At 56.7% G+C, this 69,362-nt stretch overlaps 2 protein-coding genes across 2 annotated transcripts in view; both read left to right on the top strand.

The window, feature by feature from the left end:
- The window catches only part of LOC111154830 (aldehyde dehydrogenase 4 family member A1), a 26,494-nt gene extending 9,108 nt beyond the window's left edge, over window positions 1–17,386 (top strand). The window contains exons 2-15 of the mRNA XM_022514758.1: window positions 71–167; window positions 791–883; window positions 3,477–3,524; window positions 4,283–4,438; window positions 5,871–6,020; window positions 6,102–6,176; window positions 7,242–7,429; window positions 9,677–9,750; window positions 11,994–12,190; window positions 12,362–12,409; window positions 13,221–13,373; window positions 14,062–14,183; window positions 14,779–14,897; window positions 15,527–17,386. Coding sequence (XP_022370466.1) covers window positions 71–167; window positions 791–883; window positions 3,477–3,524; window positions 4,283–4,438; window positions 5,871–6,020; window positions 6,102–6,176; window positions 7,242–7,429; window positions 9,677–9,750; window positions 11,994–12,190; window positions 12,362–12,409; window positions 13,221–13,373; window positions 14,062–14,183; window positions 14,779–14,897; window positions 15,527–15,639 — 1,633 coding nt within the window. The 3' untranslated portion in view covers window positions 15,640–17,386. The remainder of the gene's footprint in view (window positions 1–70; window positions 168–790; window positions 884–3,476; window positions 3,525–4,282; window positions 4,439–5,870; window positions 6,021–6,101; window positions 6,177–7,241; window positions 7,430–9,676; window positions 9,751–11,993; window positions 12,191–12,361; window positions 12,410–13,220; window positions 13,374–14,061; window positions 14,184–14,778; window positions 14,898–15,526) is intronic.
- A 7,736-nt stretch (window positions 17,387–25,122) lies between these two features.
- Window positions 25,123–43,795, top strand: LOC111154897 (taste 1 receptor member 2). Its single transcript, XM_022514845.1, is given in 7 exon segments — window positions 25,123–25,304; window positions 27,067–27,367; window positions 28,800–28,998; window positions 29,001–29,575; window positions 33,592–33,801; window positions 41,559–41,682; window positions 42,873–43,795. Coding segments are annotated over 7 exon segments (2,514 nt in total).
- The last annotated feature ends 25,567 nt before the right edge of the window (window positions 43,796–69,362 follow it).

Genomic DNA, 69,362 nt, shown 5'->3' on the forward strand with positions numbered 1-69,362 from the left:
ATAGAGGAGCTGGGTCTGGTGGCGGCCACCACTGACCTGTCTGCCTCTGTTTCCTGCCCTTGGACCCCAGGCTATGGTGGAAGCACACGTCGTCCTCCCCGAAGGTGGCCAACGAGCCGGTCTTGGCATTCACGCGGGGCAGCCCGGAGCGAGATGCGCTACAAAAGGTAATGGCCAGTGGGGGCAGGGGCACCCAGTGGGAGTAGGGGGTGGCGTGAGGACAGCCTCCAGCAGCGCCCCCAGGATGCCTCTCTGTGCCTACAGCCCTCACCCGCTGATGTGCCTGCCTCCAGCCTTGGAAGGAGACCAGATCAGGGACGGCCGTGCGTCTGGAGGACGGGAGAGGCTGGAGACAGCAGCGGGGGAGGGGGCTGGCAAGCCAGGCCACTTTGGGGTCCGGACACTTTTGGGGCTCCCTCCAGGTTAGGGGTGGTAAGCCCACAGACATTTGTTTTCTGCTTACAAACATTGTCCCGTTAATTGCCAGCATTTTAAAAATCGTGAGGTGTCATGTACGTTTCAGATGCGGGGTTTTCTTTTCTGTTTATAATTCGAGGCCCTGGCAGCACTGGCCTCCCCTCCAGCAGGACAGGAAATGACAGTGGAGGGGGGTTCTGAGTCCTGCTGCCCCCCTGAGCAGAGCAGATGCTCTCTGGCCTCAGAGCCCGGCCCCTCAGTATTTCTGTTCCCGCCTGGGGGATCTGTGTTTGCAGGCTCTGCCCCCTGGGGTTTTTAGGTGGGGCAGAGAGCGGGGAGGAGATACCCAACCCCTCAGTTGTCCCCTCTGCAGGCCTTGAAGGACCTGAAGGGCCGGACGGAAGCCATTCCATGTGTGGTGGGGGACGAAGAGGTGTGGACGTCAGATGTGCGGTACCAGGTGTCGGTGAGTCCTGTGGGCGGCGGGGCTCAGTTTCTCCCCGAACCTGGGGTCCTGTCTCTCGGGCAGCAGATCACACGGGCATCTCTGCCCGCAGAGTTTATAGTCCGTTCCCTGATTTTGAGTTCTGAGCGCCAGTATAAAACCTCCAAAAGTAGTCTTGGGGGTCTTGTCATGAAAGATTCCGACTTCACACCAGTCAAGAGGGAGTTAAAACGGTGATGGCCACCGGCTTTGCCGTCTCTTTAGAAAGGTGGACCCATTGGCCACCTAAAGGGTGGAGAGAAAGGGCAGAATGGCAGAATTGAAGATAATCTTTCCAGAGAATCCGACAGTCTCCAAAGCCCTGCCCTCTATTTTGGAACTGCTGCTCTCGGGGAAGATAAGCTCCTCTGAGGCGAGCCCCCAGGGCGTGGACCCGTTGTCTGGCCAGGTGTCCCCTCCTCCTAAAAGCCCTCCAGCTGGAGCCACACTCCTACAGACACATCTGAGAGGTCCTGCCCATATGCAGGGGCTCCTCTCTCGGTCCTTGCCACTTCTCTTAGAGGGAGGAAGAGTAGGGAGTTAGCTGCCCATTTTGGAGATCAAGGCTCAGAGACACTAAATGACCCAGCTAGGGCGGCACAATTAGATCTGGAATAGGGATGATTAATCCTTGTTCTCCAGAACCACACCCTGTTGGTGTTGATTCTGGTGCATTTTCTGGGGAGGATTTGGAAGTGGCATAGTAATTCACAGTGCAGTAGGGTCTTCTCGCTGTGGCCTCCTGGTCATGGAATGAGAACCGTGGAGCCCTGGGTGCAGGAGACAGCCTGGACTTGCCTTGATGCCTCCTGGTAATCGCAGGGAAGCCAGCACGTCACTTACACTAGTCAGAGTATTCTTTTTTTTTTTTTTAAAGATTTTATTTATTTATTTGACAGAAATCACAAGTAGGCAGAGAAGCAGGCAGAGAGAGAGGAGGAAGCAGGCTCCCCGCTGAGCAGAGAGCCCGATGCGGGGCTCGAACCCAGGACCTGGGATCATGACCTGAGCCGAAGGCAGCGGCTCAACCCACTGAGCCACCCAGGCGCCCCTAGTCAGAGTATTCTTGAAATAAACTCCAGCTGCACCTTGGGAGTAGTGCAGCCCTTCCCCATAGGGGGCCCGGAGAGAAATTGCTCCCGAGGGCGTCAGAAGGATGAACACTGCCTGAGTCTCAGCTCATGTCCAAAGGATGCTTTTTGCACTCTGTCATTCCGTGCAGGCCAGAGCGCCCACTGCTGGGTCAGCAACCAGAGGGCACATCACCCGGAGCCCTGGGAGCACAGCCCCGCATCACACAGGTCACCCGGTCCCTCAGCACTGTGCCACCTGCCAGCTAGGATTCCGATAACCCTCTGGGCGGGCACTTACATTCTCATGGCCTGTGGTGCCTCACTGACCTGGCCACGTGGAAACTGGGGGAGCCTAGGCATGGGAGGCAGTGGCTGGCACGTGGCTGCTGGCGTCGGGGAGCTGCCGTCCACGGGGATGTGCTGGGTCGAAGGGCCGGGGTCCGAGCTGCCGCCTCAGGCCCTGAGCATCACAAGCCAGACTCAGGTGCGGACAGGATACAGGTGACTCTGCTGGTGGTTGGAATGAGGGGCAAAGGGCCACTTTGTCCTGAACCCTAGACCAGCACCACCCAATAGACTATTCTGCAGTTCCGATGACCTGTATCTACATGCTGTCCCACTACCGCGGCCACGGGCCGTGCGTGGCCGTCCAGCCCGTGGAATGTGGCAGGTGTGGCCGAGGAACGGGGTTGAAATGTCAGCAGGCACATGGCTTGTGGCTGCCGTGTTAGAAAGGAAAGCTGCAAACAGCCCGTTGGCAGACTGCTGGGTGGCAAAAGTGTTGAACTGTTGTGGAAAGAAGGGAAATTTTTCCCTGTCTTGTTGCTCATGCTAGCGTCTGGCGCTGTTGGGTTCTGTTTGTAAATGTTTGTGGAGGGTCTTTTTGATGAGTATATTTGGGTCCCATGCCAGGGGCTAGAGAAGTGGTTGGTCTGTCCCCTAGGCACTCAGGGGGATGGCAGAAATCCTGAGCAGGTCTCAACTCCCATGCATCATGTGGGGCCTCTCAGGGGACAGTGCTCACACCTGAGCCCCAGTCGCGAGCCACACCCGCTCTGGCGGCGTTTTCACCTGTGAACCCACTTGGCCCTACTCCCCATGCTGTGAGTCGGGGCGGGGGTGGGGTGGGGAGTGTCCCCATTTCCCACAGGGGGAGACGTGGAAAGGGGAACTCACTTTACTCTGGCCTTCAGCTAGTAGGTGGCAGAGCTGGATGTGAACCCGTGTCTGTCTGGCCACGAAGTCCACACTTTCCCTGAAAGACTGTGTGGTCCACGCCTTTCTCCGGGACTGTGACCCTTCCAGAGCAGGGATGGACTTACTCACCGAGCCGCAGGTGCTCTGTAACCCTTAGTCAGAGAGACGGATGTGGGGATCGGAGGGGAGAGGGCGAGGGTGCTGAGGGCTGTTGCCTGGTAGGTGAGCTCTGTGCCCGGCCATGTCCCCACCTGTCCTGGCATCTCCCAACTGGGCAGTGACCTCGCTCTCCTCTCATCTGGCAGCCCTTCAACCATGGACACAAGGTGGCCAAGTTCTGCTATGCAGACAAGGTAAGGCCCTGGCGACTTCGGGTTGGGCTGCTGGCCCGGAGGCAGGCTTCAGTGTCTGCTTCCCTCTGTGGCCGTGGTGGGCGGAGTCTTTCACAGCCCCGCCCGCCTGGGGTTCATTCGAGCCAGATGAGAGCTGCATGGGCCGGGGCTGACATTCCCCGACATGCCTATGGCCGTGAGGCAGCCTGGTTTCCAAGGGGCGTAGATTCTGCAAGGCTGAGTCAGGGACATTGGAAACACCAAGGATGGGAAGGTAGAGGGTCGGCATCATGGGGGGCAGTGAGAGGGGTTGGGGTGCCCTGTGGCAGGGGGTCTAGGAGCTGGCCTCATGGGGCAGCGAGAGCATGCTGGTGTCAGGTTGGAAGTCTCAGGCTATGGTTCTGTGCACCTGACCTTGAGGGCTAGAGGCTCTGGCTGGTGGACTTGGGGGCCCTGGGAAGAAGCTGAGGCCCTAAGGAGCCCACAAGAGAAAGCAGAGCTAGCTTATCAGCTGGGGGACTTGCTGCCGAGTCTCCTGGCATGCAGACCTTCCTGGCGGGTCCCTCAGACCTCCAGATGGCTGCAGGAAAGGCCTAGAGCCTGGGGTGGGCTGGCAGGTGGGACACTGTTTGCTACTGTGTATGTGGGGGCAGGGGGAGCACTGAGGCTAAGGGATCCACGGGTCGCTGGGTGGAGGGTGACCTCTAGTCTCCCTTGCCCGTTCCCCTGGGGCCCTTGCTGCTGTGGGAGACAGCCCTGAACCTGTTCCTCTTCATTAGGGTGTACTCAACAAAGCCATTGAGGCTGCATTGGCCGCCAGGAAAGAGTGGGACCTGAAGCCCGTCGCAGACCGGGCCCAGATCTTCCTGAAGGCAGCAGACATGCTCAGTGGGCCGCGCCGGGCAGAGGTCCTTGCCAAGACCATGGTGGGACAGGTGAGGTGCCCGTGGGCACAGTCGGGGTGGGGTGGGAGGCTGTGGTCATGCACCATCCAATACAGTAGCCTTGAGCTGAGCTGCTTTGGGTGCCGGGACAAGCTCTGTGCTGGAGACCGAGAGATGTCCCGAGACCCTGTGCTGGCCTCTAGGCTTAGTCAGCCCTCCGCAACCCTCCACAGCCCTCCGAGGGGCCTTTATGACACCTCTAGCAGAGGCTCACAAACCGCCGGGGTCTCTCTGTCCGTGACAGTCATGTCCAAGTCCTGTGCTCAGGGCCCTGTTTCCGGCCCGTGCCCAGCTTGCCGGCGGCTCTGCCCGTGAGGTCACCAGTCTGGATTCAGCAAGATCCTGGACACCAGGCATCCCTTCTCCCTGCCTCTCCCTGCCGGCCCTGCCTGGCATGCTCCCTTTCTGTCCTGTGAACGCTTCCCTTCGAGCTCCTGCCCGGACATCACCTCCTCTGTGAGCCTTCCAGAATCTTCTCTGTCCGAAAGGATTCGTCCCGCTTCTGCGCTCCCATAGCGTGCCGTTCATTTGTCCGTTATAGCTCAGGTCCTGTTGGGTACAGTGAGTTCCTGTGTGCGTATCACCTCTTTACAAGCTTTTTTGGGGGAAGAAATGGAGTTAGCTGTTCTCCCTCTTCCCGGGCTCACAGCACGTCTTCCTGCAGACATAGGTCCTGAGAGATGTTTTCGGACTGCGTGCATGGGGAGCCAGGGAGAGGCACCAGCAGCTCCAAGTGGGGAAGGGAGCCTGGGTGGGGGGAGAGGATTAATTTCACTGTCCCCAGGAGGAAGCCTTAGGCTCTTGAGTCGCCTGGTCCTGGCCAGCTCCCCGCCCCCCCCCCCCCCCGCACCCCCTCCCCGCTGCCCCCCCAACCCCATCCTGTGCTGAGAGCCCCCTCTGCTGCACGGAGGTGGTATGACAGCTCCTTGCCGGCTAAGGGTCTGTCTCCTGGTTCTCAGCAGCCCCTGCAGTGGTTGTGGGCTCCGCAGTGTCCCCGGTGAGCCACACACACTCGGTGGCCAGATTAAGGTGCTTTATTGGACTAAAGTCTCAGGAGCTTCTCGGAAGTGTGGTGACCTCGCAGAACCGGGCAGGGCGTCTTAGCTGCTGTGGCTGCAGGTCCCGAGCAGGGTGGCTGTTGACAGTGACCGTGTGCCAAGGAGGGGCTGCCCTGATCCAGAAAAATCCCATTCTTGCAGCCCAGAGGTCCTCCCTGGGCCCTCCTGTCTGTCGGGAGGAATGGGCAGTGAAAGAAATGGCCGCTTTCGGGCCTCCTGCTGCTTGTTCAAATGCTCCCAGGGAAGGCACCTGCTCCCCTGGGGAGAAGAGAGCCGCCAGCACTGTGGGCGCACAGTCCGTGTTGGCAGAGGGCCGACGGGAGGCACGTCGGTCACCACTGACCCTCTGGTGGTCCTGCACGCAGGGAAAGACGGTGATCCAGGCAGAGATCGACGCGGCAGCTGAGCTCATCGACTTCTTCCGGTTCAATGCCAAGTTTGCCATGGAGCTAGAGGGCCAGCAGCCCCTCAGCGTGCCGCCCAGCACCAACAGCGTCGTGTACCGGGGACTGGAGGTACCCACAGGCGGTGGGGCGGGCAGAAACCTGCTGGAGAAAGCCAAGAGCTTGGCCCCCCCCCCCCCCCCCCCCCCCCAGGGCTTCGTGGCGGCCATCTCCCCCTTTAACTTCACGGCGATCGGCGGCAACCTGGCGGGGGCGCCGGCCTTGATGGTGAGACGATGACCTGGATGGTGAGATGGGGCTGGGCAGGCGGGCAGCTCTCCTCCCTGCCTCCGCAGACAACAGTGGCCCAGCCCCGGCTGTGGGGAGACACCCAGAAGGTGGAAGCCGTGCGGGCCCCTGGAAAGGCTTTGGGGTCTGAGACTGGTTTGGATCCCAGCTCTGCCCCATGCTGGGGAATCCCCAGGCAAGCCCCCAAACTTTTCTGAGGTGGTTTCTAACTCCTTAAAGTAGAAATCCAGTAGGAGAGCTCAGAGTACAGCGTTGTGGGGAGCATGTGTGGGACACGCACATGGGACATGTCTGGCCTGGCCTGATATGGGCTTCAGGGAAGGTTGACAGTGATGGCAGATCCCTTTCTAGTGTCTACTGTGTGCCCTACAAGTGACTTGTCAAGTCTAGGAAATGACCACACAGTAAGGATTCGGGCTTAGCTTCCAAGTCCCTGGCTCCCGTCCCCTTGTCAGGGAGAAGGTGGCTGTCACCCTCATGAACCCCCATCAAAGTGGGGGGTGATGCAGTCATGCTCTTGGAGGGTCTGGGTGGCTCATGGGGCAATAGGAGGAGGGCTGGCAGGTGGCAGGGGCCTGGGCCCCACATGGGGCAGCTGGCTGGTCTCGAGGCTGCTCCTGCCCAGGGCTGTCCTCATCCTATGCATCTGTGCATAGACAGACATGCACACACCCAGGTGCCCCCGTGTCCTCAGCCAGGACACATGCAGAGACAGCCCTGTGAGCACTTGCCTGCCATGCCCAGTGAGCGCCCAGCGACATGGAAACACCCAGAACAGACCTGCCGGAGGCGTGCTGGCAGGACCCGTCAGTACAGGCTTCCAGAAGAGGGGACCTTGGCCAGAGCGAGGGAACAGAGGGGGCAGGGTGTGGTCTCACTGGCGAGGGTGTTTGGAACACCGTGCCTGACACCTGGAACCGTGGGGACATCCTGGCCTACCGAAGGGCCTGGTGGCTCCACTTGGGGGATAGCCATGCTTCAGGGTGGAGGGGCAGTTGGGTGGTGACCCCTGCTTTGAGCGCCATTGCCGTGCCTCCCGGGCAGGGCAATGTGGTCCTGTGGAAGCCCAGCGACACTGCCATGCTGGCCAGCTATGCCGTCTACCGCATCCTCCGGGAGGCGGGCCTGCCCCCCAACATCATCCAGTTTGTGCCAGCTGACGGGCCCACGTTTGGCGACACGGTCACCAGCTCGGAGCACCTCTGCGGTATCAACTTCACAGGCAGCGTGCCGTGAGTCCGGGGCACGGTGGGCCGGGGGCATGGGGACGTTCACCAGGCGGTCTGGGAGCCAGAGGTCAGGCACAGATCATACCTACGGACTCGCTGTGTGGTCTTGGGTGGCTCACTTCACCTCTCTGAGCCTTCATTTCTTGACCTGTTCAAGAGGAACACGGTCCCGACCTCGCAGGGCGATTGTGAGGTTCCAGTGAATGATCCAAGAGGAAGAACTTCATGGGCTGGAAGCAGCCTACAGGCGTTTGGTGGTGCTGATTTTGATGCCACCTCTGTCACAGGGAAAGGCACAGAGAAGCTTGGAATGAATTGAAGGAAGCAGGAAGGCTTCTTGGAGGAGGTGGTATGTAGGCAGAGGTGATAGCCAAGCAAAGAGGCGGTAGGGAGAGTGCTGTGGGAGAGGGAACAGCACGTGCAAGGCCTCAAGGCTAAAGCTCCCGTGCTCCGGCAGCCGGTGGTGGTTCCGTGGGGCTGGAGTGTGGAGTGCCAGGGCCGCGGGAAGAGTGAGCGCAGGAAACAGTTCAGTCGTTTATTCAGTAATGATCAGGTATATACATCCGGTGAACATGTGGGCAAGTCCTGATTCTCGGAGGGTTGAGTCCCATGACTGTAAGGCCCTGTGAGCCCACAGAGGGGTCTAGACCTTATCCCGAAGGTGATTGGGAGCCACGGAAGGTTTCCCCCCAGGGTGTACATGAAGCCAGCGGCTTGTCAAGCAGAGTCTGCCGGTGGTAGTAGCTCTCTAGTTGGACCTGGCAAGTGGCCTTGTCTACTCTGACCCCTAACTGAGATGGACCAACCTTGTACAGTTGGGACGGTTTCATGCAGAAATCTTCTTGAGATTTCAGGCTGCTTTTGAGAACCTGCCCGTCTGGGCCTGCGTGTCCAGGGGGCACCCCTGGCTGGAGGTAGGGGTTTAGTGCTCTCCGATCCCTGCCAGCCTCAGTGGGCCCAGGGCCTCTGCATACATGGTCATATTTTTCCTAGTCTGGCCCCGCTGGGGCCCTGCCTTTGTAGTCTCTGTCCCAGATGATCATTCTGGCTTCTCTGTGCATAAGTCCCCAATGGCCAGAGCGGGACACCAGTGAGGAGGCCACCCCTGTCCAGGAGGGGACAGTAGAGGACTGAAACAGGGTAGAGATGGTGGGATTGAGTTTAGGTGAGCAGGTGGCAGGGAGACGAGATTGTGTGTCCATGGGATTGGATCAGTGGATGGATGGGGGTCCGTGGGGAAGTCCAGGGGCTGGGCAGAGGGGCTTCTGGAAGGTGTGGGTGGACATGACAAGTCCCATGCTGGTCACTTTGAGTGTGGGGAGGTGCCCAAGAGTGATCTGAGCGGAGATATCAAGGTCTGCACTAGGGGGTCCTTCCTGGTGACCCTGGGGACACCTGCGGAGGCTTTTGTCTCCCTTGCCCGGCCTTGGGTCCTCCTACCCCCCTTCCCAGGCTTTGCCGGGCGTGATGGCAGCATTAAAATTGCTGAGGAGGACCGTTTTCCAAAAAGGCCCCCTCTGCCAGCGTGGGCCCCACGGGTCCCTGCCTTTTAGCGGGCGGAGCAGGCCTGGCCCCCATTTGCCATGCTCTGATGAGCGGAGGGCGTAAAGGTAGGAAAGTCATAAATTAGTATTAGCTACTGTGTCACAGGCTGCCTGGTGATTAGCATTTTTATTGTTTTGTGGTGCTGAGGTTGGTCACACTTGGAGCTTGGGGAGGAGGTGGGGGCCTGCGCTCTGTCTCCCAGGACCCTCCTTGGTTCGGCCTCTGGAGCCGGGGCGCTGGGCTGGGGGCGCTACTCTCTGTGGCGTGTCTGTCCCCCGCCGGGCACCTGCAGCATGTCTGGCACTGACTGAGGCACTTGACTCCCGCTGGAGCCACCGCAGAGCAGCGTTGCCAGGTGGGAACGTTCTCTCCCCGTCCCTGAGGAGCGGCGCCATTCGAGGTTGAGTGATGAGTGCGAGGTCCCATGGCCATGAGTGTCGGAATTGGGGCCCCTGGCCTTGTCGGCCTCATCTTGGCGGCCAAGCCTACCTTTGCTCCCCGCCACGGGCCCCGAATATAGTCTGTCTCCAGCTGCCCCTGCCTACTCCGTTCCCCTTGTCCAACCCTCGCTCTGACCCCTGCCCCCACCTGCTGGGCTTTGGGGCCCCTTCCTCTAGTAGGGCCTTCTCCCCACATCCCAGGACCCTCACTGTCCCAGGGGCCTGAGCCTCACTTCCTAATCCTTGCCCTGTCCTTTGCTTTCAGCACATTCAAACACCTGTGGAAGCAGGTGGCCCAGAACCTGGACCGGTTCCGCACTTTCCCACGCCTGGCCGGAGGTGAGGGTCCCTCTCTACCCGGTGCCCTCCCTGTGGCTCCCGGGCACCCCTCCCTGACTCATGAAAGAGGAAGACGGGATGCCCCTGTGGCGGGGTGGGGGGGCAGCCCTGGAGGAGCTGAGCAGGGAAGGGCCTTAGGGGTGGAGCCTCAGCTCTGCTTGATCCTGGGGCCTGTGCCCTTGAATGTGTAGTTCATTTGTCGTTCAGCAGATGAAACGCTAAGGAGCTACGTAGGCACTCTGGACACCATTGGTGCTGTGAGGGCAAGAGACGCAGAGCCAGCCCTCAGGAGCTCGTGTTCTGTGCCAGCTAGCAGATAGTGGGCACACAGTGATGGCCAGAATCCACGGAGAGAGAGGCGGTGTGCAGAGTCCCTGGGGCTGGGTGTGGTTGCCGGAGGGGTGGTCCTTCTCAAAGAAGGAGCCTTTGAGTTGAGACCTGGACCCAGAGAGGAAGCCAGCCTCACAAAGATCTGGGGAGGCCGAGCTGTTGAGCGGGCCCTGGCGCTGTGCAGTAGAGCTTCATACGGTGATGGGAAAGTTCCATGTCCATGCGGTCTGGGCGGGGGCCCACAGGTGCCTGTTGAGCGCTTGACAGGCGCCTGGTATGACCAAGGAAGTGAACAGCTTGTTCTGCTTCGTTTAAATTAGCGTGAATATAAATGGCTACATACATCTGGCAGTGGCCACTTACTGGGATCGAGGCAGAGGGATCTGCTGGTGCGGAGGCTAGGGGGTGGGAATGAGGCCAGTGTAAGTGGCATAGGGAGGCAGGGGGCCAGCAGGACAGGGGCCCGAGAGCTCAGCATGGCTGGAGCTTACAGCAATACTACAAATGTTCCCACAAAGAAACACCCACATGGTTGAGGAGATTTCTGTGTAGAAGCAACAGAGTCCTTCGCTGCAGGACTTCTTGGAGCCTTTAATGCTTTTAAAGGTATGACGTTTCTCTAGGAGTCAGGACTGATACGTGTTTCCCAGACTCTCTGGCTCACAGAACCCCATTTTTGTGGAGGCTCCCATGGACCAGGATTTTTTGGGGGAAAGGGCTGAGTCCCTGAGAGAGGGCTGTCCAGGGTCCCATAGCACAGCAGCCACAGAGCAGGGACTGGTGGTTCAGCATTCCTGCTGCAATGGATGAAGTGAGGCCCACGGGGAAACTGGGCCCACTCCTGAGCTGGTGGGTTCTCTGATGGGGGTTCAAGGAAGGGGTGGCATCTCCACCCCAATCCACCCTTCACAAGATGGGAACAGTGTGCTGGATCTGGGTTTCTGTTCCCTGCCGCCTTCCTGCTGTGCCCCAAGGAAGGGAGACTACCACTTCTCTGCCACCTCCCAGCCTCCAGACTTAATCTCTCTGTGTCTCAGTTTTTTTTTTAAGATTTTATTGATTTATTTGACAGAGCGATCACAGGTAGGCAGAGAGGCAGGCAGAGAGAGAGGGGGAAGCAGGCTCCCTGCTGAGCAGAGAGCCTGATGTGGGCCTTGAATCCAGGACCCCGGGATCATGACCTGGACCGAAGGCAGAGGCTTAACCCACTGAGCCACCCAGGCGCCCAGTTTTCTTTTTTTTCTTAAGTTTTTATTTAAGTAATTTCTGCACCCAACATGAGGCTTGACCTCATGACCCAGAGATGAAGAGTTGCGTGCTCTTCCGACTGAGCCAGCCAGGCACTCAATTTTTTTTTGCCTTTAAAATGGGGATAAGAGGGTTGGTGTGAGGCTTTCCTGAGACAAAGCAGGAAGTGTTTTGAGCAGAGCTTGGCAGGTGATTAGTGCTTTGTGACTGGGAGCTGCTGGTCAGGGAGATGCTGGTCACTAGTGTTTCAGGGAGGGAGGAACCAGGGCCCAGGGGCTGAGAAAACAGGGATGGGGGAGGGGGTTTGGTTAGCTCCCATGAGTAGGGAAGAGGGACCAGCCCTGGAAGCTGCCGTGGAGTGGAGGAGCCTTGCCCTCTCCTCTCACCGGCCTGGGGGTCGGGAAGGGGCTGAGAAAGCGGTGTGTGCTTCTGGGAATGGATTGGCTCCTGCGAGGCTCAGATCCTGGTCCTTCTGCCCTGATGGTGGGCACACCCCTGCCCTAGCCTTGGTTTCCCCAGCCATGGGGTAGGAGATGGGTCTGGCTCACCGGCTTCCGGGGCGCTGTCCAGCTGTGACCCAGGGTTGGGGCTGCGCACACCTGTGCGCAGGTGGGATGGCGGGCCGGCCGGGGAGCCGGCTCCCCTCACACCCCCCTCCCTTGCAGAGTGTGGCGGGAAGAACTTCCACTTCGTGCACTGCTCTGCTGACGTGGACAGCGTGGTGAGCGGGACCCTGCGCTCGGCCTTCGAGTATGGCGGCCAGAAGTGCTCGGCCTGCTCCCGCCTCTACGTGCCCAGTTCGCTGTGGCCGCAGATCAAAGGGCGGCTGCTGGAGGAGCACGGCAGGATCAAAGTGGGCGACGTGAGTGGCGTCCTCCCTGCCGCAGCCCAGTGGGAGGTTGATGGGATTGGATGCTGGTGGGGTGGTGGGGAGGCGGGCCTGGGGTGCACGGGGAAGGGGCTCCCTTTGTCTCGGGCCTATGGTGACTCACTCTGACTCACTCGAGCTCCTCTGGGACCTCCCCTCCTCCAGCCGGCAGAGGATTTTGGGACCTTCTTCTCAGCCGTGATTGATGCCAAGGTAGGGGCAAGAAGCAGGTGTTCTCGGGGGGCAGACCCTGGCCCAGGTGGGAGAGGGAGTAGGAGATGTGGGGGCCTTGACGGGGGCTCACCCGGCCCCACTGCCTCAGGCAAGGCAGTCCGACGGCCGCACGGACGCCCCAACCTCGAGCTTTGAAACCTGCAGAAACATCCGTAAGCAGACAGCTTGATCCCTGTGTGCCCTGTGGCCAGGTTTGACCAGCCCCCGCTGAGTGTGGGTCCACACTCGTGCTCAGACAGGCCTGCGGGGCCGCAGCCTGTGCCCACACACTTGCGTGCGTGCATGCCCGCCCACGAACATGGATGGGCTCGGTGAGTAGGCAGGCACCTGGGTCAGCGGCAGGAGCAGACACACCCACATACATGATATACTACATATGTGCACGTGTGTGTCGTGTGTCCGTATGTATATAGATGGACGTCGTCTGCATTCATACGCGTGTGTGTGTATGTGTGTGTGTGTAACACTGGCGTGCTCATACACAGGTACTTCAGCATGAAGGCTCGTGGCCATGCACATGCCCATGTGTACATTCTTGTGTGTGTTGTGTTTCTGTAAGTGTAATTGTGGTCCACACACACACACAGACACAGACACAGACATGTATGCTTGTCTGCCCTTGTTTCTCCGTGCCTCGGCTGGACCCTGGCTTGGCCCTCTCCCCATCCCCCCATGCCAGAATTTGGGCCCTTCAGGGACAAATGTGCTGGGGTGAGCGTGTTGGGGGCCATGCTGCTGGGCACGGCCTCCCGGTCAGTCTGTGACCTCCCTTCCTCCCCACCTACCGCAGTCCTTCAGCCGCATCAAGAAATGGCTGGAACACGCCCGCTCCTCCCCCAGCCTCAGCATCCTGGCGGGGGGCAAGTGTGATGACTCCGTGGGCTACTTTGTGGAGCCCTGCATCATTGAGAGCCAGGACCCTCAGGAGCCCATCATGAAGGAAGTGAGTGGGGCGGGCAGCCGGGGGCACAGACCACAGTCTCTCCCCCGAGCCCAGCGCAATAGGGATCCTTGTGTGTGGCTTCCCGCCTGTGGTGCTACCCAGACCCACAGCTGGAGTGTGAGGTTCTGGAAAGGGAGTGTCTCCCTCCCAGTGAGAACAGAGCCAGGCCTGGCTTTCCGGCTTCCTGACCCCAAATCCAGGGTTCTGTCTTTGACACTGCAGAGCCTGGCGGCGTCCTAGCACTTCCACGAGGCCACAGTCCCCATCTTAACTCTGGGCTGGCCACAGCTGGGCCCTGGACTGAGAGGAGAGGTGATATACCCATTTTATAGATGAGAAACTGAGGCTCCGAGGGGTGAAAGCACTTGCCCAGGATGGCAGTGCAGGGCCCAGAGGACTGTGATATTGCCAGGCTGTTCCTGTGCTGCATACTGCCAGGTGTGGGTTTGGCTGGCATGGAGAAAGTATCCTGGACCTCCTGCCAGGTTGGTATGGGGTCGGCGTGGCAGGAACCGTGTGTTACTCTCCGGAGGGAGCCCAGCAGTGGGAGGCACCTGGCCCTTCTTACAGGTGCTGAGCTGTGGCCCAAGGCCGGGGAGATGGGGGAGAGGTGGAGACCAGAGCAGGGGGACTGGGAGGCCTTGGGGCTCAAGTCCAGGGCGGGTGTGACCCTGGGCTTCTGTGTCAGGAGATCTTTGGACCCGTGCTGACCGTCTACGTCTACCCGGACGAAGAGTACAAGGAGACGCTGCGGCTGGTCGACAGCACCACCAGCTACGGCCTCACGGGGGCAGTGTTCGCCAAGGATAAGTGAGTGGCCACCGCCCTTCTGCTCTTGGCCTGGTGTCCTGCCCCATCCCGTCTCGCGACCATCCTCCTGGATGAGGATCCTAGTCCTAATGCCGTCCCTTCCCCTCACTTCAGCCCCAACCAGCAAGCAGGTGGGCCTCCCAAGCACGGGGATACGGGCACCTGGGCTCTTTACTGAGATGCATATTTTGGAGTCCCAGAAGGCACCTGCCGAGGTATCTTTGAGCCCGGAGGCCATGATGCTAAACCCTTGGCTTTCCCTTCCTCCGTGCACTAGCTGCTGCCCCCTCTGCCTCGAGATCACGGAGATGAGATTGGGACCTGGGGGTGGGGGGTCTTGGGGGGTTCCTCCAGCTCCCCGGGGCAGAGGAGGGGACAGGAAAATGGGACCAGGATGGGCCACTCAGAGGCTCTCAGACCCTGCCCAAGGGGTCTAGAGCCCCGTGGCCAGATCCTGTCAGCTGGGCAGCTGGTATGGGCTGGGCCGGTCCCCATCAGCTGGGATCCACTGCGGGCTGGGCTGGTTGGTGGCGGTCAGACCTGGGGCGGGGGGCAGGCGAGCCGGCTCCCCTCTGACCACTGCCCTGCCGTGTAGGGATGTTGTTCAGGAGGCCACAACGTTGCTGAGGAACACAGCCGGCAACTTCTACATCAATGACAAGTCCACTGGCTCGGTGGTGGGCCAGCAGCCCTTTGGGGGGGCCCGAGCCTCTGGTGAGTGGGTCCCTCCTCTGCAAAGGAGGGGCAAGTTCTGTCAGGAGACTCTTCAGCCCTCACGTCAGGAGTGTTAAGAGTAATAGCCAACACTGTGGGCCGGAGCTAAGGAAGGTAGTTCTTCCCATTTGACAGAGGGGTAAACTGAGGCACCAGGAGGTAAAGTGACTTGCTCAGAGGCACCTGGCTGGGAAGTGGCAGAGCTGGCATTTTGGTTCCAGGACCCACGCCTTTTACCACTGTACTCCAGGTCACCTCAGTGCAAGTCTGTTCTGTTTACAAACGGGGAAACCGAGGTTCAGAGTGGGGCGGTGGCTCATGTTAGGTCCCAGCTGCCTTGGCGCAGAGCCAGGGCCAGACCCAGGGCTCCTGGCTCCCAGTGGAGCATGTTCTTCATGGTGATCCCGGACACCCCCTTGCAGGCAGGGCACATGGCCCCAGGGAGCGTGGGTCCTGCCTCCCCTGGCCTCACTCAGGAGCCCTGCCCTCGTGGACTCGTTTAGTTTCTGTTGAGCTGCATATTGCCATTGCTGGTGCCCGGTTAGTCGGTCAGCTCTACCCACTCCCTTTCCCTTCGGCCCGGGGCTGCCGTATCTTTTCGGAGGCAAGCAGAGCTGTCTTTTCCACAGGAACCAATGACAAGCCAGGGGGGCCTCACTACGTGCTGCGGTGGACGTCGCCCCAGGTCATCAAGGAGACCCACGAGCCCCTGGGGGATTGGCGCTACGCCTACATGCAGTGAGCCCCACCCGGTGCCTCTGCTGTGTGTCCACCTGTCTGTCCGGACAACCCACCTCAGAGCCCTCGCCCCGCTCCGGCCCCTTTGACCTGCTCCCCGTGGGACTGCCCCCTTTCCCCGACTGGGCTTTATCCTGGCCTGTCCCACACCCCTCAGGGGCAGGTGCCAGCTCTGATTTGAGACCTGCTGGAGGGGAATGGGGCTACCGCCCCTTCTCTCACGGCTGTCCTGGAGATTCTGTCTGGCACGTTCTCTGCCTGTCTTCTTTCTCTGCACTGTGGCCCAGTGGCTCAGGCACCTGGGGAATGGCAGTAGAGTGCCTTCCAGGATCCCTTAAGGACCAGGGGGCAGCTCTGGGCCCCTTGGTGAAGTTGAGCATCCACAGAGACTCCTGGCCTTGGCCTTGGCTCCTCCAGGGCTCCAGGATTAGCTATGACCCAGGGTGGCTGCAGGGCATGGGGGCACCAGCTTGCCTGACCCTCCCTGGTCTGGGCTGCCCACCTTCCTCCCCAGCGGTTGGCCCATGCCCACCTGGGCCAGTGGGTACCTGGGCCTGATCTGGTGCCTTAGACACCTCTGTGCCTTTGTCCAGGGCACCCATGTTCTCTGGAGGCCCATGTGACTCCTGGCAGTCTCTCTGTGTGGGCTTGCGGGGCTAGCAGAGGCTCTCTGTTGAGGTACAGGATTTGGTGGGCCTTCCTATTTGGGCTGTGGTTTCGTAAAACCCTGGGGGGCCTTCATGCCAACTCAGCTTGCCGTTGGCTCACAGCTCCCACCTGTGTGGGCCCAGGGCTTCCTGCAGGAGCTCGGTCCCCACCAGCTATGGTAGAACAGGCCTGGGGAGACTGCTCCCACCTTCTCCCAGCCTCAAGAACTAGCCTTGGGTTCCTGTCCAGCCCAGGCTGAGGATGGCCCCGTAGAACCTTCCCTCCCTGGCACAGAAGTGGCTCTGTGTGGACTAGCCTCCAGGCGGCCCAATCTTCGACAGAGCCAGCTGGGGGACACTCAGAATTGGATTGAATTGGGGGACATTGAATTGGATTGCAGGGGGCTGGGGACTGATAAGGGGTGACTTCAGAGGACAGTTTTTAAGGGTCCTGGTCCTTTGCCGAGGACAGCTGGCATGGGTCCCCTGTGGGGCTGTCCCCCAAGCACCGTGGTTGTACACTGTGGCTTGCAGTCTGGTGGGCATGCTGCTGGGACAGGGCGTAGTTCTGCTTCCTTCCAAGTTCCTCATGGCTGCTGGGAGAGGCTGGGGCCGTCACCTGGGGGGAGGTGCTGGAGATGGTCCTGGTTCCACAGATGTGAAATTGCGAGGTGACGGTGGGCTTCTCTCTGCAGACACCCTTGTGAATGCTTGTTACGTAGACTGCTGGTCTTTCTGGCGGGGGCTGAGGGGCTAGCTTCTCCAGACAAAGGCTGATGTGTGGGATGTATGTTGCTCCCGTGTCCTTGATGTCAGGAGTGCGGGGGCTTCGGTGTGATGGAGGAAAGGGCAGGCACTGAGGTTTGGGAATGTGGGCTGGAGGTATGAGAACTCTGGAGTTGGGTGGGTTCAAAGCCTGGCTCTCTGCCTCCAGAAAGTTGTTCAACCTCTCTGATCTGTCTCTTTCTCTGTGAGCTGGGTAATAATACACATACACATGTGCACACACGCACGCAGATTGTCGTGACGACTGAGTTAATTCACGTAATTGTTTAGAACAATGCTAAATACAGAATGAATGATTTAGCCATGTATACATTCTAACAGCCACTGTTACCGTGTTGTGATGGTTTAAGTTTATGTGAAAACTGAGCTGGGCTGTGGTGCCCAGGTAGTTAGTTAAACATTATTCTGGATATTTCAATGAAAGTGGTTTTTGGACGAGATTGACATTTAAATCGATGGACTCCCAGGTTAAAGCCATTGTCTTCTGTACTGTGGGTGGGCCTCATCTAATCAGATGAAGGCCTTCATAGAACAAAGACTGACCTCCTCCAAGCAAAAAGGAATTCTGCCAACCGACAGCCTTTGAACTCAGCTGTGACTCTTCCCTGGGCCTTCAGCCCACTGGTCTGCTCTGCCGATTTTGTACTTACCAAGCCTCCAAGATTGTGTTAGCAGTTTCCTTACAATAAGTCCATTCTGTTCGTTTTCTCTGGGGGACTTTGTTTTTTTCACAGCAGCTGGGTGGAGGACACACTGCTGTGCTCCCATTTCACAGAAGAGGAAACGGGTGCAGGGGGGTGAAGGGACTTGCCAAGGCTGTGGCCTATCGTGGGGACTCTCTGATTCCCAAACCCATTCCCTGTCCTCCCCCCAGATGTCCATACATGGCACTGACCTGCCTTGGGAAGACCTCAGCTGGCCAAATTGGGGTGGGGCGGGGAGCGGCAAGGAACCACAGCCAGCTAGCTTGTGCCCAGAATCTGTGGGTCTAAGTCCATGTGGGCCGGCTGACTTGGAGGGGGAACTGTCCTGGGCTGCCTGCAAAGGACAGAGGAAGAGCTCCTGGCCACGTGACCCCTCCCTGTCCCGGGACCCACTGATCGGGGCTGTTGGGGGCAGGATCCCAGAGCTGTGCGGAGGGATGGAGACTCTGCCCCTGGCAGCGCCCCCACCTGGCTTCCCCAGGGGCTTTGTGCCAGAGGGGGCTGCTTCACTCAGGGACATAGGGTGGCCCCAAGAGGGCCCCGGCTGGGGCTCCTGGGTGACAGAGGTGGCAGCTGCATTTATAGACGAAGGGTAGAGCTGTTAATGTTTTCCAGCAAATGGACAGACTTGCTCAAGGTCACACGGACACAGCCGAGTTGGCATTCTCTGCCTGGTCTCATCTAGCCTGACATTGACCTTACTGGCTGTTACCTGCCTTCTGTGGAAGGACTAGTAGGGGTCACATGGCTGGTTCGTAGGGGACTGGGGTTTGAGCCCCTGGGTGGGTGCCCACAGGCCCTGCTCCCTGCCCACGGCCCCTCTTCCTCTGCCTACCCCCTTACCAGGTGCCTTTGCCTCCTTTTAATGGGGACGGGGGCCTGACGCCTGGTGCCCACCCTCCTGGCATGGCCACCCCAGCCAGTGCCTGTGTCCGCAGTGACCCAAGGAGCCTCTTCATTTCCCTGCGGTGGTCGGGGGCCGCCACCAGTGTGGGCTCGGAGTGTGAACCATTTGACTGAGGCCGGATGTCCCTGCCACCGCTGGGTGCCAGCCGGGCGTGCACTCTAGGGAAATGAGCCACCTGTGCTGGCTCTCAGATGCCAGGCTGACCCAGAGCTCCTGGGCTGGGGGTGGGGGGACTCCAGGAAGAGGCAGGATGGAGACCCACTCTCTTCACAAGCTTGTGTCTTTGTTTCCATGAAGCCGCCGCGGGCGTGGTACCTGCACATGGTCTGTCAGGCCGACACGGGAAATAGCAAGAGCCACATTATGTGGCTGCAGCCCGAGCACCAGGCATTGTGCCACGTCTTCAGAGCCTCACTGCAGCCTCCGAAGGTCCATGTGCTACTCCCCTTTTGCAGACGGGGAGACCGAAGCATGGGTGGGTGAAGTAACTACACCAGCAGGACATGGTCCCGTGTCCACCCGCCAGACCTTTGCTCTTAAGTGCCGCAGCGGCGCCTGGGAGCGCACACAGCCCTGGGGTCAGGTGGGTTCGGGTTCCCGACCCGTCTTAGTGCCCCTTCCCCGCGCCTTGGCCCCCACGCCCACCCTGAGGCTTGGCACTTCTCGGGGAGCTGAGGATCACATGACACGTTCCCTACAGACTGAGGCGCTGGGTGAATAAGTGCCTGTTATCCACTCCTGCCTCCCACCTCTGTCCTGGTTTCCTGTGCCCAGGCGCCACCGAGCGTCTGTCACCGCGTCAGCCGCTCCCACCGGTTACCTGGAGCCATACGGGCCTGTGAGGGAGGCAGTGTTCTAGCCATTTCCCAGATGAGGAAACAGCCCCCGGGAAGGAAGACCCACTCAGTATGGGGCAGGGACAGAACTCTGCCTGGTGACCATACCAGCACCCCGTGGTCCCTTTGGCCTGGTCCCTTGCAGGAACCCAGCAGCTTCTGGGTGGGAACCATCCAGGGAGGGGACGGATGAGGCACGGCCGTCCCTGTGGCTCCAAGCACAAGCGGCCCACCTCCACTCTCGGGGTGCCGGCAGCCTCCCTGGAAGGTGGAACGGGGGCCACACAACCCCTAGGTGTCCGGCATACATCGGAATTCTGCCCAAGGGCTCTGCCATGTCCTTCCTCCAGGCCCCATGAGCCCAGGCAGTCACGCTCAGTCCCTGGAGCACTCAGCACAAGGGGCTGGGGCAGGGCGAGGGAGCTGAGGTCCTGTCCGGTGCCCACTCCAAGGTGCGCGTGGAGGCAGGCATCTGGAGCAGAGTGGGGCTCAGAGAGGCACGTGCCTGGGATGTTCACACAGCCAGTAAGAGGCAGAGCCAGGGTCGGCAGCCGGGCTGGGCAGATCCGAGCCCTAGGAGGGTCGTACGGAGTCCTAGAGCCCAACCTTCTATCCGGGTTAAAATTGAGAACGCCACTGACACTGTGGTTCTGGTGTTTGCTCTCGTGCACTGAGCAGATTCCTGACATGTTTGTCTCATTTACCGCCCTCACCGAGGGTGGCTATGGCCGCTTCAGAGGCAGGGAAGCGGAGAGGAGTCAGAGCCCGCCGCCTGGCCCCTGCCCCGCGCCCCCCCCACCCCCGGGCTGGGCTGGGCCCATAGAGGCACGGGAACAGGACCACCCCCTTCCCCATTCCAGCCCTTTCTCCTCCTGGCAAGAGCTTCCTGAGGCTTCCTCCCCGGGCTCAACGTCCTCGTTCCTTCATCTGCTCCCGTGGGACACGGTTTCTGCTTCTTCCTCCACCCCGTGGCCTCTCCAGGGGCCACACCATCTGCTCGATCTACTTTTGCCTTTGAAACGTCTCTCAGAGGAGTGACTGATAAGGCTGAGGTCCCTGGGAACTGGCCTGAGGCTCCCCTGCCCAGGGACCCTCTCCCGGGCTGTCTATGAACCAGGCTGGCTGGGGCCACCCGTCCGCCAGACCTTCCCAGGGGCGGAGGTCCTGCCCATTGCGTCCCCCACTGAGCTAGGTTTCCAGCTGCCCAATTTTGTCCTGGAGGAGGCGGCATAGGCAGGAAAGAAAGAGAAGGAAAATGCTGGGAGAGGGGGTGGGAGGCGGTTGGGGGGTACAGAGCAGTAAGGGGAACCATGCAAATCTGTAGAAAGATTGGAGGGTCAGGTGGAGGGGAAGAGCTGAGGCAGCCCCCCAGTCACTGGTGTCAGGCCTCTCTTCGGGGAGGCCCCTGTGCTCCATCCCCGCTCCAGACACCAGGGTCGGGGGAGGAGGAGGTTCAGGGAGCTCTTTCCAACCCAAAGCAAATGTGGCCAGTTTCTTTCTGTGAGCCCTGGGGGAAGCAGATGCAAGGCAAATGGGCAGCTTTTCCTGACCCCTGTGTCCTTGTCCCCTCTCCTCCACGTCCTTTGCATAAACCTGTCATGGTCTCTGCCACCCTGGCCACCGATGGCCACGCAGGTGTGAACGTGGGGACTTGGACCTGGACTGGGCCATGAGGGCTTCAGTCGTGCTGGGCCCTGGCCACCTCGGAGTGTGTGCACCCCGAATGAGAGTGCCTGTGGTGCAGGGTCCCCGAGCACCTGTCCTCAGGGCGGCCAGCACCCCAGCCTCACCCACTTGCCCGTCTGTATGCATCCATGTCCAGGGCTTTCATCAGAATCTCAGAGGGATTCTCGCCCCTGAAATGCTAAGAAGCCCTGAGTCCATTTTACAGGGAGGGAGACTGTAGCCCAAAGAGTGGCAGTGACTTGCCTAGGGGTAGTTGGGCAGAGCGGGCCCGGAAGCCAAGACTCCTGACTCTCTGTCCAGTGCTCCTTCTTCAGACTTCGGCCTTCAGAGAGATCATCCCTGTCAAGGGGGCCCCTTATTCCTTTCTCATTAGAGCCCCTCAGGTGCCACCATCCCCTGCAGCCCCCACCAGGATCTCGGATTTCTCCAGTCCACATATTCACTGTGTGGCTTTGGATAAGTTACTGTCCCTCTCTGAACCTCATCCTCCTTATCTGCCAAGTGGAGACCTAACAGTAGCACATTGGAAGCATGACGGAGATGGGGAGGGCTCCACTCAGTGCTCGGCCCATCGTAAGCCTGCAGAACATGTTAGCAAAGGAGGTGACTGTGCGCATCGCCACCACTGTCCTCCCAGGCCATGTGGCACAGACCCTGCCTCCCCTGCAGAACCCATATCCCTGTGTGTCCTCGCTCTGTCCCTTGGACCCTACCCAGCCCTGCCACATGGCGGGCTCCCCAGTGTTGGTCGGGTGAATGGCCTGCACCCAGGAATGCTTTCTTTCTCTACCATCTCCTTACCCACCCCATCCCCCGGCCTGGCTGATTTTGCTGGAAGTCTCCAGAATGTTCCAGAGTCTTTCAGCAACCAGCATCTTGGTTGTCCCTCCTCAGAACTGCCGTGTGTAGTCATTGTGCCCTGGAATGACTGATCCTTCTCCAGTGCCAGCCTGGGTCTAAATCCTATTCGCTGTGTGACTCTCGGCAAGTTCATTAAACTTTCAGCCTCAGTTTCCTTGTTTGTTGGTTTGTTTTAAGATTTTATTTATTTATTTGAGAGAGAAAGAGAGCATGTGTAGGGAGAGGGGCAGAGGGAGAGAGAGAAGCCGACTTCCCACTAAGCAGGGAACTTGACATGAGGCTCCATCGCGGGACCCTGGGATTGTGACCTGAGCCAAAGGCAGAGGCTGAACCCACTGAGCCATCCAGGCGTGCCTCAGTTGCCTTGTTTTTATTTTTATTTATTTTTTATTTTTTAAAGATCTTATTTATTTATTTGAGAGAGAGAGAGAGAGAATGAGTGAGAGAGAGCATGAGAGGAGAGAGGTCAGCGGGAGAAGCAGACTCCCTGCTGAGCAGGGAACCTGATACGGGACCCAAACCCAGGACTCCAGGATCATGACCCGAGCCAAAGGCAGTCACTTAACCAACTGAGCCACCCAGGTGCCCCAGTTTCCTTGTTTTTAAAGTGTGATTTAATAATGGCTGCTTCACAGAGTATTTGAGAGAATTAAATGGTATAATGTACAAAAAGTGCTTGACACGATGCCCGGCCTATACCACACCCTGGAAATGTGCTCTTTTGTTACCCTCCCCACGGCCCAAGTGTCCGGCTGGCAGGTGACTGGTCTTGGAGGCTCCAGCAGGCCATCCTGGGAACAGCCTTTGGGGACCCCATTCCCAGGAGGCCACTGTGGTTTGGGGCAGGCTGCACACGCAGGGTCACAGAGGATGGCCGGGCTGGGGCCAGGCTGGGGAGGCCTCCAGCGCCAAGGCCAGGAGCCCAGCCGTGATCGTGCAGGCAATGGGGAGTCCAGGAGGTGGTAGGGTGAGGAGGGGTAGAGCTGTGTTCCGAACTGTCAGCGTGGGGTGACAGAAGTCTAGAGAGGAGGTGAGGTGGGTCTGAACTTGGGTGTGGCAAGAGGGGGAGGGGTCTGGAGAAAACCCTGGAGAAAACCCCGTGGGTGAGGGGACAGAGGATGAAATCAGGCTGGGGCTTTTGACTTGCTGACGGCGGGGGGGGGGGGGGGGATGGAGGATAAGGGCAATCTAAAGAGGGCTTCCCCTTGTACAGATGAGGAAACTGAGGTCCGTAGAGTTGAGAGCCAGGCCCAGAACCCACCCCTCCAGAGAGCCAGGCACGGCTCTTCCTTTTGTGTTATGGGCTGGGTCTCCCCTCCTGAGCACTGGTTGACATCGGCCCAGAGAGGGGCAGGGACAGGCCCAAGATCACGCAGCAAGTCTGCACGTTTCCACAGCACCAGGAGGCTTTCCTGGTCATTCTATATGTCTGTGGGATGACTCCACCCCAGGAGCGGTCCGGGTGGGGAGGGGTGCTCCCCCTGAAGTTGCCAAAGATACCCAGTACCTTATAGGGAAGCTTCATGAAGCTTTGGGCTCTTCCCTCAAGGTACGGCGTCCGTGGCGCCCGCCCCCGCGCTAACCCCATGGCAGTTCCTTCCTTTACGGGAAAGGAAAATGTTGGTCTTTGGTCGATTTACCTTTCTCTGGGGTCTGCTCTGCACCCCTCGGTTCCCACGTGCCACCCATCCCACCAGGCTGGAATTATTTTCCCCATTTCAGGAGGGGAGAGAACAGAGGCTCAGAGAGGTTAGTACCACCCGGGAGCGCACAGCAAACAGCTGAAGTTCAGTCCAGGTTGGCCGGAGTCATGTCTCAAGCTGCCTCGAGTGTGGACATAGCCGTCGGTGGGAACCTGTCAGCCAGGTAAGGCTGTGAGCCGTGCCCCATGATGAAGCCCTTGAAGGAAGAGCTGGGCTTGGCTGGAGTGGGACAGGGCAAGACGGTGGGGTTTTGGGTCAGTCTTTGGTGTCTTGAAGCCTCCTCATAGCCCTGGACCCTAGGGGTCCTGATGGGACCTGTCTGCTTTGAGCCCCTGGGTGCCCCCAGGCTCCTGCTGGGCCACGCATCGTCTGGGCTGGCAAGGACCAACACGGCATTACATGGACAGGGTCTCTGATTCAAACGGGTGCCTGGTTTGCTGGAACCATCCCCCTTCCATCCCACTTGGGATAGTCACCTTGGACTTTGGAAATGTTCAGCTTTCCTTTTTGACAGTACCCTGCCTCTTGGGGCTGGGTGCAAAGAGGGTGCCTCATGGGGGCTCACTCAGCAGAGCTGACTGACTGATTGTTGGGCTGGCAGAGGGAAGCTGCCCACCCCCCATTCTCTTTGCGCTGCTCTGTTTTTTTCCTCAAAGGAAGTAACTTCACGATGTAATATATCGTGGAGATGGAGAGCCAGGCCCTAGAATCTAACTGTGGGATTTGAATCCCGGCTTTGCTGGCTGTGCAACCCAGGGTGTGTTTCTTAACTTCTCTGTGCCTCAGTTTCCTCATCTGTGAAATGGGACCGGTAATGGTTCTGGTTATCATGAGCATTGAACGAGATGGTGAATCGCAACCACGCAGCGCGACGCCTGGTTCTTATTGACAACGGCTGTTACTTCTGGAACACTTGCTATGGGTCAGATGCCATATACGAATTACCACATGCCAGCCGCCACTTGATCGGGGTCTGAAGCTTGGGATCCTTTTGTCAGCCTACTCTGTCTCCTGGGTGAGTATTTGTGTCCCTGACTCCCAGATGTTGGAAACAAGTCTTCAACAAGTGGCAGGCTAGGGAGTGTCCAAGTTAGCAGGACGTGCTTTCTCTACTTCCAGGTGGGGTTCTCCCAGACCACCCAGGTCCCACCATGTCCTGGGAGGCGGTCATCCTAGTTCCAGCCTCCTCCTTTTCCTCCCTGAGTTCTTAAACCTCTCTACTTGTCCCAGGTGCTTTCCCCGCCCCAAGGGCCAAGGCAGGGCAGTCACTATGTAAATGTCTGTGCAAATCCCCTGGTGTCAAACTGCCAGCTCTCTGATGAGGCAGGGCCACCTCTGGGGCCCCCACTTCCCAGCCATGGGACCCCGGGCCAGGGCGGTCTGCTCCCTGTTCATCCTGCTGCGGGTCCTGGCTGTGCCGGCTGAGAACTCAGACTTCTACCTGGCTGGGGATTACTTCCTGGGTGGTCTCTTCTCCCTCCAGGCCAACATGAAGGGCATCGTCCACCTCAATTTCCTGCAGGTGCCCCAGTGCAAGGAGTGTCTCCCATGTGAGGCTGGACGTGGCGATGGGGATCGGGTGGGAAGCCTGAGCTGGTTCCGTGGTCCTTGGGGGACCAGGCCATGACCCAGGGCTCAAAATACACCTCCTCATTCATTGCCAATCCCTCGTCCTGGATCACCCCTACTGGCCCGCAGAGGGAACCCACACAGTTCACGTTACCAAGATCTTCGGCAATTGAGTCCTGAAACACGGAGAACTGGGTGTCCCAGTGTCACATCTCTTAGTAAAGACTTAGAGGATACTTGAGCCTGGGGGCGGGGGGTTGTAGAGAAATTGCAAACCACCCCCACCTACTTTGGCAAAGGAGTCTGTGTCAAGGCCCAGTCTAGAAACCAACGGGTATGCCTTTGGAAAGCAGGAATGTGGTTTTTCTGTAGCAGGTTCTCAGGCTGGAGGGGAAGGTTTGCATTTCCCTAGGACTGCAGTTAGGCAGTGGTGGTGGTGGGCGAGGGGTGTTTCCAGGACTGCAAGGGATTTCCCTCACTCACCCTTCCCCTGTGAGCCCGATGGGGTGGCGGCATCGCTCAAGATTAGGTGGGCCGCCTTCATGCAAGCGTGAGATTATGAATTAGTGACCTGGTGCAGAGAAGACGAAGGGAATCTGAGAGAGAGGGATAAGGGAAAGAGTGCGCAAAGGACGATAAAGGGCTGACTCTAAGAAATGCACCCTGTACGTGATGGTGGGGGAGGTTATGTGCTGGTTTGAGAATGGGAGGGTGATGGTGCCAGGGATGGTACTGGGCACATTCTTGAACTTTCCGATGCCTGTGAAACTGGTGGGGAGTCCAGCGAAGTGACGGTGGTGAGGGTGGTGATGTTGATGATGTTGGTAGCAGTAATACTGGTGATAATGCAAATGGCGAAGAGTATGGTGATGATGGTGGTGAAGATGGTGGTAAATGATGTTGACGAAGATGATGATGGTGGTAGTGGTGGTGATGGTGGTGAAGATGTTGGTAATGATGGTGATGAAGATGATGATGGTGGTAGTGGTGGCAACGGTGGTGATGGTGGTGAAGATGGTGGTAATGATGGTGATGAAGATGATGATGGTGGTAGTGGTGGCAATGGTGGTGATGGTGGTAAAGATGGTGGTAATGATGGTGACGAAGATGATGATGGTGATAACAGTGGGGGTGATGGTGATGAAGATAATAATAATGATGGTGGTGGTGATGGTGGTGATACAGATGATGGTAACGATGGTGGTGGTGATGGCGGTGATGCACTTGATAATGATGTTGGTGAAGATGATGATGGTGATGATGGTGATGAAGATGATGGTGCTGGCAGTGATGGTGGTATTCGTAGTGGTGGTCACAGACACATGGTTTTAGTGATGGCAGAGGTCATGATATTGTTCCTAGGAATAGTAGGTATGACGGTGACTCTAGTGATGACAGAGATTGTAGTGGGTAATGGTGATCACATTGGTGGGTATTGGTAGAGTGGTGGTAGAGATCATAGGGAAGGCCATAGTGGTGACAATGGTAGTGACTGATGGTAGCCACAATGATCACAGTGTCAGAGGTGGTCATAGTGATGACGGTGATTCTAGAGATTTGGTATGGTATGGGGACCGGGATGTGATAAAAATGCCAGAATCTTCTGGAGCGGCTCCTTCTTGGACAGCTCCTGGGTTTTCCTGTGGGAAGCAGAGGGGACAAGCTGGCTCTCACATCCCTTTCCCTTCTCACTCTGCACGTGCTTCCCACCCCACCCCATGTGCCCCCCCAGGTATGAAATGAAGGTGCTGGGCTACAACCTGCTGCAGGCCATGCGCTTTGCGGTGGAAGAGATCAACAATCAGAGTGGCCTGTTACCAGGCGTGCTGCTGGGCTACGAGATGGTGGACGTCTGCTACATCTCCAACAACATCCAGCCTGTGCTCTACTTCTTGGCTCGGGAAGATTATTCCTTGCCCATCCAGGAGGACTACAGCTACTATGTGCCCCGCGTGGTGGCCGTCATCGGCCCTGACAACTCCGAGTCCACCACAATAGTGGCCCACTTCCTCTTCCTCTTCCTCCTTCCCCAGGTGAGGCCCCTGGCTCCCGGGGGAAGGAGGTGGGGAGGGCACGGAGATGTGATTGTCCAGAGGGCTCACTTCCCCCCATAGTCATGAGGGTAGGAGGAGGCGGGAAGCAGGGCTGGGATGTCAACCCCAACCCTGGGAATGCAGCCCGGCTGGTTGGTTAAGAGCTCAGGTTGTGCACCTTGGCTCTGAGTCTTGGCTACTGTGAGGTCTTGAGCAAATCTCTTAACCCTTCTGAGTCTCAGCTTCCCCAGTTGTACAATAGGATGATAAGAGTTAAGATTTCCATCCCAGGATTATCTGAAGGTTAAAGGGTCTAACCTCTCTGGAGTCTGTGGGGTATGGTGGCTCGTCGATGATGCAATGGTCATTATGTAACATACTTTGCGCAAAAACGAAGACTCAGAAAGTGCTATTATCCCATATGGCTGCCTAGCATAGGGTCTGCCACACAGTAGGTCCTCAAAAAAGGGCCATTCATATTGGTATTATTACTGTGTCATTGTCCTCATGATTGAAAATGCTGCGACCAGCATTGGCCTGAAATTTTCATGCATTAAGGGACAGCTAGCATAAGAAGATAGCTCACAATAGGTAGATAGTTACAAATACTATCATTTTTGCCGTCATTTTTATTATGTAAACTCCAAGGGTCTAACACGTAGTAGGTGCTTAGTAAGTGTTAGTATGCTTACGTGAGGCATCTAGTTCAGGATGTAACTCATTCTTTCATTCATTTGACCAATATTTACTGAACACCTCCTGTGTTAGGTACTGTTGTGGGGCTGGGGATACAGCAGGGGACAAAACCTAAGAGCCCGTCTCCTGGGGGAGAGACAGGCCATGTCAGTAACCACATGATAAGGCTGCTGGAAAGTGGGGAGGGCAGTGCACAGAAGCAAAAGGCAAGCAGGGTGAGGAAGGCTGGACAGGTCCGTGGGCAGGTAGAACGGGTAGAGGGGGACTGCAGTTTCTAGCAGGGTGGTCAGGCAGGTCTCGGTGACCATTGGGCAAGGACCCGAGGGAGGTGAAGGGGTGAGGGAGCTATGTGGGTGTCTGGAAGAGCCCTCCGGGACGAGGAGACAGAGAATGGAGAGGCCGGTTGGTGCCTGGTGCGTTCACAGGACCTGTGAGCAGAACTGGGACCCCGGGGAGAGTAGGAGGAGATGAGGTCAGAGAGGTGAGGGCTGGGGTCCGTGATGGAGCCCCTTGGGGACCAGTAAGGACTCTGGCTGTCCCTGAGTGACTTTTGGAGCTGTTGAAGAGTTTCGAGCGGAGGGGTGAGGGGACTGACACCTATGTGCTGGGTCCCCTGGCTGCCACGGTCATCAGAGACCGCAGGGGGAAGGATGGGGGCGATGCTGTGGGGACCCAGGTCGGGCGACGGTGGCCTGGGGAGCCCCTCGCTCACGCTGGTGGCGGTCCCGTCTGGCAGATCACCTATAGCACCATCAGTGACGAGCTGCGTGACAAGAACCGCTTCCCCTCCTTGCTGCGCACGGTGCCGGGCGCGGACCACCAGATCGAGGCCATGGTGCAGCTCATGCTTTACTTCCGCTGGAACTGGATCATCCTGCTGGTGAGCAGCGACGACTACGGCCGCTACAACGGCCAGCTGCTCAGCGATCGCCTGGCCACCGCGACATCTGCATCGCCTTCCAGGAGACGCTGCCCACGCCGCAGCCCAACCAGGAGGTGACGCAGTGGGAGCGCCAGCGCCTGGAGGCCATCGTGGACAAGATACAGCAGAGCTGGGCGCGCATCATGGTCCTGTTCTCACCCAACCTGGCCCTGTACAACTTCTTCCACGAGGTGCTCCGCCAGAACTTCACGGGCGCTGTGTGGATCGCTTCCGAGTCCTGGGCCATCGACCCGGTCCTGCACAACCTGACCGAGCTGCACAACACAGGCACCTTCCTGGGCATCACCACCCAGAGCGTGCCCATCCCGGGCTTCAGCGAGTTCCGCATGCGCCCCCCCCCCCAGGCTGGGCCACCTGCACCCAACCGGACCAGCCTGGGGGCCACCTGCAACCAGGAGTGCGACACCTGCCAGGACACCACCGCGTCCTTCAGCACCATCCTCACGCTCTCCGGCGAGCGCGTGGTCTACAGCGTGTACTCGGCTGTCTACGCCGTGGCCCATGCTCTACACAGTCTCCTCCGCTGTACCCAGACCACCTGCTCCAAGAGGGTGGTCTACCCCTGGGAGGTGAGGCCCCGCCCGTGGGTAGTCAGGGCCCCCCACCCTTGGGCAGGTATGGAGTGGTTGCTATGGAAACCGCTGGTGCCCGTGCTCCGCGCTAACCTTCCCTTCTCTTGCTGCGTTCTGGGCAAATCAGTGGGAGAGGCCGTGGGACCACGCCCTGCCTCCAGACACACAGAACCGGACAGAAGTCCTTGATGGTAACAAAACTCCTTTTTTAAATTTATGTAATCATTGCCGTCCAAGATGGCTTGTGCTGGGAGGAAATTTGGGTGAAATTCCCTGGAAGGAAGCCTGGGAGGCCATAGGCGTCCCAGGTCCCCTGCCGTTGTCTCTCTCTCCCGCCGGGCTGGGGACCCTGGGGGTGGACTGGTGTATTCTCTACGCTCTCCGAGGCCCTGCTTCAGGGTTATGTATCTTCTCTGGTCCCAGGTTTGTGTTGTCCGGATTCAGACTTGAGTTTCAATTTCTGTTTTTCTGACTTGCGTGCGCGCATGCGCGCGCCCGCACACCTCCCCCACCCCAAAACCAGGAAGTCTTCATGGGGCTAGAAGGTTTTCCTGAGGCTCTGTCGGAGTAGAGGGGATTTACTTCAGAGATACTCACTTCATACCTTGCTCTCCAGCATCTCTCTGCTCGAAGGGTTCCTTGGCTTTTTCATAGTTTGGCTTTCAAGCTCCCCCAAACTTTGCCTATATTCTGTCTGTATTCTCCCCTTCCTCCCTTTTTCTGGATCCCCCATCCCCAAATATCTGTTCACTTCCTTCACAGAGCAACTTAGTTAATTCTGTAAAAAATTCCCCCTTCTCTTAACCTCTTTATTTGTATCCCTCTACCCCATAATCTCAGAGCCCAGCCTTGCAACCCTAAGTGCTTGATTTTTTAAAAAAATGCAGTCATTCTTTAAAAGGAGTTCTAGGGGCGCCTGGGTGGCTCAGTCGGTTAGGTGTCTGCCTTCAGCTCGGGTCATGACCTCAGGGTCCTGGGATCGAGTTCCCATCAGGCTCCCCACTTGGGGGGAGGCCTGCTTCTCCCTCTCCCACTCCCCATGCTTATGTTCCCTCTTTCACTGTGTCTTTCTCTGTCAAATGAATAAATAAAATCTTTAAAAAAAAAAGAAATTCTAGTGCCAGCCAGTGAAATACTATATTTTATTATATGCGCTGCTATGTTAATAATATACTTAATTATCAAGTATCACGTGCTTTGCCATTTTTTGAGCCTCAGTAGGCACCAAGGGCCTGGTATACATCGCCCTAACTCGTGGCCATCCCAGGAGGTTGGTAATCTACAGAGAGGAAGACTGAGGCAGGGAGTCAAGGTGACCCGTCGGGGATGGTTTCAGTGGTAAGCGGCAGACCACGGCTTTGAATGCTGGTCGGCCCTTTGGCCCCCGCCCCCCATGGTTTGCCCACCGCACTCTTCAGGTCTCCCAGCGTGAGTGCCAAGAGCTGTGATGAAGGGCCAGTCGACTTCTTTCCTCCCCTACTGGTGGAGCAGGGAGCCCAGCGCAGCCTGTGTGAATGTCACCCAGGCCTTTCACGGGCATGGACGGTGTCACCGTGGGAATTAGGAAATGATGCCCTTTGTGCGGACACATTAGACCTCAATGCCGTACAGGGGGTGTGGCTTGGTAGGAGTGTGAGCTGGGCTCCAGCTTTCCCTCTGCTTTGCCTTAATGGACCTTCTTGTGCCAGACCCTCCACTATGGCTGGGAGAGCCACCCTATTGATTTTTGTCATAACACTTACCCTACATTGTTTCTATTGTGTTTATTTACTTGTTTTCTTGTTCATTGGCTACTCCCTACCCTGCCTCCTTCCTCCCCTCACATGTAGGCCCGAGAGAGCAGGGACCTTTCAGTCCTGCTCAGTGCGGTCTTCCCAGCTGCTGGAACTGGGTCTGGCTCAGAGCTGACTCTAGGTGAATATTTACTGAAGGAACAAGTGAATGAGCACTTACTGTGTGCTAACTAACCCCTTTATGTCAGTTGCCGTCTATCCCCAGACACGCTGTGAGTAGACACAGTGAGTGGATGATGGCTCTCCCACAGATAGGTTCAAAGAAGTGATGATCACCTCGCTAGGGAGCGACGGGGTGGGTAGGGTGGAGGGTGGGGGTGGCAATGCACAAGGGTGGGGACGGGGCCCGGGGGGGGGGGGGGGGGGGCGGCCCGGGGGGGGGGGGGGGGGGGGGATGAGGCAGAGGGAGAGGCCTTGGGTGATGGGGAGACTTGGGGATGGAGCTGGGGGGACGCACTGCCTGTGGCGTTGGGGAGTGGGGGTGTGATCAGGGCAGGCTGGGGAAATCCTGGCTGGTGAATGGGGGGGGCTTTGGCAGTCCTAGGGAAAATGTTCAGAAGTTTATGGAATCACAGAGGGTGGGACTTGCACATACTTCTCAGACTCTTCAGGTCTAAATCGTTTTGTTTTATAAAAAGCCCGCCTGCCTGCCTTCCTTCCTTCCTTCCTTCCCTCCCTCCCTCCCTTCCTTCCTTCCTTTTAAAAAGATTTTATTTATTTATTTGTTGGGGAGAGAGGGAGAGAGAGAGCAGAAGCAGGGCGAGAGGCAGGCAGAAGAAGCATCAGCAAGGAGCCTGATTCAAGACTCCATTCCAGGACTCTGGGGTCATGAGCTGAGCCCAAGGCAGATGCTTAACCAACTGAGCCACCCAGACATCCCAGTGATTATCCTTTGCAACTCCTTACCTTGGAGCCCTGGAATCCCAGGTTGATCAGCCAGGCCTGGCCAGGTCAGTGTGGGGATGACCTGGACACCAGAACCTTGGGCCTCCACCATTCTGACTCTGGTCCAAAGAGTCAGGACCACTTGGGAGGAGCCTCCCTCCTCTCTACTCCCAAAACCATTGCCCTCAGTCCTAGCAACATGAGCAAATTCCAGAGAAGCTTCCAGAGCCAGGACCTCACTCCCCGCGCAGGGTGGGGAGAAGGCTAGGGCCTCGAAGTCCTTGGCTATCTGTCTGTCGGTCCCAGAGGGGAGGTGAGCTCCGGACCCCTGAGATGTAGCCCAATAGACTCTCTTATTTATGGAGGGAAAATCTAGGACCCAGACTGATGGAGTATCTAAGCTGGAAGTTCTTTTGGGGTCAGCCCAGAGAGGTTCAGTGACTTGCCCAAAGTCACAGAGCAAATGAGGAAAGAGCTCAGATTGGAATTCAGGCCCCAGGATGCCCAATTCAAAGCATGTTTCAGTTTGTACCAGCTTCTGCCTACTCAGAGTGATGGGGGACGGTATGGAGAGAGATTGGAGAATGGCCTCAAATGGTGGGGGAGGCAGGAAGCACCCAGGGGACAGGGACAGGTGCTGCTGACCCTTGTGCGTAAGAGAAGCAGCAGGCTCTGGGGCCCAGATATTGGGTCCCCGAGAGTTGGCCGAGGTGACTTCCAGGGAGAAGGGATATTATCAACACCTGGGCGGGAGGTGAGTACTTACTAGTTTTTTGTTTGTTTGTTTTTAAGATTTTATTTATTTATTTGACAGACAGAGAGATCACAAGTAGGCAGAGAGGCAGGCAGAGAGAGAGGGGGAAGCAGGCTCCCTGCTGAGCGGAGAGCCCGATTCGGGGCTTGATCCCAGGACCCCGAGATCATGACCTGATCTGAAGGCAGAGGCTTAACCCACTGAGCCACCCAGGCGCCCCTAGTATTTACTAGTTTTCAGGCACTGTGCTAAGTTCCCAACACAGGTAAACTCACTGATGGCTTCAGAGCCCAGGAGACATGGTTTGTGTTGTCCTACTGTGCTGAAGAGGAAACCGGGGCTCATGAGGGTTAAGCGGCAGGTCCAAGGCCTCAAGCAGGTGGCAGAGCTGGTGTCTAAACCCTGAGGTATCTGAGACTAGAGGCAGCACTCTCAGCCACTGCCCCCCATGGCCACCTGCACAGTCCTATAGCCCCCTTGTGCAGCTGTGGAAATCAAGGTTAGTGGGGTGGGAGAACTTCCCCCAGGTCTGGCCCGGGCTCTGATGCCAGCCTCCCTTCGTTTCCCTTTGGTCCCTTTAGCTACTTCAGGAAATCTGGAAGGTCAACTTCACCCTCCTGGGCCACAAAATCTTTTTTGACAAGCAAGGGGACCTGCTCATGAGCCTGGAGGTCATCCAATGGCATTGGGACCTGAGCCAGAACCCGTTCCTGAGCATTGCCTCCTATTACCCTGCGCTGCGGCAGCTGAAGATGGGCCACAACGTCTCCTGGCACACCACCAACAACACGGTCAGCTCTTGGACGGCTGTGGGGGTGCCGAGGCCTGGGGCTGTGTGCCGGCTCGGGCTGAGGTGGCCGGGGCCCTTTGGACCGGAGATCTGTTATCAATAGCCGGTGGGGGCTCTATATGTGTGGGGAGTGTCTGGGCCTCGCTCCTCCCAGTGACCAAGCACTGGGGACATCTAGGGCTTTCTGGCTTCTCTGGACCCAGGGGCTCAGGAGCTGTGCCAAGTGAACGTTTGCTGGCCACGCATGTGCTAAGGATGTCAATTCTCGTATCAACCAATGCTCACGCTTTTGGTGCGGTCGCCGGACCCTCCGCTGTGCCTGCCATCTGTCATTTGAAAGCTCCTTTGTTTTACCCTCTTAGACGAGCTGTCAGGATGGTGGTGGTGTGGGGAGGGATGGAGACTGGGTCTCCGGGGGGAGGAGATATAAAAGCTTGAGGGGCCTTCACTGGCATCCTCCCCACCCCCACACACTCTCCACCCTGTTTCTGCGATGTTGGGTGCTGCTGGTTCCTGCACTTCGTGCGGATTTTGATGCAGTCAGTTGGGTTGGTGTCTCTATTAATTTATGAGTCTGCAGTCCCAAGAGATCACAGTCGGGGGGCGGGGGGCGGGGCTGAAACAACGGAGATGTACTCTCTCCCAGTTCTGGGGGCTGGCAGCTCAGCTCAAGGTGTTGGGAGAGTTGGTTTCTTCTAGGGCGTGAGGAAGAATGTTCTGGGCCTCTCTCTCCCACCTCCTAGTGGTTGGTTGGCCATTGCCAGCTTTCCTTGGCTTGGGTTGTCTCCCCTGACCTCTGCCATCACCTCCATATGGCCTTCTCCTTGTGGGTGTGTCTGTCTCCCAATGTCCCTTTTTATAAAGACTTTGGTTGTTTTGGAGTAGGGGCCCACCCGACTCTGCTAGGACCTCATCTTGACTAATTATATCTGCAATGATCTTATTTCCAAATAAGGTCACATTTGAATTTTGAGTGGAGGCAATTCAACAAATAACAGTGTCTTCGCCTGGGTTTCTTCTGGAAAGCAGAGCCCGAGGCAAGGGTTTATGCACAGACAGTTTGTTCCAAGATATGCTCCGTGGGAACAGGAGTAGGTGATGGGGGAGAGTTCATTAGGGACACAGGGAACATCAGTAGAAGAGAATATTCTCAGGCTGTGCTGTGAGCTGAGTCTTACCAGGACCTTCTGAACCACCACTTTAGAATTGTCCCCAAGAGAGGGAAGAGGATGGGATGGATCCATGGGTCTGTACCACCCCACCCCCATCTGCCGTGGTCAAGGGTCACCCCATGGGGCGTTAACTCCCTTGTGCTTCTGAGTCACACATGCATGAGTGCCCAGCAGTTTCCCACGAGCATCTCACACCCCGGCCCGAGGGCAGAGAGCGAAAGAGACTGAGTGCTGCTTAGGTGAGATGCCAACAGGCAGCTCCCACATGATGCTGTCGCTGTGGCTGTGGCAGGACTAAAAGGAGGTTTGAGAAGACGTGAGGGAGGCCACAGGGATGTCTGCTCCTTGCTGTGCTCACCGTGATGCTGTCCTTCCCCCAGCCCGGTGGGAGGGCAGCAGCCAGCCCAGTCCCTCCAGTGGGAACTGAGCGGACCCCCCACAGCCCCAGCTTGCTACAGCAGTGTCCCAGGTGGAGGCCCTACTTCTTGTGTCTCCCTCTGTCACCCGTCCTGGAGTCCCTCACCCTCAGCCACTTGGCTGCTGGGGTGATCCAGACACTGGTCCCCAGGTGTCTGAGCTCGTGGTAGCCTTGAGCTTGCTGGCCTGTCGATGTGGCAAGTGTGCAGCAGCTGTGAGGACTGGGACACCACGGCCAATCTCCCGGATTCCAGACCGAGTCCCTCCTGCCTTCTTGAGGTCCAGCCACCTAGCTGCTCACGCTCATTGAAGTCGGTTACCTCTTCCTTCCTCGGCCGTCTTGCTCACTGGCATCAGGCTCCTGAAATGACCGAGGAGGGATCAGACAGCCTCCTTTGTCTGCTGGTGGAAACAGTCCCTCTTTGGAGACCAGAACCTGTGTTCTAGCAGAGTCCAGGCTTCTGGAGATGAGACTCACCAGCCCCACAGGGAGCCCCTGAGAACCATGGTGAGTGTGGCCAATCCTTCTGCCCCATGGTTGCTGGACCTCTGTATTCTAGCTGTTGGGGCCACAGTGCTACATACCAGCCTCCCACTCAGTGCTTATATGTCATCCTAAAGGGCAGCGGCCCCACCCTCAAGGGGTTGTCCCCAAGCTGGACCTCACCTGAACCCTTAGTGCACCATCCCATCATCTCATTAGGCTGGGTACTTCTGGGTGACGTGGTGTATCTTGTGATCAGTGGATCTGGGGGTCACATGCCCATGTCACATCCCCTTTGCCATACAAGGGGTCTCTTTCTGAGGTGAGGTTCTGAGGGGACCCAGGACTGTGACCTATTTGGTCTGTCCAGTCTTGGATCATGGCACCGTCCTGTGGATCGGGGAGGTGAGTTCTTGCATGGACGCATCAGAGCTCCCTCCAGGGAAGAAGACACCCAACATGGTAGATGTGCCAGGGTCTGTGTAGATTGGAAGCAATCCAGAGCTCAGCATGGGCTTTGGGCTGGAGGTTAGGTGCTCAGCCGTGGCCGTATCTACGCCGACCATGGAGAGAGGGGTCCACACTGCGGAGCTCACGCCACAGCCTCCATCCCCAACATCGTGAGTACTCTGTTCATGGTCCATTGTGCGAGCCCCGGGGGGCCAAGGGCAGAGGCCAGCTGACCTGTGCTGGAGGTCCATCCTTTCCATCTGGTTTTTATCACTCCCTGCGTTCTTGGATTGGCATTCACACGAGACACAAAGGTCGTTATCATGGATTTGAGGAACATACTTGTTCCCCCTGGGCTTGCTTTGGCCTGATCCCAAGTGCTTTCCGTTGCATGGGTACTTGTCCCTCTTCCTGCCCAACCCCATGACTCCGTGCATCTGAGGGTCCCCTGAGGTCCTGAGGCCACGAGCTCATTTTCCAAGGAGGCCCAGCAGGCTACAGGAGCTGCTTTGCAGGCCGCGTGATGCCCTGTTTCGGAAGGCACGTTGTAGCACGTTGTAGCCGCATTGCGCAACATTCTTACTGGGGCTGCCCAGCTTGTCCCCTGCAGGTGGCGCTGGCGTCAGCACATCTGCCTGGCCATTGGGCCTGAGTGGCAAGGAGAGCTCGTCCTGCAGCCAGGCCCTCCTTCAGAGGCTCTTTCTAGGCTTGTCATTCTTTACCTTGAAACCAGAAGCCTTCTGAGTCGTGGTAAAGTGTGGGTTGGAACAGGATTTCCAAGAGCAATTTATGCTGTCCCCCATGTCTGGAGGTTCCTCAAGTGCCCCACTTCTTTAATGGTAGGAGATGTGAGATGTAATGACTCACCCTTTAACATAGAGAGGATGTCCTGGAATTTCGCAGACCACAGGACTCCTAAAAGCATCACCGGTGTGGCAGGCCGCCTTTGAATCTTTGAAGGGTTTGTCATATACCTTTATCCTGAAGGATTTACGTCCTAGAGGGGCATAAAGGACACTTGCTACTTCGTACTCATGAGATCCAATGAGTACGATGCTGTTGGTAGAGCAGACCAGTGTGATGTTCTGCAGAAAGCCAGAGTGATCGAGTTCCATGTAGACCAAACTTTGACAGAGAGAAGCGTACATAAACTTTGCTCTGCTGTGAGGTAGTAAACGCTAGTGATCTGAGACCTTTCTTCTGCTTTCAGTAGGCATTTAGAGCTCTATCTATCCCTCTAAGTGCTATGTTCACTGTGTTCTATTAGCTTTGGTGTGTATATATATATATATATATATATATATATATATGTATTTTTTTTAAGATTTTATTTATTTATTTGACAGACAGAGATCACAAGTAGGCAGAGAGGCAGGCAGAGAGGTGTGGGGGGAAGCAGGCTCTCTGCTGAGCAGAGAGCCCCATGTGGGGCTCGATCCCAGGACCCTGGGATCATGACCTGAGCTAAAGACAGAGGCTTGAACCCACTGAGCCACCCAGGCACCCCTTTGCTTTGGCATATATTAATTTAAAAAAATTTAAATTATGGTAAAAAAAAAAACCCTAAAACATAACATTCACCTTCTTGTCTAGTTTTTTCCAAAGTTTTTTTTTTTTTAATTGCAGCAAGATATACATAAATAGTTTACATCTTCACTGTCTTGAAGGGCACAGTTTGGTGGTATTGGGTACATTCACATTCTTGTGCTAGGACCACCAGCCTTTACCTCCAGACCTCATCATTTACAGAATGAACACTTTATACCTGTTAAACACCAAGCCCCCATTCCCGCCTCTCCCCAGCCCTGGAAACCACCTATCTGCTTTGCGTTTCTGTGAATTTGACTAAGAACCTCCTGTAAATGGAATCACATGGTATTTGTCTTTTTGTGACCTGCTTATGTCACTCAGCATCATGTCCTCAAGGTTCATCCATTTTGTAGTGTGTGTCAGAATTCCCTTCCTTTTTAGACCAAATAGTCCATTCAATCAATGGATTATGATTATATGATTATGAATAATCATAATCCATAAAAAATACCACATTTTGCTTCTCCGTTCATCCATCAATGGGCACACTCAGGGTGCTCCTACCTTTAAGCTATTGTGAATAATGCCGCTGTCAGCATGGGTGTGCAAATATCTCTTTGAGACCCTGCTTTCAATTCTTTTGAGTATGACCCGGAAGTGGAAACTGGATCATGTGTTAATTCTCTTCTTAATTCTTGAGGGGCCGCCATATTGTTTTCCACAATGGCCGCACCATTTCACATTCCCAGCCGTGGACAAGAGGTTCTGGTTCCTCCACGTCCTCGCCAAGACCGCTTGTGTTCTGTTTTTTTGTTTGTTTGTTTGTTTTCTTTTGGTTTTTTGCTTTTTCCAAAGTAGCCATCCTAATGGGTGTGAGGCATCTCTCACTGTGGTTTTGATTTGCATTTCTCTACTGGTTAACAACTGAGCATCTTTTCAAGTGCTCATTCGTCATTTCTATCTCTTCTTTGGCGGGATTCCTATTCAAGTTCTTTGTCCATTTTTTAATTGAGATATTACGTTCTAGGAGTTGTCTCCATATTCTGGATATTAATCCCTTGTCAAACATACGATTTACAAGTGTTGTCTTCCATTCTGTGGGTTGCCTTTTTATTCTCTTGGTAGTGTCATTTGATGGACAGAAGTTTTAAATTTTCACGAAATCCTATCCAGAACATCATTGCCAGATCCAGCTTCATGAAACTTGTTCCCTATGTTTTCTTCTCACTGTTTCTGTGGTTTTACGTCTACCACTGAAGTCACGGATCCATTTTGAGGTAATCGTATACGGTGTTTGGTCCAACTTTATTCTTTCGTACGTGGATATCCAGTTTTCCCAGCACCGTTCATTGGAAAAACGATCTTTCCCCCACTGAATGGTCTTAGAACTCCTGTCAAAAATCGCTTGACCCTACGGGTGAGGGTTCGTGTCAGGACTCTGTTCTGTTTTATCGGTCTGTATGTTTGTCCTTACGTCCACACCGCACTGCTTTGATTACTATAGTATCGTAGTAGGTGTTGAAATCAGGAAACGTGAGTCCTCTAGCTTTGTTCTTTCTCAGGAAGTGCTTTGGGTCTTCAGGGTCCCTTGAGATCCCATCTGAATTTCAGGATGGGTTTTTCTATTTCTGCAAAAATAGAGAAATAAATAAATAAATAAATAAAGTCACTGGGGTTCTGATAGGGAGTGCGTTCAATCTGCAGATTGCTTTCGGTGGTATTGACATGTTCACTGTGTTAAGTCTTCCAAGGCATAAACGTGGAATGTCTTCCCCTTTACTTGGGTCTTCATCTCTTTCAGAAGTGTTTTGACCCCTTCTCCTCTGTTCTGTGGCTGCCTATTTAGCTAGAACTGCCAACGTTTCTCTCCCGGGCTATTGGGATGGTATCCTACCTGCCCCTCGCTTCCACTCTCATCCCTCACAGTTTAAGGTCAACATGGAACCCAGGACAGTCCTGTGGAAAGGAAGTCGGGTCCTGCCTCTCCTCTGCGTGGAATGCTATCATAGTTTCTCACTTCACTCAGAGTAAAAGCCCGAGTATTGATGCCACCTCTTTGAATCGATCTGTCCTGTCCTTCGTGTTCATTGTACTCAACTTCCGTGGGGCTTCCTGCTCAGTGACCATGCCTTGTGCCCCCTGCCACGGGGCCTTTGCATAAGCTGTTCCCTTGGCCTGCACAGACCTCTTCGTGGGTTGGTCCCTCACAGCCTTTGGGTTTCTGCTCCAGGGTCAGCTGCTCAGTGAGGCCAGCCCTGCCCTCACCCTTCAAATGTGCACTCAGCCCCTCTATCACTTTCCATCCCACTGCACGGCTCTACTTGCCTGCCCGGTATTGATCACCAGCTGTCAAGTTACGCATTTCTATGTATATGGTGTCTTTTCTGCATGAAAGTATTCATTTCTTAAGAACAGAGACTTGGCCTCATTGGTTTCACTGCTGTATTCCTAGTGCCTGGCATCGGTATGAGCTCAGTACCTTTTTGAATGAGTGAATGAATGAATGAGCGAATGGCAGGTTGAGAGTCCACAAGTGAGAGTAGGATGAAGTTGGTCACTTAGGGAATAGTGAAGAAATGGGTTTGGAAGGTGGTGGTGGAGACCAATAATGGGGAGGGGGTGGTAAGCCATAGTTCTGGATAAGGCACGCATGTGTGTTGGGGTGCACGTGTGTGGTCCCGCGGGTGACAGAGAAGACTGCTGACAGGCTGCAGGGGATAAGATGTTTCATTTTGGCTGGTGGAGAGTCCCTGAGGTTCTTCCAGGGAGGAGCTTCAGGCAGGAGAACAAGACATTTGGAGATGTCATCTGATGGCCATGAGCAGGAGGGACAACAAGGGAGGAGCAGGAAGGCAGGTGACCTGTCAGAGGCAAGAAGGGAGGGGCTCTGGGGCTAAGTGGTCCTACTGTGGCTCCCCGTGTCTGGGCCTTGGCCCTTCACACACGTGTTCTTGTAACACCCTTCCATTTGTGCATCAGAATGATTTTTGTCCCACCTGGATGTAAACAGGCTGCCCCTCTCCAGGAGCCATCGTTGCCTCCCACTGCCCCTTCATTCTTAGTGTGTCCCACATGAGACTTCAAGATGTGGCTCTCCCACACTATACCCTTCTCCTGGGGCCTGCTGACTCCCTTCTATTCCCCTGCCCTTACTGTCCCCTCTGCTTGTAATTCATTCCTGTGTTCCATAAACCATCAGTGGGGGCTCCTCTGTTCTCTAGAAGTAGGGAACATCTCTGTTCTCTGTTCATCTGAAAACCCTGCCCCTCCACAAAGGCCATGTTCACGCTACTCTTAGACGCACATGGCAGAAGCTGATGGAAGCAAGGAGTGAAGCTGTTGTGTCCCATCATTGAAAACTCCAGGGGTAGACCATGCGGATTTCAGGCACGGCTGGATTCAGGGTCTCTCTCCAGATCTCAGTTCCTTCCTTGGGAGTGCTCCCCCTCCGTGGAGATAGGCGGCTGTCAGCAGCCACAGAGTCACATCCTATCTGCCCGGCAACCTCAGGAAGTCTCCGTCTCAACAGTGGGGTGCTATTAGAAGGCGGCTTAGGCATCAGGCAGGCCAAACTAAGAGGGTCCCTGCAAAGGTCCAGTTCTAATGGCAGTTCCTCCTCCTTCCCCATCCCAGACAGGACCCAGGCTTCCCTCCCTTCAGCATCCTGCTAGTTGGGCTCAGGATCTCTTGTCTTCCTCCCTCCAGATCCCAGTGTCCATGTGTTCCAAGGACTGCCAGCCTGGGCAAAGGAAGAAGCCCATAGGCATCCATCCCTGCTGCTTCGAGTGTCTTGACTACCTTCCTGGCACCTTCCTCAACCGAACTGCAGGTAGGACTTGCAGACCCGCACCCCTGCCCCACTCTGTCCTGCCCTGCCCTGGGCTCTCAGGGCCTTTCATCTTTGGCCCTGAGATGGGTTTCTGGAGTCTCACCCAGGGACCGCGTCTGATTCCAGGGTATCTCCTTATGAGCTAGTGTAGAGAAAAACCCTCAGTGCACACTGTTAGGGAGGGTGGGAGAAGGAACAACCTTCAACCAGGCAAGGCTGTCACTGATCCCCACTCCACACACATGTAGCCAACCGAGGGCCCAGGGGTGTCAGACCAGAGAATGTCCACCGGATGAATGAATGAATGAATGAATGTCTCTGTCCATAGAAGAAATGTTTCCGGCAGGTGGGGATAGGATCTGATTTATCTCTCTGACTTCCCTGTGCCTAGCATTGTTCAGAGCATATAATGTGGGCTCAGTGAATATTTATTAAGTGACATCCTTATTAGACAAATTAATAGCTCCCCCTATAGACCATAAAGTCCAGGAAGGTGGGGACAATGTCTTCTCTCTGTCTGTATTAGTGTTGAGCACGGTTCACAGTTGGGGCTCCAATTATTTAGTTCATGACTTCCCTGATTGAGTGGATATAGACATCGACCAGAGGACTGATCATGTACCCAGTGAACCCAGGGCACAGAGTAGGTGCTCAACCAAAGTTTGCTGGATGATTTCACAGGCTTTTCCTCTCCTAGTTGACCAGTAGCCTGAAGACAGGAGGCTAGGTTTTACCCACGTCTGTGGCCTCCTACCTCAGGCGCTCATCACCGTGGAGGGTGCTCGAGAAAGCATTGGTTGAATGAATTCTTTGCCCAAGTACAAATGTCTATCCCACCATAGGGTAAGGTCCTGGAAGGAAGGAATTGCAATTGTTAGGATCAGAATCAAGGGAATCTCGGTTCACATCTTGCCTCTGTAACTTACCGGCTGAAACTTACTGTAACTTACAGCTTTTGTGGCTGCCTGGATGAGCCTCAGGTTCTTCATCTGTGGAATGGGCTTGCAGTGAGGAGTGGATGGGCTAGTGGATATAAGGGACGCAGAGAGGGGTGGCTAGGACTGTAGGCATTGCCCTTTGCTTGCCCACCCCCCAGCCCTCATCCCTGAGGCCTGGCCTGGCGCAGTGCAGAGGACGTGGCTGTCAGCGAGGTGGGTGTGGCTGAAGGAAGCTTCCCGGGGCTTTTGCAGATGAATATGACTGCTGGTCCTGCCCAAGTTACGAGTGGTCCCATAGGAATGACACGTCCTGCTTCAAGCGGCGGCTGGCCTTCCTCGAATGGCATGAGGCCTCCACCATCATCGTGGCCGTGCTGTCCTTCCTGGGCTTCCTCAGCACCCTGGCCGTCGTGGTGGTCTTCTGGAGACACCTGCGCACGCCCATGGTTCGCTCCGCCGGGGGCCCCATGTGCTTCCTGATGCTGGTGCCACTGCTGCTGGCCTACGCCATGGTCCCCACGTACGTAGGGCAGCCCACGTTCTTCACGTGCCTCTGCCGCCAGACCTTCTTCACCCTCTGCTTCACCATCTGCATCTCCTGCATCACCGTGCGCTCGTTCCAGATCGTCTGCATTTTCAAGATGGCCCGGCGCCTCCCGCGCGCCTACGGCTACTGGGTGTGCTACCATGGGCCCTGTGTCTTCGTGGCGTCCTTCACGGCGCTCAAGGTGGTCATCGTGGTGGGCAACGTGCTGGCCATGAGCACCAACCCTACTGCCCGTCCCGACCCTGATGACCCCAAGATCATGGTTCTGTCCTGCAACTACCGCAAGGCGCTGCTGTTCAACACCAGCCTGGACCTGCTCCTGTCCGTGGCTGGCTTCAGGTTCGCCTACATGGGCAAGGAGCTGCCCACCAACTACAACGAGGCCAAGTTCATCACTTTCTGCATGACCTTCTACTTCACCTCCTCCGTCTCCCTCTGCACCTTCATGTCTGTCTACGAGGGGGTCTTGGTCACCATCCTGGACCTCTTGTTCACTGTGCTCAACCTTCTGGGCATCAGCTTGGGCTACTTTGGTCCCAAATGCTACATGGTCCTCTTCTACCTGGAGCGAAACACACAAGTCTATTTCAGCAGCACGATTCAGGGCTACACCATGGGGAAGGACTAGCTCCAACTGTGGGCTGCCCAGGAGGCCGGAGGCCTCAGCCCCGGGAGATGGAGCCTGGGGGTGGGGGCCTTGCTTATTCAACCCCAGCTGGGAACAGGGACACCGTCTCTAACAGTCACCCCTTCACCCTGCTTTGATTTGACCTCCTCCCCCCAGGTTCTCTGCATCCTGGCCACGTTTACCTGCTTTCCCTATAGCTCTTCCCCATTCTAGGAAAACCACCCAGGGTGACGGGTTGGTCCCCAAGGCAGAGATAGATTTAGGCAGTCGCCATCTGGTGGTCACAGTTTGCGTCTGCGGGTTCAGGCTCCTTCCCCTTCAGTCCTGTTCGCATAGTGAGGGAAGGACACACTGGAGAGGGCTGGGCTGAGGCTGGTGTGGGGGGATGTCTTCCCCGATATGGGGGGGCAGTCACTAGCTGCCCACATGTCTGTGCCTCACCCCCCAGACTCCCTCAGAGTTCGGAACCCAGCTTCTCTGAGTAACGGCTGGACATTGGGGCTGCTTCATAAATGTGTGGGAATAAAATGCATTTGGGTGAAGTGAATGAGTTTCCTTCTTGTTTCCAGAGGTCCTCCAAGAAAGAAGATTTCCTTCAGTTTCTATCCCAGCATTGCTGCTTCCGAGCTGTGTCCTTTGGGCCCATTATTTATTCTTTCCTCCACTTCCCCGTCTCTATCATAGGGACAATAGTTGCTTCATGGGGACATTGAAGAATCAGAGAGAATGGGTGTGGGGTGCATACAGTAGGTACTCAATAAATGCCAACCACTGCAAATCCACATGTCCCTTGAATGATCAGGGTCAAAAGAAGGCTGTGTTTCCTTTTTATACCCAGATGTTCATGGAACACACTCTAGTCTATGGTACCAGCCTCTGTTGGAAACTAGCTTGGCTCCCAGCAAATTCTGGGTATTGTCTGGTGGGTGCTTGGGTCTCACGTGTGCTCCGGAGCCAGGGTGGGCCATGGCACTGCCACCTCAGCACTGCCGAAGCTTGGAGAAGGTGCCGTTCTGGGTGTGGCTGTGCCTATGCCCATCACCCTCGACGGCAGGAGGAGCCCCGACTTTTCTGCCTCCCAGGCTCCCCGGGGAGCCAGAATGTCAGGGCTGAGGCTTCTAAGCTGCTGCTCAGAGAGGCTGAGTGACCGGCTCAGGGGCGGCCAGCCAGAAGCTGGGAGCCGGAGTGTCAGAGCCTCAGGCTTCCTGAAGACTCGGTGACTGGGGTGACCTTGTGACTGTCTCAGAACTCCCCCGGGTGCAGTTTCTGGACTGACCCCACACCGTCCCTGGCAGGAGCAACTTCTGGAAGCTCATTTGCAGCCGGGAGGGCAGGACCATCTGCTTCTTGTCCTGAATTTACCTCTCTCATGCTTCAAGGAGGTGGGTGGTGGGATCCTGGTTTGAACCCTCTGGAGTTTGGGGGAACCGCCTTCACGTTGTGGGGCTGCTTCTCCATCACGGTGGGGACAGTCCCCGTTTTTCTCGCCAGAGCTGGCCCATAGCAGGGGCTCCATGAATATCGACGGAGAAGCTAAATCACTCCTCTCCCTGCCCTTCTCCTCCTCCACCGCTCCCTCCAGCCACAGCATCGTAAATTCCATGCGTCTCTCGTGGTCTTGGGTGCCAGACCCTGAGTGGCTCTGAGAAATACAGAACAAACACTCGTGCTCATCATCGATGAGGACAGCAGTGAACGTCAATTACCCTCCTTGCGGGCTTTGCTACATCATTCTCTTTCCTCACCAAACTCCATCCGTCCCGTACTGTTAGAGTCCTTGTTTTATAGATGGGGAGAGAAGGGCCCTCCAAGAGGTCACGTAACTTCCCCAGCCCCTCACAGCCCATCCCCAGAGCCATGACCGTCTGTGGAGTAAGACCCAGACGCCCTGCTTGGGGAGTTGGTGCAGGGGAGGGGGGCTGTAATCACATTTGGGGGGGGGACGCAGTCTCTCAACTAGGCGTTATGGTGTGTTGGGGAGCCTCTGATTTTAGGGAGACGGCTGGTGGATGTGGTGCCCGGGGAAGACTCTGGGGGAAGCTGGCATCTGGAAAGAGCAGTGAAGGGCAGAGAAGTGCCCGGAAGGCAGGGAGTCTGAGTGTGGGGAAAGCTCGTGGAGACAGCGGGGCAAAGGTGGGGTGCCAGGAGGCTGGGGTGCCAGGAGGCTGGGGGCTGAGGGTGGCCGGTGTGAGAACCAGGCTTGGAAAGCTAACTGTGGCTAGATGTTGGGGACCCTGACTGGGCATCCGGCCTTGTCTTCCTGGTGCCCACCGCCAGCATCTGTGCACACAGGACGATGTCCTGGGTCCCCCGAGAGGCTGTTCCTTGCTGTCATTCACCTCTGTCCTCTTCCCACAGTCCTGAGCTCTGGCCTGGCTTCCCAGCTAGAGACTGCGGGGGAAGCCCCCCAGGATGGGCCGTGGTGTGTGCCCATCCCTCCTCCGTCCCCTGCTCCTGGGTCCCAGGAGGAGAACTCACCCAGCCCCAAGCTTGCAGCGAGCCGCTCTGCCGTCTGCTCCTGGATGTGTCTGTGTCCCGTCCCCCTCGCCCTCGGGACCAGATTGTCAGGCTCAGGGACTTTTAAGCTCTTAATTCTCTTTTCTTACGTGCTTTTGATGCCTTGGTTTAAAAATTTTTTTTTAAGAGATAATGACCTCCTTTTCCTGGTTCTGCCTTGCGGACCGCCCTTAGAGAGAGAATCCTGGAATCCCGCCGACCTCAGAGAACTGCTCCATGCCTCGTTCTATAGCTGCCCTGAGCTGAGCTCCTCATCCTCCTTGTTCCCCTCCAGTGACGGGAGGCTCACAGAGGACAACGCCAGCTGCTCAAAATTTTCGTTAGATTGAATCAAACCCGCCTCTTTGGGATTTCTATTTATGGACCTTAGTTTCATCTTTGGGGACCACAAATACAATCTCATTCCTCTTTCCCATGATGGTCTTTTGTACGTAGTGTCAACAAGAATGGTTGCCTCTCGAGGGTTGCCGGCCCTGTGACAGGTGCCTCACACTGCAGACTCTAGTCCCGCGATGCCCCTGCTCGATGGGTACCTGGGACCATCCGTGGCCACATGCTGATGCGTCATCCTCTCTCCCATCCTACCTGACCTCCCCTGTCCTCCCAAAAGAGATCTACATTGTTCTGGGGAAGCTGACTCTGTCTTGGCTCCTCGGGGTAGAGCGGACGACCCAGGCAGGGGCTGGCTCTAAGCAGAGGGAGTCTCAGGACTTCTGGGACGGGGAATCTTTCTGTAGGAACTAGTGAGGCTGAGACACAGCAGCTCCTGTGGGACCACAGGGCAAGTCAGCCGTGGAGGGGAGCTGGACTGCAGAAGGTAAAGTGGGAGGGTGGAAGAGCTGGGTCCTTGGAAGCTTTGGAGCTGACGGATCCTGCCTGAAGCCAGCAGCCCCGCTGAAGTCTTCCTGGGTCCCTTCCCGTGCGTGACTGCTTCTGGTAGTTGGAGTTGGGTCTTCTGTCCCTGGCAGCCCAATGCATCTTTACCCCGCTGAGGAGGAAACAAGCTCAGAGAGGCTGATGCACTTGCTCAGGGTCACCCAGCTTGTAAGTCGGGGAGCTGGGAATTGGAGAATGGGGGGGTATGGTTTTGTGTTCCCAGATCATCTCTTTTCAGCCTAAAGGTCATCAGTTGCTCTTAGGACCCGATTTTGGGCGCCGTCCTAGTCCTCTCCTTGGGGCACACTCTCACTTGTAAACCTCTCTCGAGCTTCCCGCTCCTGGGCCCCTGACCCTCTCCCCACACCAGGCCAGCAGAGCAATGTCCTCTTAACCCCGCCCGGCCACAGGCTCTCCCAGCTCTGACCCCTTCCGTGGCTCCCTAGTGTCTACACACCCCTGGGCCTCCTTCGAGGGCCGCTCAGGTGGTACAAAACTGGGCTCCTGCTGACCTCTCCAGCCTCACCGCCCAGGGGCTCAGGTGGGCGCCTGACTCTTCCTCCCAGTGGCTCCTGCCTGGCTTCACCCCTGTGCTCAAGCTGTCCCTTCTCGCTTCTCTCTGCCGGCCTCACACGGGTCCCTCAATGCCCAGTTTCAGTGGTTCCTCCCCAAGGAAGTGTTGCCTGTCTTGGGGCAGAGGAAATCCTTGGTACTCCTGGAACTGCTTGAGTTTAACTCCTGTTCGTCCTGCTGATGTGCCTTTCTGGTCTGGGGCCGCCTGAGTCAGGGGCAGGCTGTGCTCTGTGTGGCCTTTGTCTCACATGTCATGTCCCCTCCAATGCATTTGCTGCTCGAGGCACTGGGCACTTGGTGGCCTGGGTGTTTGCAGGGCTGGCACCGAGCTGGTGGGAGCTGGTAGGAGCTGGTAGGAGCTGATGGCAGCTGGCTACGGTCTGGGGCCCAGTGCCCGGGCCAGGCTACATGTGCTTTCCCCTGGTGGCTGGGCTGTAGGGGGAATGGAGAGGGTGACCAAGGGAGGGCAGAAAGCTGGAGGCGGGCCTCCCAGGCAAAGACAGGTCTGTAGCAGACTTGATAGCCTCTCCACCACTCCCACCAGAAACTTCAGTCATGTCTGACTCCTCTCGCGCATCCTGTGTCCCACCTGTCAGCAACATGGTTGGCACTACCTTCAGAAGAGACCCCAATCCTGGGGTAAGCCTGGCTTCCAGCAACAGCCTCCTGGTTGCTCTCCCTGCTTCTGCCCTGGCCCCCACAATATGCAGGCTGTTCCTTTGACAACCTAAGTCACTTCTTATCCTTCCTCTGCCCAGTGCCCAGGCTCCCCATCTGTGTCAGATGAAGATCTGTGGTCCTTGTGCTGGCATCAGACCCACGGAGCTCCCTGCCACCTCTCCCACTTTGCTGTGGACAACCCCCCCCCCCCGCACACACACACCTCTGCAGCCATGGTGGCTTCCTCACCATCCCCAAATGTGCCATTTATATGCCCCAGGACCTTTGCACTGGCTATTACCTCTTCTTGAAATGCTCTTCCTCAGATTGTCACATGGCTGGTTCCTCCTGCTTAGCCTTTTCCCTTAACTCTCACCACTAATACACTATACATTTTACTTCTTTGGCTTGTGTGTTGTTTTCCTCCCCTAGTAGACCATAAGCTCCTTGAGGGCGGGGAATTTTGTCTGTTTTGTTCACCGATGCAGTCTGAGCACCTAGAAAAGTGCCCGGCACCGAGAAGGCTCTCTGCAAATGCTGGTTGAGTGGAGGAATCAATGAATGGGCCAGAACTGTTAACAGATTGTGTGGACAGAAGCCAGGAGAACCAGGCATATGTCAGGAGGGGAGGGAGGTCACGGTCAAGGTGAGTGGCCCAGGTCCGCAAGCAAGGGAAGGGTGCTGGAAGGGGCCTTCCCTTGTGCATTCATTCCCTCACTCATTAGTTCATTCACTCAACTAGTGGTTCATCAGCCCTACTAGGGTTAGGCCCTGCAGCGTGGAGCATACAGTGTCGCCCAAGAGGATGGTCCCTGTGCCCAGTGGAGGACTTGGGACACCAAAAGGAGGGAGATGAAGGGAGAGAACAGAAGAGGTGGAGGGATATAAGGGGGGAAGAGAGAAAGAGAGAGGGAGGGAGGGGGCAGAGAGAGACAGAGGGGGCAGAGAGAGACAGAGACAGAAGGGGGAGGGAGGGGCGTCCGGCTGCGTGACTCTGGAGTTCACTGGACACCCTTCCCTGCCCTGGGTTGTAGTTTTCTCCTCTGTGGCATGGGGTGATGTTCACAGTGCTCACCCCCCAAGTCGCACACAAGCGACCCGCGGAAACACAGGATGCCTGGCACAGAGCGAGTGTCACGTGTTAGCTCCAATCATTGTCAGGAACTTGGACTTCATCCGAAGAGAGACGACTGAAGAGCATGGGTCTGAGACAGGAGGTGGGAGGCCCCTTGGAGCTCAGCCACCAGGTCCAGCTGAGCGAGGACGGTGGCCTGGACCCGTGGTGCCATGGACTTGGGGTGTCAGTGCTCCTTGGTGACAGGCGGGCCCTCGAGGGATCCTGGGGTGTGTAGGAGTGGCCAGAAAAGTGGTCTGTGGGTGGGTTTGGACCACCGGGGGTCCCCTTCGTTCATACCACCGCTGCCTCTTTGCAGCTGGTGCCCAGCCCTGTGGCTGGGGCTGACCTGTTCCCTAAAGCCCTGGGCGGAGGGAACCGGCATCCGCTTGTAGACTTTCTGGGAATTGGGGACCGCGCGGGTGGGTTCTCACCCCGGCTCACTCCCCATCCAGCAACGGCAGCATCCTCCAGCTCTGGGACCAGCTGACGAGGCCGACCCTCCCCGGTCAGGTGTCCCACCCCAGACCCCCCCCCCCCAGGAGGCCCTCAGACCTGCTGCTGTCCGGGGGTGTGTGCAGGGTGGGCGGGCGGAGAAGGGCTTCTGGAGGGGAGAGGGAGATGCGGGGCTTCCATACAGTATCGTATAGACCCATCTGCTTCCAGTTAGCAGCTCTGGGTGAGCCTAATTGGCAGATCAAACCATTCGATGTTCCATGTTAGATAAGTAGTCAGAAGAGCCCCTGCAGAGTCTGACACTCTCTGGACGGAGCCCAAGCCCTGCGTCTGACCACCGCAGGGCCCGGGGTGCTAATGCGAACCAGATCCTCTTGCACGGAAGCGGGAAGACATTAACAAGTGTCAAAGACCTTTGAAGCTCCGGCAGATGCGGCTCTGCCTCTGCCCCCTGCACCGACAAGGGGGGCCCGGCGCTCCCCACACGAGCTCCGACTTGAGGAGGAGGGGGGAGTGCTCTGGCGGGCGGCTTCCTGGTGGCGGTGGCTGTGGCTGGGACATCCAAGAGTCAGAGAGATTCTCGGCATGGTGGAGGGGGACCTCTGTCCTCGCTCCCTGGGGGACCCACGGGGGGGGGTGTCGCATGACACAAAGGCGTGGGCTCCAGCTGTGGGACTTTGGGCCCCCGCTCCTCCTCCCCAGGCACATTTCTCAGGCTCAGCGAGGTGCTGAGGGACGACTTTCCCATGTTGATCGACGCAAGTGTTCTGGGACGGGAATGAGCCACCACGACAATGGCGGTGGGTGCCATTAATGAGTGTGTCCCAAGAGCAGGGGTTGCGTCTAGCATCTTGCCCACATCATCCCATTTAATCTCATAGCCTCCCACTAGGGGGTTCTTATCCCCACTTTGCAGATGAGAGGACTGAGGCTCAGGGATGTCCTGGGTCCCTGTGGGGTGATGGATCTAGGTCTGACTAAATGAAAGGAGCACTGATCCTTCTAGTCACCAGGGTGGGGATACCCACGGAGTGGCCCTTCTAGCGATGCAGGGGCAACATGCAACGTGGTAAAGTCCCCACAGCAACAGCCACCACCGAGGAGACAGCAGACCATAGGGTGGGGAGGAGTGAGGGAGGGCAACACTTTCTGATCCTGTCAGCTGTTCACAATTTGTTTCATCCTTATGGCCACATTGTAACACACGTCATACTGTCATGATGTAGGTGGTGGCTGTTTAAACAGGGTAAGGGAGGCTACAACAACAGGCTACAACAAAGAGACCCCCCCAAAATGCTTAAACACAACAGAAGCTATTTCTCTTATAGGTAACAATGTGGAGGTGTGCAGTGGAGAACCGATGGGCGACTCTGCCACCATCTACATGTAGCATCTGTCTGGATCCAGAGTGGCTGCTCTAGCTCCCACCCTCACAGCTGCATCCCAGCCAGGGAGCAGGAGAGGAGGAAGGGCAGTACATGACAATTCCCTTTCAAGCACAACTTGGAAGGGACACACAGAATTTTCTCTCACATGCCATTGACTAGAGTTTATTCACCTAAGTACACCCAACTGCGAGGGAAGGTGGGAATGTAATATTTAGTGGGCATCTGTGGTGGACATTATAATGTGTCACCCAGATTCCCCTTAAGGACTGAAGAACTTCTTTCTGCAGCTGCTGGGAGGGCTGCCGGCCGATAGTCAGCCCTCTCCAGAATGGTTCCGGGCTGGAGAGCTGCCTCCGCACGGAGCAGCTTGCATGCCGGGACTAGATGCTGTGGGAATACCAAGGAACATCAAGGCCAAGTCTCCTAGGTACAATGCAGGACCGCTGTGAAGAGGTCCTCGTGGGGGTCTGCCGAGACCTTTGTTGAGCCAGCATTGCAGCCTGGTCTTTCCTTGGGCGCAACCCCACTCCTTTGTCCAATAAACCTGCCCTCTTATGTGCATCTCAGGCTCTGCTTCTGGGGAGAAGAATCTGGAAGGGCATCCATCAAGTACCTTAAGGGAAGAAGGGAGAATGGCCACAGATAGGCAGTAGCAACCAGCTTAGGGCTTCATAGCGGGGTAATGAGATGTGCCGCGCTGTCGTCACAAGGCCACTTATTGTGATGGTGCTGGTTATGGCCATGATAGGAGTAGAAAGCCATGATCATTCAAGGTTGGTATTCGCTCCCCTGGCATAGGCTTACCAGCCCACTGAACCCGAACCGAGTAGCTGTTCACTCTGAGCCCTTGTCTCATGAGCAGGCTCCGGGGGTCTGGTCTCTCTCCATCTGAACCACTGTCACCTGCTTTCTAGTTATTCAGACTCCTAGTTCTTCCTCCTTGTGGTCAGCCTGACACCTGCACTGGAGAGGTTCTGTCTTCTTCTACTCTTCAGTACCAGTGCTAAGCTTTTCCAGTTCTCCCAGCTCCATTTTCTTTCCCATTAATCAGGCCATCTGGCCCTCCCTGGGTGGGGGTGGGGGGCAGAGTCTCAGCCCTCTCACTTCTCCAGCTATATTTCTGGGTTCAATGTCACCTGCAGGGGGCTCCCTCAGCTCCATGGTGCAACCCAACTCAGGTCTACTCAGCAATGATGGTGGGAAGGTGTGGATGGTGATGAGGATGAAGATGACTATCATGATGGTGTTTATGCTGGGGGTGAAGGTGGTGGTGGCAGTGATGGCTGCGTTGACAGTGTTTATGTTGGTGGTCGTGCTATTGGTAGTGATGGTGGTGGGCTGGTTGTGTTGGTGATGTTGGTGATGGTGGTGGTGATGGTTGTATTGGTGTTGGTGATGGTGAGGAGTTGGTTGTGTTGGTGATGGTGGTCGTGGTTGTATTGGTGTTGTGGTGATGGTGATGGGTTGGTTGTGTTGGTGACGTTGATATTGGTGATAGTAGTGGTGGTGGTTTTATTGGTATTGGTGATGGTGATGGTGATGGGCTGCTTGTATTGGTGATGGTGGGTGGTGGTGGTGATTGTTTTGGTCTTGGTGACGGTGATGGGCTGGGTGTGTTGGTGATGTTGGTGATGGTGGTAGTGATGGGTTAGCTGAATTGGTGATGTCAGTGATTATCCTGGTGATGTTGGTGATGGTGGCGGTGGTGGTGGTGGTGGTGGTGACAGTGAAGACCATGTTAATGCTGATCCTTTTCTTTCTGGCTGAATGCCTTCATTAAGCCTCTGATTTAGGGGCCAAAGTCCAAGGTCACTTCTTTGTTTTTGCTTATACCAGCAGGGTGTAGACTTCGCTCTTTGTCAGATCTGGGTCATTAGAAGATCCATCCAGATTCTGGCTGGGGCGAAGACCATGGATGGTGTAGAATGGGGGTGAACTCTGGTGGACAAAGCTATGTTCCTTTTCAGTCCTCACCTCAATCTTCTTCTGTGGAAAAGGGTGGGCAGGCCTGACCAAGTCCCTGACCCCTGTCACCATAGTCCTTGGGGCAGACCTTGGGCTCACGGCACAGAGAGAGAGAGAGCACTGGAAGAGGAGCCTGGAGACTGTGTCCTGGTTCTGATTCCCTGAATGACTGGCAGATCCCTTTGCCGTTCTGTGCCTGTTTCCCCACTTAGGTAATGAGGGGATGGGACAAGAGCTGAAGGTTTAAGTTGTTTCTTACAGTGGCACAGGACTGCCTCTGGGGCAACAGTGACCCAGGAAGTCCACATTGGGGTCCCTTGGTAACCCCGCCTGGCCTCGCCATCAGCTTGCCTGGCTGGGTCTCTGTCCTGGTGCAGTTTGATCACATGGGGACCATGTGAGAGAGAGCGAGTGGTTTGGTATAGCTGGTTCCTTTAGGGCTGAGGGTGATTTCATTCATGCCTTCCCCTATGAGTGTGTGTGTTGTGTGTCTGTGTGTGTGTGCGTGTGTGTGTGTCTACCTTCAGAATATGATCTTGTCTCTCCCCTGGATTTCTGGGCGGCCCCTCACCGGTCTCCTTTTACCTGTGTTTCTACCTGTGTTCCCTCTGCAGTCTGTTAAGCACACAGTATCAAAGTGCCCTTTGAAACCTAAGTTAGACCTTGCCCTTGCCCTGCTCAGAATGGCTCCCCATCCCATCAGGGTGGAAGCCAGAGTCCTGATGAGGGCCCACAAGACTCTACCTGCTCCCCCTGCTCTCACTCCATCCTGTTCTCCCCTCTGCTCACTCTGCTCTGGTCACACTGGCCCCCTTGATGTTTCTTGAGCACATTAACCACACATGCTCTCCCACCTCAGGGCCTTTGCACATGCTAGGTCCTCAGTCTGGAAGGCACGTCTGCCTGGCTGGTTCCTTCACCTCCCTCGGGTCCCTGCTCCAACAGGCCCTTCTCAGTTGCACTGCCCTGAGCCTCCTCCTGTGTAGGGTCACAGCCATACCCCATATACGTGCTCCCAGTCCTGCCCCCATGCTCTGCTTTGCTCTACTATCTGTATCACCATGGGGCATGTCTTTCACTGATTCATCTTGCATGTTTGTCTCCCAGTAGAAGAGAGTTTCATTGGTTTACTTCTCTGCTGTATCCGCAGCACGTGGGACTGTGCTGGGTATACAGCAGGTGCTTAATAACTACTTGCTAATGAACTTCTCTGTGTTTGCATACCTGTGTGGCAGTGGGGCATCAATACCACTGAATGGATTCAAAGAAGCAAGCACGGCCCTGGCCTGGGTCTGGCACAGGGGGCCAGGGAGGGGGGCTTGGACTTGGGGAGAGGGTCCCAGCCCTGAGTCCTGGTGCAGCCACTTGGGGTACTGTGCAGGTGGGTAGCTCCTGCAGCTCCCGTGGCTTGCTTTCCTGGTCTGCAAGTGGGATAGAAGGGTACACATGCGGGGAGACAACCCCACACTCCCTGATAACCAGTAGCTACCGTGATCTGACCACCGATGTTCAGAATCCCTGAGCCCCTGAGAGTCCGTGACATTGACCACTTCATAGGAGGCTGCCGTGGACAGGGATATGGGTTGCCCTAGGGCTTGGCTTAGAAACCTACTCAAGGCCACCGTGTCTCTAGGCCCTCTGCAACGTGAGGCTCATTAAAGTCCTCTGGTCTGGGAGGGAGACTGGCCAGACCCTTCCAGGGCCTCATGCAGCCATGGCTGCCAGGGATGCGGAAAGAGCTGCCCGTCCCCAGAATGGATGATTCTGAGCCCAAAGGAAGGAGGGGGCCAGTCATGTGGAAAGCAAGAGCTCTGGGCTGGGAGTCAGAGGAACTGGACCAATTCCCAGCTGGCCATTGGTTCCCGTGACCTTGGGAACCACTCCACCATATGGTCCCCTGCCGAGTGGGGGACCACATTGCCTCCTGCACTGGGCCAGGGTCCTGGGCCATGGGATGTGGCCTGGTCTTCTTCATATCTCTCGTCCCTCCACGGTTTCCTGTCTGGGCCCCCCACCTCAGCGGCTCCTTTCACAGGGGTCAAGTGTGTGTGCACCATTTGGGTGAGACCACTGTCGGCCTTCCTGGCGAGGGCAGGGCCCAGTGTGTCCCCCGCTGCCTCACCCCAGCCTGCTGGCTTCATCACACAGCTCCCCCAAAGGAATCTGTTGAACCCAGTATTAAGATGGGAGACAAAACGAGGAATTTGAGAAAGCACTCCATTGGTGAAATTGTCTAGGGGCGCCTGGGTGGCTTAGGCGTTAAATGTCTAACTTCACCTCAGGTCATGATCGCAGTGTCATGGGATCGAGCCCCACATTGGGTCCCTACTCGTCAGGAAGCCTGCTTCTCCCTCTCCCTCTTCCCCTGCTTGTGTTCCCTCTCTCTCTCTCTCTCTGTGTGTGTGTAAAATAAAAAAAAAAAAGAAAAGAAAAGAAAGAAAGTGCCGTGCCTTTCTTCCCAGGATAACCAGTGATCTCATGACTCCCTGACTTGGGGCCCCAGTTTCCCCATTCATAAAAGTGGAGGGGTGCCCAGCTTGGGTAAGAACCTTCCCGGGAGGTTCTGATGATGAGCCTTATTCTAGACCTTGGTATCGGGATGTCCCCTCAACCCCAGCTTGTTCTCAGGATCGTGACCCTGACCCAGGTCCTTCCGGAAAGCCAGCTGAGGGCCGGCCAGCCCGAGGCCCTCTGAAGGACAGTTCCGGAAGCCGACAGCAGATGGTGCTGTTGACCCCAGTCCTGGGCAAAGGGAGGCCTCGCAGCAGCTGCTGGTCTCTGGGGCTCCAGGAAGCCTGGCTCCCTGGCCTGGCAGGGTTTGGGGTCTCCTCTCGTCAGAGTCCAGCCCAGACTCTGGGCACACCCTCTGTGGCCCATCACCACGCTGGGGAAGGCCCTTATGGGACACACAGCTGAGTGGGGAACATGGTTGTGCAGACGCGCACGTGGGAACACGTCCGCAGGGGTACATGGAGGGCACACGTCTGCTCACCTCTACCTGTGTGGTGCCGAATGCGTTCACGAATCACGGGTGTGCTTCCCCGTAACCGACGTGCACAAGTGTCTGCCGGGCTGGCGGTGTGTGAGGGAGAGGAGGCCTCGAAGGAAGGCCCCGGTGTTGTGCGTTCCTACGGATGAGCTTGCGTGTGTGGACGCTCACGCCTGTGGTCCATGTGTGAGTGCACCTGTGAGAGGTGTGGTGTGCGGGCGTGGGCACACAGGTGTGTCTGCGTGTGCATACATGTGAGTGGGTGTTGTATGTGCGTGAGCACTCCAGCGTTGCATCTCCCCGGGCACAGCTCTGCAGTGTGTGTGTGCACGTGTGTGTCCGCAGCTGCCCATGCACGCACCTGTGTGCACGTGTGCGAGTGTGGGGGCCACAAGCCCCAGGCTGGGCTGAGGGACGAGCAGCCCGGGAAGGAGTGATCCGGGGTCTGAGCCACGCAGAGGGTGTGGACGGACAGGCTGGAAGGACAAATGAGCCTCTTGTTGGGAGAGAGGGGCTGAGGCAGGCGGACCCAGCCCCTGAGACCCTGGCCCAGACCTGGCGGGACAGAACAGTTATGTAGAGCCGGGATGCGGGGCAGAGCTGGCATATTGTCCTTCTGAGTTGAGGGGAAGTGCGCTCTGTCCGAGCCTGGCCTTGGACTCCTGCTCTCACCTGCCCACCTCCCAGAGCCCGCCTCTTCCAGGTGAGGACACGGAGGCTCAGGGCGGCCAAGGCACTTCCTGGAAGCAGACGGTGAGGAAGGGGTGCAGCTGGGTCTGGAACAAAGGTCTGGCACTGAAACTCGTCATGAGATCACCTCCGCCCCAAGCAAGCGTGGCCAGCAGGCCGTGATGCCCCGGAGTGTCCAGCCCGAGGCAGGGGTTGGCGAGGAGGGCAGGTGTCAGGGCAAAGGGGGATGAGGGGATGAGGTAGAGGAGACAGCGGCCTCCAGTGGCATGGAAAGGCAGCGTGCGGGGCAGCGGAAGGATCCCAGCTCTGTGGCAAGCCCGCCCCCAAGCCCCTGTCCTCCACCATGGGGCAGCCTCCCGGAGCCTCAGTTTCCCTGTGTGCTGAGCCCTGATCTCACGCGGGAAACTTGATTGGGCACGGCCCACCTCCGTTCTTCAACAGGTGTTTATTAAACACCTACTATGCGCCAGGCACGATTCTGGATGCTGGAGATATAGAAGGGAGCAGGACACACACGTTCCCTGCACACAGGAGCCGACATTCCAGTACGCAGGAGAGACAGCAAAGAGAAATGAGAAAGCATGAACGAGACATGTCAGGCAGAGGTGAGCACTGGGATTATGACAGTGGCGGGGTCAGGGCGGGGTCTCAGGGGGCGGCCAGGGCCTGGGAATGGGGCAGTGGGAGCAGCCAGTGCCCCAGGAGGGCCGAGGGGCAGGGCCTCCCAGGCCACACCGAGCCTGGGGATTTTATCCCCAGGTCACAGGGGAAGCCACAGGAAGGTCTAAGCAGGCAGAGCCCTGACAGCAAACCTACGAGGAGAGTCCCCCTGAAGGCAGGAGCTCCCTGAAAACCCGCTGGGCCTTGGATGTAGGAGACGGGGGCCGCTGGGCTCAGAAATCTGGATCCCGGACAAGCCTTCCCCTTGGTCTCTTCCTTCCGCTCGGGACCGTGTGTCCGGGGCTTCCAGCTCTTTCCTGGAGCTGGTTCTCCTAGGCCTGGTGTGTTTCCTTGGCCGCTGTGGATTCGGGGGCCGTACAGACCCTCCACCTGGCATAGACTTCCACCCTCGGCTCGGCTCCTGTTGGCAGGGCGAATGTGGCCACGTTACTTCCCTGCGAGCCTCAGTTTCCCTGTCTGTGCAGTGGGGATGATGATGCCTCTCGGAGCCCCAGACGGTGTGAGGATGATATGTGCTGACTCCCGGAGAGGGCTCCTGATGGTGCCAGGCCCGGCGTCGGGGCTCTGAAGCCCTCGCCATGGGCTATGGTGGTGATTCCTGCGACACCCGGATGGCCCGGGTGGGTTGCTTCTCTCTCCCAACTGCAGCGTCTCCCCCTGCACATCACACCTGTTTCGGGAAGGGAGAGGAGGCAGGCACCGGGTCAGCGCAGCAGAGACAGGGGTGCGGCAGGCCCCTCGGGCTCTCCCTCCAGCGGCCTCCCTCTCCCTCCAGTGTGCCCCAGGGAGTAGACGACTGGCAGATTCTCCGCTCTCTTCCCTGCTCTTGCGTGTTTAAAATGTATCTGCAGACTCACGCTGCGTCCCCGGCCCAGCCTCCCTCTCTCCCTGCCCGCGTCTCCGGGAACAGAGCTAAGTGCGTGCACAAGAGCTCGGGAAAGCACACGCTCCTGGCCCTTCCACGCCAGCGCCATCTGGGATGCCCCGTTTCTATGAGGGGGTGTTGGGGTTTCTTTTCATTTCCCCATCTTTGCCTGCACCCGTGGGGCTGTGCACTCCCTCGCCGGCTGCTGGGCGATGCTCTCAGATCACAGGCCTGACATTTCGGTGTTCGTGTCCCTGTGCCAGGCAGGCAACAGCCTGTGCAATTGATTCTCCCTGCATAATCGCCAAGCACCATCCATAACGTTTCCTCCGCCCCATTGGCCCTTCCGGCTGCTTGCTCTGGGCCTCACGCTGTCTTGCCTGGACCCTATCTTCTTGGACTGGGCACTCCCTTTCCCAGCGCCAGAGAGAACTGCCCCCTGTCCCCACCACTACCTGTCCTCCACTCTCCATGAGGCTGGTAGGACTTCCTCAATTTCCGGTCGCTCCCACCTTCCCATGTCCACTTGCACCATCACCTGATGTTCCCTTTGGTTCCTCGAAGAGGAGGTGTCTTTCCCATCTCAGGGCCTTTGCACATGCTGTGTCCTCCAACAGAACTCCTGCCTGGTAGCCCCAACATACTCTCCTTTTTGCCTAAGCTCACTCCCACTTGCCATTTGGGTCTTCCTCCAGGAAGTTCCCTTGGATTTCCCAGGCTAGGTTAGGTTGTTCTATTCCATTCTCCTTTTACAACCAGCCCCTCTCTTTGTTGCTCTGTCCCTCCTGGAATGATTGATTTGAAATCTGTCTCCCACATTCCATTTGAGTAGGCTCTGTTCCCCTTTTGTTTCCTTCTGTGTCCCTTTGGCTCAGCCAGTGGTGCTCAATAAATGCAGATTGAATTGAATGAATGCTTATTGAATGCAGTCACTCACATGGAGGCCTGACCTTTGGGGCGAAGATTTCCTTCCTGGGCAGCTTTTGTACAAGGGAGTAACCTGGGGAGAGGAAGGAGGGGCCGTGGTGGCAGGCGGGGCTGGGAGCCCAAGGCCAGCGCCCAGGCTCACTCCTCCGTCTGGGGCTAACATCTCTGGGAGGGCTTTGAAGAATAATGATGCAAAGTGATGACCGTTTTGCTGGGTTTTGGGGAGATGATGTAAAGCATTTCAGAAAATGAGTCAGACAAGCCTAGGCTCCTCTCCTGACTCCATCACTTTAGGAATTCAAGAAACCCATCAGGGAAGCAAGCTGGGTGTCCATCAGCAGACAGGTGGGCAAGAAGATGGGCTGTGTATACGTATATGTATACATATACGTACATATACATGTACGGTGGAATACGATGCAGCCGTGGAAAGGAGGAGAGCCTGCCGTTAGGGACAACATGGAGGGACCGGGTGGGCAGGATGCCAAGTGAGGTCAGTCAGCCTGAGAAAGACAAGGCTGGTTTCACTCCTCTGTGAACTCTAAAAAAAACAAAGCAAATGAATAAACAAACAAAAAGCAAAAAAAAAAAAAAAAAAAGAAAAGAAAAGAAAAAAAAAGTAAAGAAAGAAACCCTTCATGTCTCAGTTTCCTTATCTGTAGAATGGGTACGGCAGAAAAGCAACTCCCTCCACAGGGCAGGGCCATCTTGCTGGGAGGAGTAAATGAGAGGGTGTGTGGAAAGCTCCCGGCACAGTGCCCGGTCCGGGTGAGGTGTTGAGTAGATAGGTCTGGAAGGAAGACGAGATGAATGCCTCAGGGCTGTTGCCACTGCTTGGGATGATGGTGGGTAAGCATCTGTGATGAAGGTGATGGAGGGGCAGGGCTGGTGCCTCTCCGGCCGCAGATGGCTGACTGGCAGTGGTGAAGCACGGGCAGGGGTGGCGGGGGCAGGGATGGCAGGGGAGATCTAATCTGTCCGGTAAACAACCAGTGTGGGTTTTGTGTCAGCAAATTTTTGTGCAAAAATAAATACAGTTTTTCATCTTCAGGAATCACCGGTAAAAGAGCAATTTCACACACACACACACACACACACACACACACACACACACGGTAGAAAACAAGATGGTAGGTGACCGGACGTCAGGGGAGGTGGTTTGGGGCTGGGCATTCCAGGAAAGGTGTGAGCACAGATATGCTCCGAGGGCCTGGGGAGCTGAGAGGCAGGGAGCAGAGGTGCTGGAGAGGGAGGAAGAGACAGAGCATCAGAGAGACAGGAGACATGGTAGGTGTGAAGGGTGATAGGGACCTGTGTCCCTATGAGGTCCCCGGTGCCCCATGAGGAACTCCGACCTCCAGTCCGGGGTCCTGGCTCTGGTCCCAGCTCTGCCCCACGGCCCGGCCCCCTGGGTGACCTTGGGGGTCGCGCTTTCCCTCGAAATAGGCCCTGGGTTCCCCATGACTTCGAGGGTCTTGACTTAGCCCCAGCCGTACAATGGGCACACGGAGTAAGTTTGGACTCTCACTCGACAGAGCAGGGGCGACCTTGGAGAAGGCAGCCTCGGGGGCATCGGGCTGGCATGCAGTCCTGGCAGGGTTGGGTCAGTTTGTGAGGAAGAATTCCTCTGGACTCCGTCCTCCTGCTTTGTTCCACCTGTGGGTCTAAAACGTGCCTGCGGGTGTGTCTTGGGGGGGTGGCCTCCTTCCCTGCTCTGTCCATGTCTCTGGGACCTCTGCATGCACAGGAGCTCAGAAAAGCCCATCTGCCTGCCCCTCCATCCTAGCACCCCCCTTTTTGGTGTTAGGGTCCAAGATGTGAGTCATGACCAGAGAGGGCAGTGCCTTGCCCAGCAACATACAGTGAGGCGAGGCAGAGTGGCAGCCCCAGGAGTGCAGGGGTGAGCCGGGCTGTGACTCCCACCTTACTCAGGGCTCCTCACACTGAAGAGACTGCAAAGGTGGACAGCAGGTGAAGGCTAGAGAATTAGGGACAAACAGAGCTCACCCTTACCTAGCAGACGCTTTAGGGGTAATTAAGCCTATGCACTTTGGGGCCAGAAAGGCCTGGGTTTGAATCCCAGCTTTGAATCCCATGTGCTAGCTGTGTGACCTCAGGCAATCCACTCATGCTTTCTGTGCTTTGGTTTTCTTGTCTCTACAATGGAGAAAACCCTCCCTCAGGGTTCTTGTGAGGATTAAGTCAGTTTGTATCTCACCCCAGGGACAGGGTTGCTAGTGGTATCGGTGGCTGATAGCAGGTATCCCGCACTTCCTATCTATGGACTTGCCTCTTGAATGTCCTTCTTGAGGGAGGGATTGTCCTCATTGCAGGGGAGGAAACTGAGGCTCAGGGGTTGTGCCCAGCCCTGGCTGGCCCCATGCCCACCAAGTCGCCTTGGCAGGGGGACACACAGGAAGGGGTCTGGCGAACTGGCCGGGGTGGGGGCTCTGGGCGGGAGTGGGAAGCCGAGAGCCCGACACAGGCCCTCAAGAATGCAATCCACTTCCTCCAGGGCCCCCGGGGGGCCTGGGAATCCTGGGGCGGGGATGCAGGAGACAGCTGTGCAGGGTGTGCTGGGGGCAGGGTAGAAGGAGGCCCCGGGAACCTGGACCCCCCTTCTCTGTTTCTCCTGCAAGGGGGATGGAGGGAGAGGCTGCTGGCTGATTAACCCTGGCAGGGCCAGAGCCAGGAGGTGGGAGAGGAAGGCTGAGGGTGAAACAGGTCTTCGGGGGAGCCTGCCCCAGGGAGCCCTTCCCCAGGTGTGGCCAGCTGGCCTGCCCAGGGAGGCTCAGGAGACTCCACTCCTGAGCCTCACAAAGGAGGAAGGACAGGTCTTTAACAGGGTCACAGCTGGAAGGCCCTCAAAGGTCAGCTAGCCCAGTCCCCTTGCTTTACAGAAGGGAAAACTGAGGCCTGGAGGGGGTGGCCATCAGCTTGTGCTCACACAGAAGTCAGTGGCTGAGCCAGGAGTGGGCAGCCTGGGTTGTGCCCCATCCATACCTCCGTCCTGACTCATGGCAGAAGTTCTACTGGGCAGTGGGTGTCTCCGCACGGGGCCTCGTGCCCACCACCCTAAGTACAGGGGTGATGGCACTGGCAGTACGTTGTAGCTTGTGATTTTATCCTTTATTCCACCTCCCGAGCCATCTGTATCCTTTATGTCATCAGGTCCTCACCGTACTGCGTGTAAGATGTGTGGGCTCCCATCCCACAGATGTGGACACTGAGGCTCAGAGAGCTGAAGAGACTTACTTAGTCATGCCCAGAGCAGTGAAGGAGCTGAAGCTCTCCTTCCTAGAAGAAGCTCCCGGTTTCCCAGAAAGGTCAAAGGCCCCACCGTGGTCCTGCGCTGATCTCATCTCCCAGGGCTCTGTCTCCACTTTGCTCACTGCCTTGTTGCTCGAGACCCTGTGATCATCCTTCCTCTTGCTTGAACCCACTAGCCTTGTTCCCACCGCAGGGCCTTTGCACATGCTCTTCCCTCTTCTGCTTGGTGCACTTCCCCCCACATCTACGCATGGCTGTCTTCTTGCCAGTTTCACTGACTTTTGCTCACTGCTCTGGCTAAAGCTGGTCGGCGGTGGCATCACTGGGCTTGACCTTCTCCCTAGCACTTTCCAGCATCTGAAATCATCTCGCTTATTTCTTTTGTTCCTGAGTTTGGGATCTGTCTCTCCGTGCTAAAATGGAGATGTTCTGAGAGCGGGGACTTCATCTATTTTGTTTACTGCTGTGACGCGACTTCCTAGGACAAACCCAGCACGTAGTAGGTGCTCACTATGTAAGCGCCAACTGACTACGCGCCATGACTCAGGCTGTTGTGAGTTCAGACGGAGTATGTTTCCTCCCAATCAGTGCACCTACTGTCTGACACTGACTCCCAAACTGGGACCCTCTCCCTGTGTCACTGCTGCAGCCAGAGGGCAAAGGACACTAGGGCCCAAACCCTAGCACACTGGGACTCAAGCTTCTTCACTTAATATTCAAATCGTGGACTCCCTGTGATGCTGCAGGTGACCCTCTGGGCCCAGAAGTGGAAAAAAAAATTGAGCAACAGTAAGATCCAGGTGCTGGAAATGTAGAGCCTGGTAAGAGAGGTAGGAAAATGCAGGCCAGGCAGCGTAGTTGACCTCCTACTGTGTGGTGGGTGCTCTGCAAATGTTTGTATCTGGAATCCTCAGGGAATCAGTAGCTGTTTGGTGGAGGGTGGGATAAATCCTCATCCAGTCCCAGCAAGGTGGGTCTCTTGGCTTCTGTGCTACAGATGGGGAAGGTAAAGTGTGTAGAGGAGAATGACTTGCCCAACTGTGCCCTGCAGGTGAGTGGCAGAGCTGGGTTCAAACCCAGGTCTGCCTGACTCTGAATGCTATGCCTGTGAGAGCGCAGAGGTCAAGTGTGCCTGGTCTTGGGGGGACACAATGGACCTGAGTCTAAAAGTCAGTTCAGATGTGGCCCTGGGGATGGGGACTTCTTGGTGGGGGTCCAGGGAGCTCAGGCAAGGAGGCAGGGAGGAGGGCTGGTCATGGGATCAGAGAGTGGGTTGGGGGTGCCTGGGTGGCTCGGTTGGCTAAGCGTCTGCTTTGGCTCAGGTCATGATCCCAGGGTCCTGGGATTGAGCCCCACGTCGGGATCCTTGCTCAGCAGGGAGCCTGCTTGTCCCTCTGCCTCTGCCTGCTACCCCCACCCCTCTTGTGCTCTCTCTATGTCAAATGAATAAATAAAAATTCTTAAAAAATAAATAAAAGTGGCTTGGTTTTCCTGGGACACACAGGGCAGTGGGAAGAAGGAGGGAGGGAGATGAGGAGGGAGGGTGGCTTGGGCCAGCCCCTCATTATTTATTTTAGCATCATGATGGCAGTGTGGGGCGACAAAGGGAAGTGGGGGGTTGAAGTCGAACCTCCAGTCCATGGGTCCAGAGGACCGGATGCCTGGGGTGGGGAGGGAGTCTCTCTGAGCGGCTTGTGGGGAGTAAGGAGGAGAGGAGAATCCAATATGAAAATGGTGTGAGTTGGAGGGTTTTGCATTTTGAGACTCAAGTTCGCAGGTCCAGGAAACAGGGGCCGTCTGCTTTGAATGCAAATGGCAGGAGCTCCGGGTTTCGGGGGTTTGCCGGACCTGGGCTTGAGGTCCAAGTCCGTGATCTGGACTGCGACCTTCCGTAAGCCTGACATCCGGCTGAGTGTGGATTCTTCACGGGCAGGCTCGCGGGAGCTCCCGTCATGGAGCGGAGCAGAGTGTTCATGTCTGTGATGCACCCAGAACGGGGCCCGGTCAGCACAGCGGGAATACTCAGTAAACACTCGTCCCCGTGTTCCCCCAAACCCTTCCCCACCCTAGGGGAAACCCCACCTTCAGGGTTTGCAAACTGAATCACCCAGGGAGGCTGGACTGAGCCTGTTAGGGGACTGTGGGGAAGGAGGCTGCCTCAACACTGTTTTCAACAGAGCCTAGAAATACGTTTTTGTTTTTTTTTTAAAAGATTTTATTTATTTATTTGACAGAAAGGGATCACAAGTAGACAGAGGCAGGCAGGGGGCGGGGAGCACGCTCCCTGCTGAGCAGAGAGCCCGATGTGGGACTCGATCCCAGGACCCTGAGATCACGACCTGAGCTGAAGGCAGAGGCTTAACCCACTGAGCCACCCAGGCGTCCCTAGAAATATGGGCTTTAATGTGAAATCTTCCACAGCGATGGGGTGAACAGCCGCCTCCTCTCTGAGTAAAATCGCTGTAGGCCCAAGCCCACCAGTTTGCAAACCCTCTGTAGAGCCTCAGGCTGAAGTGATTTGGGAGGACCTGCTGGGAGTTGGGGTGGGAGCATCGGGGAGTGGAGTGAGGAGGGGGTGGGGGGATGGGTCTGTTCTGGGTGTTGGAGGCGGTGAGTGTTAACGACAAGTGAAGGAGGGACAAAAGCTTTGTTGACCTGGTCAAGCTCACAGGCAGCACAAGTTTCCGGAAGCAGTGAGGCCTGGGAGACGACAGCCAGGGATCTGGCCTGGGCTCAGGACAAGTCTGCTGTGCGACCCTGGGCCAGCCCCTTGCCCTCTCTGAGCCTCTGGGACAGGAGGGAATGGGCTCTATCAACAGTCCTGGCTTTCCTGGCTTTGGGGGTGGGGCCTGGAGCAGAAGGTGAGGTCTAATCTGCTGTTGACATTCCTCTGGGCCTCGGGGCTTGGGTTTCTCCTGGCCCACAGGATCCCCAGCCCCTTGTGCCAGGCAGGCGCTGTGTTGGGGCACTTGCCACATGTCACTCTGGGGTGGATTAGGGTTCCCTGGGCCAGGGGGTTGGGGGTGATGAGAAGCGGGGAGATTGGGGCAGGGTTGAGGGCCAGCTGCCAGCTGGGGGCTCTTGTCCCTTCAGAGTCTGTTTGTGGGATCAGATGGGGCCTTGGACGTCAGCACTTCTCAGATGTTAACTGAGCACCTACTATGTGCCAAGATAGACAGGAAATCAATAGTCTGCACTCTCTCACCACTGTCATCCCCAGTTAACAGAGGGGGAAACTGAGCCTTAGAGAAGGGACATGTGGCTGTTAGAGGATGGCGGGATTTGAATCTGGGTAGCCTGGCACTCAAACCTGCATTTTTAACCGTGCAGTCACATGACCATTATTGGGGACAGAACCTGAGAGTGATGGACACCAAAGGAGGTGTGGCCTGGGCTCTGGTCAGAGGGCCTGGCGGGGAGAGGTCTTCCCATGGGAGCCGGCACCCATCAGGACCCTGGGGAGCTTTGGAGAGCAATGGTGGGCCATGAAGGGTCTTCGGTGGGGTCTGATTTGTGTCTAAAGAGCTCTCTCCCAGCTCTGTTCCTTGGAGACTGACCTGACCCGGCCTCTCTGCTGAGCGGGGCCAGCTCCCAGGTGTCCCCAGGTGGGATTCCTCGCGTCTGTGGCTGACTGGGGGTGAAAAGTGGGACCGCACTGGTCTGTGAAGACTGTTCCTCCCTGAGCTGCACCTCCAGCAAAGGCCCTCGGGCTGCCGACCCCTGCCAACCCTCTTTGTCAGGCTGGGAGGTCAGTGATGATAAAAGTGGTAAGTCTCCAGGGGAGGCTCGCCGGAGGGCAGGAATGCTACTTCCTGAGCCTCAGTTTCCCCACATCACACCACCCCGGTGGGAGTCTGATGAACTATCCTGTGGAAAAGGGAGGGCAGCACAACTGCTTCCCTCAATCACACAGAATGCCAGGCCCTCTTCCAGGATCTGAGATCATAACGGGCTTCCTCAATGCCATGCCCCATGCTGAGAGCTCTATGTTCATGACCTCTATTGCTCCACACTGGACCTCCACACAGGAAACACTGTTTTCAGGCTGCTGGACAGATGAGGCACGGAAGGGTGGGTCGTATGGGGCAGAGCTGGGGTTCGAGCCCAGGTCAGCCTGGAGGGACAGCCCAAGCCCCAGGCAGTACTTAACCCTCGACCTGGTCGTGAGTCCTGGACACCACGGGTGGGAACGAAATTCTAGACTTGTTCTTTTGTGGGCCTGCTGGATTGAAAGATCCATGGGGCCGGGGACTGTGTCTCATTCTGTTCACTTCTGCGGCATCTAGTAGATAGTCGGGAGATGAATGAATGAATGGGCGAGCGGCCGCCCAGGCCAAGGCTCCCGGGAGTACTGGAGGGGACCCTGAGGGCCATTCTCAGGACAGGTGCCAGGCCCAGGAACCCTCTGCTTTGCGGCAATCTGTCTGGTCTTTCCACCACCCAGCCTCCTCCGGGGCTCACAAGGTCCATGGAGATGGGCCCGTGGCGGGATCCAGAGGCCTCGGATAGAATATCAGTGGCTGAGCCCTTGAAAATCTGATCTCGCCCCAGCGCACCTCCCCAAGGTTCTCCCCAGACCATCAATCAGCAGTGAGACACGATCGTATTTTATAGCCAGGCAGGGGTGGGGGGTGGCATGAAACCCAAGCCCCCATTCCTCCTGACTGCTTAGGAGGATCAAGGCAGACCCGGCAGGGCCTTAACTCCTTGTGACCCCGTTCCTACCAGCTGTGGGCCCAGCTCATCTGTCCCACAAGGCCCTGCCAAACTGAGCCCCTCAGGGGGTGACAGAGGGGAGGAGGATAGGTGTTCTGGGATCTTCTCTGCTCGCAGGGACCTGCAGGAGGGTTCAGAGTATGCTTCTGGCCTAACACTTGGGAAACGTAGGCTCTGGCTCAAGGTCTACCCATTGTGGCTGTGTGACCTCAGGTAGGTTGCCTCCCCTCTCTAGGCTTGACTCCTTGGCTCCAACCCTGGAATCCTAACAGCACCCTGCTTATCTTCCTAGGGGTTGTCCTATAGCCTTCAACATGGGTGAAATGTGATTCCTGGCCTTGGGTCCCTCTGTCTTTGTCACTGGGTCCTCTCCCCTGGAAATAGTTGATCCACAATAAGAGACTTACCTCTCCTAGGAATTGGTGTTTGCATTTTACAGACAGGGAAACTGAGGCCCAGACAGATGTTTCCATGACCCCAGTCACTCAGCAAATGGCTGTAGAATCAGGTTGGAACTCTAGTTCTCTGCTGCGGACCCTAGGACTGAACTCTCTTCCCCTCTCCCTTTCTCCTCTTGTTGGAAACGGGCTGTCCTGGGGGCTGGATTGCTGTCAGTACCGAAAAGAACAGACTCGAGTTCAGGGGGAAGCTGCCAGTTGTGGTCGGGACGGCCACGGCTGGTGGGAGAAACTTTGGTGGGTGAAGAAGCTTGTTGACACCACATGGGGCATCTGGTGCAGCAGGACTGACACCCCCAGCTTTCGGGCAAGCCGGTCCTTGAGCGGAAACTTGGCCAGGTCGCCTTGGAGCCCAATATTGTCATTTCTGGAACAAGAAGGATGATATCAACTTGCCTCATTGTCTCATGGAGCCCGGGTCATCACCAGGGCCACCCCAGGAGGGGCTGAGTGCCCCGTCGCTCAGGGGCATTCAAGCAGACCCATGGTTGTCAGACCAGAGAAGCATCTTGGGAGAGGGGTAAGCTAGATGACCCTAAAGGTACCTCTCAGAGGTGCTGGGGGGGGGGGGGGGAAGGGTGGCAAGGGAGGCGTTTTCTGGTGTCCAGTTACCAGCTCTTGGAATCAGAGAGGTCATTCTGAGGAGGCAGCAGCTCCAGAACGGTTTCCTCAGGTGGCCGAGGCTCTGGGGACACGGGTGTCACAGCAACAGCTGGATGTGCTGGGTTGATGGATGGCTGTTAGAAAATCAATTTTCTGAAGCCCAGTCAGTGGGGCGGGCAGGCGGGCCTTGGGGAGGCTCGGGCTGGCTTGGGGAGGGGCTCTGTGCCCAGCAGGTGGAGCCCAGCCCCCACCCCTCTGCAGTTCCAGATCCCTGTCACCTCCCCTGCCCCTTCCCCAGGCTGTGCCTCCAGCTTGGAGACACCGCCTCTGTCTCCGTCCTGGGCTCCTGGGCAGGATGAGCGCCCAAGCCCGTCAAGCCATCTGGCGCCTCGTCCCAACTCGGCTGCTAACTGGCTGGGTGAGCTCTCTGGGCCTCGGTTTCCCGACCTGTAAGTAGAGGAAATTGGGCTACATCTCCCTCATTTCCCGGGCTGGCTCTTCCTAACGCTTTGGGTCTCAGTTTAAACACGAGAGAGACGCCCCTCCCCTCCTACCACCACAGCGCCCGAAGTTCCTTGACTCCCTCGTCATGGCCAGCTGCCAGCCTTCCAGGCCCTCAGTGCCATGATCTCCGGTGACTCTATCTGTGCTGGTCCCTCCCACTGGAAGGTCAGCTCTGGGGGGAGCTTGTGTCTGCCATGTAGTCAGCACACTGCAGTCCTGTCTCCGCGGTGGAAAGAACATTCATGCCCATGTCTCAGCAGGGGACAGTGAGTCCCAGAGTCCCAGAGAGAGGTCCTGCCTTTACTTAATATTGAA

The sequence above is a fragment of the Enhydra lutris genome, unplaced genomic scaffold (genome assembly GCF_002288905.1).
Source record: "Enhydra lutris kenyoni isolate GAN:26980312 unplaced genomic scaffold, ASM228890v2 scaffoldscaffold38, whole genome shotgun sequence".
NCBI lineage: Eukaryota > Metazoa > Chordata > Mammalia > Carnivora > Mustelidae > Enhydra > Enhydra lutris.